Raw genomic sequence first — 72,089 nt, 5'->3', positions numbered from 1 at the left:
AAATGGATTGAGGCAAGCAACGCCCAAGCCAAGCCCGCTCTAGTCGGATCCAAACTTCAAGCATCGCTTAGTCGTTTCAACCCCAATCCATTTTGGGACTAATGATGGGGTTATAGTCCTAGGGTAGGGTCATAGGCCTGTCATGTAGGTCCTACCCAAGGACTACCCCTCACAAAGGACAAGACCCTTAGTCAATTCCGACTGAATTAAGGAGTCCCGATCATCCAGTCGATAACAGGTCCTCGACCATCCAGTCGGAGATTAACATTCGGAGGATATCAAGCTAACCGACTGGATACCACTCGGTACATCGCAACCCCCTGGAGGGAAACAGTCGTACGTTTCCAGGTGCATTTATTGGCATTTAGGGCATACGTTACCTGTAACGTACGCATTCAATCCCCACTACTCCACCCCTGTACCGGAACCGTTGTGAAGGGCAGCGCACTCTATATAAGCCACCCTCCCCCACTGGTAGAGGGGTTAGCAACTCATTGTATTCCATATTTCCACTCGACAACAAGCTCCGTGAGCACTGAGACGTAGGGCTATTACCTCCACCGCAGAGGGGCCTGAACTCATACAACTTCGCCGTAGCTAAGGCTCTGCCCATCCTTTTCCTACCCTACACATCTATTGTCAGGCTTATACCCACGACAGGAGCTATCCTGTTTTCTTTAGAACACTCTCTTTATTCACCCATCATCAAATCTTTTGATCCCCATCAAGTGTGTGTTGATGGGAGGCAAGTCTTGCTCTTTATGATGCTTTCTGCCATCATGAAAATTTGTCGAGGGTTTGGTTTGTTGGAACCTAGCTCTCTTTTGGAAATTAGATACCTCGTGTTTGTTTTCCTTCAATTTGTTGGAAATATGCCCTAGAGGCAATAATTAAATGGTTATTATCATATTTCCTTGTTCATGATAATCGTCTATTGTTCATGCTATAATTGTATTAACAGGAAATAGTAATACATGTGTGAATAAATAGATCACAAAGTGTCCCTAGCAAGCCTCTAGTTGGCTAGCTCGTTAGTCAATAGATGATCATGGTTTCCTAATCATGGGCATTAGATGTCATTCATAACGGGATCACATCATTAGGAGAATGATGTGATGGACAAGACCCAATCCTAAGCATAGCACTAGATCGTATTGTTCGTATGCTAAAGCTTTTCTAATGTCAAGTATCTTTTCCTTCGACCCTGAGATTGTGCAACTCCCAGATACCGTAGGAGTGCTTTGGGTGTATCAAACGTCACAACGTAAGTGGGTGACTATAAAGGTGCATTACGAGTACCTCCGAAAGTGTCTATTGGGTTGGTACGAATCGAGATCGGGATTTGTCACTCCGTGTGACTGAGAGGTATCTCTGGGCCCACTCGGTAGAACATCATCATGAGCACAATGTGACTAAGGAGTTAGTCACACGATGACGCGCTACGGAACGAGTAAAGAGACTTACCGGTAACGAGATTGAACAAGGTATAGGTATACCGATGATCGAATCTTGGGCAAGTTCTATACCGACAGACAAAGGGAATCGTATACGGGATTGATTGAATCCTTTACATCGTGGTTCATCCGATGAGATCATCGTGGAGCAAGTGGGAGCCATCATGGGTATCCATACCCCGCTGATGGCTATTGGCCGGAGAGGCGTCTCGGTCATGTCTGTCTGTCTCCCGAACCCGTAGTGTCTACACACTTAAGGTTCGGTGATGCTAGGGTTATAGGGAATTCTTATACGAGGTTACCGAAAGTTGTTCGGAGTCCCGGATGAGATCTCGGATGTCACGAGGAGCTCCAGAATGGTCCGGAGGTAAAGATTGATATATAGGACGGATGGTTTCGGATACCGGAAGTGTTTCGGGCATCACTTGTAACGTACCGGGACCACTGGGACCACCGGAGGTGGCCCCGGGGGACCACCGAAGGGGGGCAACGACCCCGGGAGGTAAGGTGGGACAAGTGGGGAAGGGAACCAGCCCCTAGGTGGGCTGGTGCGCCTCCCCACTCAGCCCAATGCGTGGGGAAGAGAAAAGGGGGGGCAAACCCTAAGCCAGGTGGGCCTAAGGCCCACCAGGGGTGCGCCACACCCCTCCTTCCCCCCTTGGCCGCCGCACCAGCCCCATCTAGGGCTGCCCCCCCCCCCCCAGGAGAGGGAAACCCTCAAGGGGGCAGCCCATCCCTCCCCCTATATATATGTTGGGGAACGTCGCATGGGAAACAAAAAATTTCCTACGCGCACGAAGACCTATCATGGTGATGTCCATCTACGAGAGGGGATGAGTGATCTACGTACCCTTGTAGATCGTACAGCAGAAGCGTTAGAGAACGCGGTTGATGTAGTGGAACGTCCTCACGTCCCTCGATCCGCCCCACGAACAATCCCGCGATCAGTCCCACGATCTAGTACCGAACGGACGGCAACTCCGCGTTCAGCACACGTACAGCTCGACGATGATCTCGGCCTTCTTGATCCAGCAAGAGAGACGGAGAGGTAGAAGAGTTCTCCGGCAGCGTGACGGCGCTCCGGAGGTTGGTGATGATCTCGTCTCAGCAGGGCTCCGCCCGAGCTCCGCAGAAACGCGATCTAGAGGAAAAACTATGGAGGTATGTGGTCGGGCAGCCGTGAGAAAGTCGTCTCAAATCTGCCCTAAAAGCCCCATATATATAGGAGGATGGAGGGGGACCTTGCCTTGGGGTCCAAGGGACCCTCAAGGGGTCGGCCGAGCCAAGGGGGGAGGACTCCCCCCCCCAAACCGAGTTGGACTTGGTTTGGTGGGAGGAGTCCCCTTCCCTTCCCACTTCCTCCCTCTTTTTTTTTCTTTTCCTTTGATTTCCTTCTCTTGGCGCATAGGCCCCCTTGGGGCTGTCCCACCAGCCCACTAAGGGCTGGTGTGTGTCCCCAAAGCCTATTGGCTTCCCTAGGGTGGGTTCCCCCCCCCCCCCGGTGAACTCCCGGAACCCATTCGTCATTCCCGGTACATTCCCGGTAACTCCGAAAACCTTCCGGTAATCAAATGAGGTCATCCTATATATCAATCTTCGTTTCCGGACCATTCCGGAAACCCTCGTGACGTCCGTGATCTCATCCGGGACTCCGAACAACATTCGGTAACCAACCATATAACTCAAATACGCATAAAACAACGTCGGACCTTAAGTGTGCAGACCCTGCGGGTTCGAGAACTATGTAGACATGACCCGAGAGACTCCTCGGTCAATATCCAATAGCGGGACCTGGATGCCCATATTGGATCCTACATATTCTACGAAGATCTTATCGTTTGAACCTCAGTGCCAAGGATTCGTATAATCCCGTATGTCATTCCCTTTGTCCTTCGGTATGTTACTTGCCCGAGATTCGATCGTCGGTATCCGCATACCTATTTCAATCTCGTTTACCGGCAAGTCTCTTTACTCGTTCCGTAATACAAGATCCCGCAACTTACACTAAGTTACATTGCTTGCAAGGCTTGTGTGTGATGTTGTATTACCGAGTGGGCCCCGAGATACCTCTCCGTCACACGGAGTGACAAATCCCAGTCTTGATCCATACTAAATCAACTAACACCTTCGGAGATACCTGTAGAGCATCTTTATAGTCACCCAGTTACGTTGCGACGTTTGATACACACAAAGCATTCCTCCGGTGTCAGTGAGTTATATGATCTCATGGTCATAGGAATAAATACTTGACACGCAGAAAACAGTAGCAACAAAATGACACGATCAACATGCTACGTCTATTAGTTTGGGTCTAGTCCATCACGTGATTCTCCCAATGACGTGATCCAGTTATCAAGCAACAACACCTTGTTCATAATCAGAAGACACTGACTATCATCGATCAACTGGCTAGCCAACTAGAGGCATGCTAGGGACGGTGTTTTGTCTATGTATCCACACATGTAAATGAGTCTTCATTCAATACAATTATAGCATGGATAATAAACTATTATCTTGATACAGGAATTATAATAATAACTATACATTTATTATTGCCTCTAGGGCATAATTCCAATAGTCTCCCACTTGCACTAGAGTCAATAATCTAGCCCTCACATCACCATGTGAATTACATTGTAATAAATCTAACACCCATACAGTTCTGGTGTCGATCATGTCTTGGCCGTGGAAGAGGTTTAGTCAGCGGGTCTGCTACATTCAGATCCATGTGCACTTTGCATATATTTACGTCCTCCTCCTCGACGTAGTCGCGGATGAGGTTGAAGCGTCGTTTGATGTGTCTGGTCTTCTTGTGAAACCTTGGTTCCTTTGCTAAGTCAATGGCACCAGTGTTGTCACAGAACAAGGTTATTGGATCCAGTGCACTTGGCACCACTCCAAGATCCGTCATGAACTGCTTCATCCACACACCCTCTTTAGTCGCCTCCGAGGCAGCCATGTACTCCGCTTCACATGTAGAATCTGCTACGACGCTTTGCTTGGAACTGCACGAGCTTACTGCACCCCCATTAAGAATAAATACGTATCCGGTTTGCGACTTAGAGTCGTCCGGATCTGTGTCAAAGCTTGCATCGACGTAACCTTTTACGGCGAGCTCTTCGTCACCTCCATACACGAGAAACATCTCCTTAGTCCTTTTCAGGTACTTCAGGATATTCTTGACCGCCGTCCAGTGATCCACTCCTGGATTACTCTGGAACCTACCTGCCATACTTATGGCTAGGCTAACATCCGGTCTAGTGCACAGCATTGCATACATGATAGAGCCTATGGCTGAAGCATAGGGGACGGAGTGCATATGCTCTCTATCTTCATCAGTTGCTGGGCACTGAGTCTTACTCAATCTCGTACCTTGTAACACTGGCAAGAACCCTTTCTTGGACTGTTCCATTTTGAACCTCTTCAAAACTTTATCAAGGTATGTGCTTTGTGAAAGTCCTATCAGGCGCTTTGATCTATCCCTATAGATCTTAATGCCTAGAATGTAAGCAGCTTCTCCTAGGTCCTTCATAGAGAAACTTTTATTCAAGTAACCTTTTATGCTTTCCAAAAGCTCTACGTTGTTTCCAATCAGTAATATGTCATCCACATATAATATCAGAAACGCCACAGAGCTCCCACTCACTTTCTTGTAAATACAAGATTCTCCAACCACTTGTATAAACCCAAATGCTCTGATCACCTCATCAAAGCGTTTGTTCCAACTCCGAGATGCTTGCACCAGTCCATAAATGGATCGCTCGAGCTTGCACACCTTGTCAGCATTTTTAGGATCGACAAAACCTTCGGGTTGCATCATATACAACTCTTCCTTAAGGAAACCGTTAAGGAACGCCGTTTTGACATCCATCTGCCAGATTTCATAATCGAAAAATGCAGCTATTGCTAACATGATTCTGACGGACTTAAGCATCGCTACGGGTGAGAAGGTCTCATCGTAGTCAACTCCTGGAACTTGTGAAAAACCCTTTGCCACAAGTCGAGCTTTATAAACGGTCACATTACCGTCAGTGTCCGTCTTCTTCTTAAAGATCCATTTGTTCTGAATAGCCTTGCGGCCCTCAGGTAGTATCTCCAAAGTCCACACTTTGTTCTCATACATGGATCCTATCTCGGATTTCATGGCTTCTAGCCATTTGTTGGAATCTGGGCCCACCATTGCTTCTTCATAATTTGCAGGTTCATTGTTGTCTAACAACATGATTGATAAGACGGGATTACCGTACCACTCTAGAGCAGCGCGTGATCTCGTCGACCTGCGTGGTTCAACAGAAACTTGAACTGGAGTTTCATGATCATCATCATTAACTTCCTCCTCAACCGGCGTCGCAACGACAGAGGTTTCCCCTTGCCCTGCGCCACCATCCAGAGGGATGAGAGGTTCGACAACCTCGTCAAGTTCTATCTTCCTCCCACTCAATTCTCTCGAGAGAAACTCCTTCTCGAGAAAAGTTCCGTTCTTAGCAACAAACACTTTGCCCTCGGATTTGAGATAGAAGGTGTACCCAACTGTCTCTTTTGGGTAACCTATGAAGACGCACTTTTCCGCTTTGGGTTCCAGCTTTTCAGGCTGAAGCTTTTTGACATAAGCATCACATCCCCAAACTTTAAGAAACGACAACTTTGGCCTTTTGCCATACCACAGTTCGTATGGTGTCGTCTCAACGGATTTCGATGGTGCCCTATTTAAAGTGAATGCAGCTGTTTCTAATGCATAACCCCAAAATGATAACGGCAAATCAGTAAGAGACATCTTAGATCGCACCATCTCTAACAAAGTACGATTACGACGTTCGGACACACCATTACGCTGTGGTGTTCCAGGCGGTGTTAACTGCGAAACAATTCCACATTGTCTTAAGTGAGTACCAAACTCGAAACTCAGATATTCACCCCCACGATCAGACCGTAGGAACTTGATCTTCTTGTTACGATGATTTTCCACTTCACTCTGAAATTGCTTGAACTTTTCAAATTTTTCAGACTTGTGTTTCATCAAGTAGACATAACCATATCTACTTAAATAGTCAGTGAAGGTGAGAAAATAACGATATCCGCCGCGTGCCTCCACGCTCATTGGACCACACACATCGGTATGTATGATTTCCAACAAGTCACTTGCACGCTCCATTGTTCCGGAGAACGGAGTCTTAGTCATCTTGCCCATGAGGCATGGTTCGCACGTGTCAAGTGAATCAAAGTCAAGTGACTCCAAAAGTCCATCACATGGAGTTTCTTCATGCGCTTTATACCAATATGACCCAAGCGGCAGTGCCACAAAAATATGGCGCTATCATTGTTTACTCTAACTCTTTTGGTCTCAATGTTATGTATATGCGTATTGCTATCAAGATTCAATATGAACAATCCTCTCACATTCGGTGCATGACCATAAAAGATGTTACTCATAGAAATAGAACAACCATTATTCTCAGACTTAAAAGAGTAACCGTCTCGCAATAAACAAGATCCAGATATAATGTTCATGCTCAACGCAGGCACTAAATAATAATGATTTAAGTTCATCACTAATCCCGATGGTAGTTGAAGTGACACTGTGCCGACGGCGATTGCATCAACCTTGGAACCGTTTCCTACGCGCATCGTCACTTCGTCTTTCGCCAGCCTTCGTCTATTCCGCAGTTCCTGCTTCGAGTTGCAAATGTGAGCAACAGAACCGGTATCAGATACCCAGGCACTACTACGAGAGCCGGTTAAGTACACATCAATAACATGTATATCAAATATACCTGATTTTTCTTTGCCCGCCTTCTTATCTGCCAGATACTTGGGGCAATTGCGCTTCCAGTGACCCATACCCTTGCAATAGAAGCACTCTGTTTCAGGCTTAGGTCCAGCTTTGGGTTTCTTCGGCGGATTGACAACAGGCTTGCCGCTCTTCTTCGAATTGCCCTTCTTGCCTTTGCCGTTTCTCTTGAAACTAGTGGTCTTGCTCACCATCAACACTTGATGCTCTTTACGGAGTTCAGACTCTGCGACTTTCAGCATCGCAAACAACTCGCCGGGAGACTTGTTCATCCCTTGCATGTTGTAGTTCAACACAAAGCCTTTATAGCTTGGCGGCAGTGATTGAAGGATTCTGTCAGTGATAGCTTCTTGCGGGAGTTCAATCCCCAGTTCAGCTAGACGGTTTGAATACCCAGACATTTTGAGCACATGTTCACTGACAGACGAGTTTTCCTCCATCTTGCAAGCATAGAATTTATCGGAGGTCTCATACCTCTCGATCCGGGCGTTCTTCTGAAAGATAAACTTCAACTCCTGGAACATCTCAAATGCTCCATGACGCTCAAAGCGGCGTTGAAGTCCCGGTTCTAAGCCATACAAGACTGCACATTGAACTATTGAGTAGTCCTCCTTACGTGCTAACCAAGTGTTCTTAACATCCTGATCAGCCGTAGCGGGTGGTTCATCTCCTAGCGCAGCATTAAGGACATAATCCTTCTTTCCAGCTTGTAAGATTAGCTTAAGATTACGAGCCCAGTCTACAAAGTTGCTTCCATCATCTTTCAACTTAGCTTTCTCGAGGAACGTATTAAAATTCAGGATGACACTTGCGTGAGCCATGATCTACAACACAAATATATTCAAAGTGGACTTAGACTATGTTCAAGATAATTAGAGTTCAACTTAATCAAATTATATGCTAAACTCCCACTCAAAAAGTACATCTCTCTAGTCATTTGAGTGGTTCATGATCCACTTACACTATCCCAAGTCCGATCATCACGTGAGTTGAGTATAGTTTCAGTGGTAAGCATCCCTATGCTAATCATATCAACTATATGATTCATGATCGACCTTTCGGTCTCATGTGTTCCGAGGCCATGTCTGCACATGCTAGGCTCGTCAAGCTTAACCCGAGTGTTCCGCGTGCGCAACTGTTTTGCACCCGTTGTATGTGAACGTTGAGTCTATCACACCCGATCATCACGTGGTGTCTCGAAACGACGAACTGTAGCAACGGTGCACAGTCGGGGAGAACACAATTTCGTCTTGAAATTTTAGAGAGAGATCACCTCATAATGCTACCGTCGTTCTAAGCAAAATAAGGTGCAAAAAGGATTAACATCACATGCAATTCATAAGTGACATGATATGGCCATCATCACGTGCTTCTTGATCTCCATCACCAAAGCACCGGCACGATCTTCTTGTCACCGGCGCCACACCATGATCATCCATCAACGTGTTGCCATCGGGGTTGTCGTGCTACTTATGCTATTACTACTAAAGCTACATCCTAGCAAAATAGTAAACGCATCTGCAAGCACAAACGTTAGTATAAAGACAACCCTATGGCTCCTGCCGGTTGTCGTACCATCGACATGCAAGTCGATATTTCTATTACAACATGATCATCTCATACATCCAATATATCACATCACATCGTTGGCCATATCACATCACAATCATACCCTGCAAAAACAAGTTAGACGTCCTCTAATTTTGTTGTTGCATGTTTTACGTGGTGACCAAGGGTATCTAGTAGGATCGCATCTTACTTACGCAAACACCACAACGGAGATATATGAGTTGCTATTTAACCTCATCCAAGGACCTCCTCGGTCAAATCCGATTCAACTAAAGTTGGAGAAACCGTCACTTGCCAGTCATCTTTGAGCAAAGGGGGTTACTCGTAACGATGAAACCAGTCTCTCGTAAGCGTACGAGTAATGTCGGTCCAAGCCGCTTCAATCCAACAATACCGCGGAATCAAGAAAAGACTAAGGAGGGAAGAAAAACGCACATCACCGCCCACAAAACCTTTTGTGTTCTACTCGAGAAGACATCTACGCATGAACCTAGCTCATGATGCCACTGTTGGGGAACGTCGCATGGGAAACAAAAATTTTCCTACGCGCACGAAGACCTATCATGGTGATGTCCAACTACGAGAGGGGATGAGTGATCTACGTACCCTTGTAGATCGTACAGCAGAAGCGTTAGAGAACGCGGTTGATGTAGTGGAACGTCCTCACGTCCCTCGATCCGCCCCGCGAACAATCCCGCGATCAGTCCCACGATCTAGTACCGAACGGACGGCACCTCCGCGTTCAGCACACGTACAGCTCGACGATGATCTCGGCCTTCTTGATCCAGCAAGAGAGACGGAGAGGTAGAAGAGTTCTCCGGCAGCGTGACGGCGCTCCGGAGGTTGGTGATGATCTCGTCTCAGCAGAGCTCCGCCCGAGCTCCGCAGAAACGCGATCTAGAGGAAAAACTATGGAGGTATGTGGTCGGGCAGCCGTGAGAAAGTCGTCTCAAATCTGCCCTAAAAGCCCCATATATATAGGAGGAGGGAGGGGGACCTTGCCTTGGGGTCCAAGGGACCCTCAAGGGGTCGGCCGAGCCAAGGGGGGAGGACTCCCCCCCCAAACCGAGTTGGACTTGGTTTGGTGGGAGGAGTCCCCTTCCCTTCCCACTTCCTCCCTCTTTTTTTTTCTTTTCCTTTGATTTCCTTCTCTTGGCGCATAGGCCCCCTTGGGGCTGTCCCACCAGCCCACTAAGGGCTGGTGTGTCCCCCCAAAGCCTATGGGCTTCCCTGGGGTGGGTTCCCCCCCCCCCCCCCCGGTGAACTCCCGGAACCCATTCGTCATTCCCGGTACATTCCCGGTAACTCCGAAAACCTTCCGGTAATCAAATGAGGTCATCCTATATATCAATCTTCGTTTCCGGACCATTCCGGAAACCCTCGTGACGTCCGTGATCTCATCCGGGACTCCGAACAACATTCGGTAACCAACCATATAACTCAAATACGCATAAAACAACGTCGAACCTTAAGTGTGCAGACCCTGCGGGTTCGAGAACTATGTAGACATGACCCGAGAGACTCCTCGGTCAATATCCAATAGCGGGACCTGGATGCCCATATTGGATCCTACATATTCTACGAAGATCTTATCGTTTGAACCTCAGTGCCAAGGATTCGTATAATCCCGTATGTCATTCCCTTTGTCCTTCGGTATGTTACTTGCCCGAGATTCGATCGTCAGTATCCGCATACCTATTTCAATCTCGTTTACCGGCATGTCTCTTTACTCGTTCCGTAATACAAGATCCCGCAACTTACACTAAGCTACATTGCTTGCAAGGCTTGTGTGTGATGTTGTATTACCGAGTGGGCCCCGAGATACCTCTCCGTCACACGGAGTGACAAATCCCAGTCTTGATCCATACTAAATCAACTAACACCTTCGGAGATACCTGTAGAGCATCTTTATAGTCACCCAGTTACGTTGCGACGTTTGATACACACAAAGCATTCCTCCGGTGTCAGTGAGTTATATGATCTCATGGTCATAGGAATAAATACTTGACACGCAGAAAACAGTAGCAACAAAATGACACGATCAACATGCTACGTCTATTAGTTTGGGTCTAGTCCATCACGTGATTCTCCCAATGACGTGATCCAGTTATCAAGCAACAACACCTTGTTCATAATCAGAAGACACTGACTATCATCGATCAACTGGCTAGCCAACTAGAGGCATGCTAGGGACGGTGTTTTGTCTATGTATCCACACATGTAAATGAGTCTTCATTCAATACAATTATAGCATGGATAATAAACTATTATCTTGATACAGGAATTATAATAATAACTATACATTTATTATTGCCTCTAGGGCATAATTCCAACAATATAGTGGGCACTTTTGGCCATTGGAGATCAGACTTTTGCCTCTCCCTCGGCGCAGCCCTGCCCTTCTTCCTCCTCCTCTCTGCCGGTGCTTGGCGAAGCCCTGCCGGGAGACCTCGTCTCTCCATCGACACCACGCCGTCGTGCTGTTGGAGTTCTTCCCCAACCTCTCCATCCTCCTTCCTGGATCAAGGTGCGGGAGACGTCACCGGGCTGCACGTGTGTTGAACGCGGAGGTGCCGTAGTTCGGCACTAGATCGGAATCGCTGCGAGTATAACTCCATCAACCGCGTTCTAGCAACGCTTACGCTTATCGATCTTCAAAGGTATGAAGATGCTCTTACCCCTCTCTCGTTGCTGGTCTCTCCATAAGAAGATCTGAATATGCGTAGGAAAATTTTGAATTTATGCTACGTTACCCAAGAGTTGCATCCGAGCCAGGATTTCTATGCGTAGATTCTATGCACGAGTAGAACACAAAAGTTGTGGGCGATGATTTGTCAATTTGCGTGCCGCTACTAGTCTTATTCTTTTCCGGTGGTATTGTGGGATGAAGCGGCCCGGACCGACTTTACACGTACGCTTACGTGAAACTGGTTCCACCGACAGACATGCACACCGTGCAAAAAGGTGGCTAGCGGGTGTCTGTCTCTCCTACTCTAGTTGGATTGGATTTAATGAAAAGGGTCCTTATGAAGGGTAAATAGATTTGGCATATCATCGTTGTGGCTGTCACGTAGGTAAGAAGGCGTTCTTGCTAGAAACCCAAATCAGCCACGTAAAACTTGCAACAACAATTAGAGGACGTCTAACTTGTTTTTGCACGGTTTGACATGCGATGTGATATGGCCAAAGTTGTGATGTTGCATGTATGATGGATGAGATGATCATGTTATTGTAATAGGTTTCACGACTTGCATGTCGATGAGTATGACAACTGGCAGGAGCCATAGGAGTTGTCTTAATTTATTGTATGAGATGCAACGCCATGTGCTTACTACTTTTACTTCATTGCTAACGGTTAGCTATAGTAGTAGTGATAGTAGTAGTTGGTGTGACGACTTCACGTAGACACGATGATGGAGATCATGGTGTCACGCCGGTGACGATGATGATCATGCGATGCCTGAAGATGGAGATCGAAAGGGCGAAGATAATAATGGCGATATCATGTCACTATATGATTGCATTGTGATGTTTATCATGTTTTACATCTTATTGCTTAGAACGACGGTAGCATAATAAGATGATCCCTCTCAAAAAATTCGAGAACGTATTCCCCTAAGTGTGCACCGTTGCGAAGGTTCATTGTCTCGAAGCACCACGTGATGATCGGGTGTGATAGATTCTAACATTCGCATACAACGGGTGTAAGCCAGATTTACACACGCGAAACACCTAGGTTGACTCGACGAGCTTAGCATGTACAGACATGACCTCGAATACAAGAGACCGAAAGGTCGAACATGAGTCGTATGGTTGAATACGATCAGCATGAAGTTTCTCACCATGGTGACTAATCCGTCTCACGTGATGATCGGACACGGGTTAGTCAACATGGATCATGTATCACTTAGATGACTAGATGGATGTCGATTTAAGTGGGAGTTCATACTTAATTTGATTAAATGAACTTAATTGTCATGAACTTAGTCTAAAATTTGTCTTTATAAATATTGTAGATGGCCAACGTCAACCTCAATTTCAACGCATTCCTAGAGAAAAACAAGCTGAAAGATGATGGTAGCAACTATGCGGACTGGGTTCGCAACTTGAAGCTCATCCTTGAAGCAGCTAAAAAGGCTTATGTCCTTGATGCGCCGCTAGGTGACCCTCTCGTTCCCGCAGCAGCCCAGGACATTCTGAACGTCTGGCAAACGCGGAGTGATGACTACTCTCTGGTTAGGTGTGGCATGTTATACAGTTTAGAAACGGGGCTCCAAAGGCGTTTTGAGCAACACGGGGCATATGAGATGTTCCAGGAGCTGAAGCTAGTTTTTCAAGCTCATGCCCGTGTCGAGAGATATGAAGTCTCCGACAAGTTCTTTAGCTGTAAGATGGAGGAGAACAGTTCTGTCAGTGAGCACATACTCAAAATGTCTGGGTTACACGGTCGTCTGACTTCACTTGGAGTCGAACTTCCGGATGATGCTACAATTGACAGAATCCTCCAGTCTCTCCCACCAATCTACAAAGGCTTTGTGCTTAACTACAACATGAAGGGATGGAGAAGACCATTCCCGAGTTGTACTCGATGCTCAAGTCTGCAGAAGTAGAAATCAAGAAAGAGCATCAAGTGTTGATGGTCAACAAGACCACTAGTTTCAAGAAAGGCAAGGGTAAGAAGAACTTCAAGAAAGACGGCAAAGCTGTTGCCGCGCCCGGTAAGCCAGATGCCGGGAAGAAGAAAAAGAATGGACCCAAGCCTGAGACTGAGTGCTTCTATTGCAAGGGAAAGGGTCACTGGAAGCGGAACTGCCCCAAATACTTAGCGGACAAGAAGGCCGGCAACATTAAAGGTATATGTGATATACATGTTATTGATGTGTACCTTACCAGCGCTCGTAGTAGCTCCTGGGTATTTTATACCGGTGTTGTTGCTCAAATTTGCAACTCAAAGCAGGAACTGCGGAATAAGCGGAGACTGGCCAAGGATGAGGTGACGATGCGCGTCGGGAATGGTTCAAAGGTCGATGTGATCCCGTCGGCACGCTACCTCTACATCTACCGTCGGTATTAGTTTTAAACCTTAATAATTGTTATTTAGTACCAGCTTTAAGCATGAACATTGTATCAGGGTCTTGCTTAATGCGAGACAGCTACTCATTTAAGTCAGAGAATAATGGTTGTTCTATTTATATGAGTGATATGTTTTATGGTCATGCTCTGCTGGTGAATGGTTTATTCTTGATGAATCTCGATCGTGATGTTACACATATTCATAGTGTGAGTACCAAAAGATGTAAAGTTGATAATGATAGTCCCACATACTTGTGGCACTGCCGCCTTGGTCATATCGGCGTTATGCGCATGAAGAAGCTCCATACTGATGGACTATTAGAGTCTCTTGATTTTGAATCATTTGACACAGGCGAACCATGCCTCATGGGCAAGATGACTAAGACTCCATTCTCAGGTATAATGGAGAGAGCAACCGACTTCTTGGAAATAATACATACTGATGTGTGTGGTCCAATGAACGTTGAAGCTCGCGGTGGCTATCGTTATGTTCTCACTCTCACCGATGATTTGAGTAGGTATGGGTATATCTACTTGATGAAGCACAAATGTGAGACATTTGAAAGGTTCAAGGAATTTCAGAGTGAGGTTGAGAATCAACGTGACAGAAAAATTAAATATCTATGATCTGATCGTGGAGAATATTTGAGTCACGAGTTTGGCACACACCTAAGGAAGTGTGGAATCGTTTCACAACTGACGCCGCCTGGCACACCACAATGCAACGGAGTGTATGAACGTCGCAATCGCACTTTATTAGATATGGTATGATCTATGATGTCTCTTACCGACTTACCGCTATCATTTTGGGGATACGCATTAGAAACTGGAGCATTCACTTTAAATAGGGCACCGTCTAAATCCGTTGAGACGACACCGTATGAACTATGGTTTGGCAAGAAACCTAAGTTGTCGTTTCTTAAAGTTTGGGGTTGCGATGCTTATGTGAAGAAACTTCAACCAGAAAAGCTCGAACCCAAAGCGGAGAAATGCGTATTCATAGGATACCCTAAGGAAACTATTGGGTATACCTTCTATCTTAGATCTGAAGGTAAAACCTTTGTTGCCAAGAACGGATCCTTTCTAGAGAAGGAGTTTCTCTCGAAAGAAGTAAGTGGGAGGAAGGTAGAACTTGATGAGGTAATTACACCCCCTCTCGAACAGGATAGTAGCGCAGCGCTGGAAGTTGTTCCTGTGGCGCCTACACCAACTGAAGAGGAAGTTAATGGTGATGATCATGAAGCTTCGGATCAAGTTACTACTGAACCACGAAGGTCCACAAGGGCACGCTCCGCACCAGAGTGGTACAGCAACCCTGTGATGGAAATCATGTTGTTAGACAACGGTGAACCTTCGAACTATGAAGAAGTGATGGCGGGCCCAGATTCCAACAAATGGCTTGAAGCTATGAAATCCGAGATAGGATCCATGTATGAGAACAAAGTATGGACTTTGGTGGACTTGCCCGATGACCGGCGAGCCATAGAAAATAAATGGATCTTCAAGAAGAAGACTGATGCAAACAGTAATGTAACCGTTTATAAAGCTCGACTTGTCGCAAAGGGTTTTCGACAAATTCAAAGAATTGACTATGAAGATACTTTCTCTCCCGTAGCAAAGCTGAAATTAGTCCGAATCATGTTAGCAATTGCCGCCTTTTATGATTATGAAATTTGGAAAATGGACGTCAAAACAGCGTTCCTTAATGGGAACCTTAAGGAAGAGTTGTATATGATGCAACTAGAAGGTTTTGTCGACCCTAAGGGTGCTAACAAAGTGTGCAAGCTCCAGCGCTCCATCTATGGGCTGGTGCAAGCATCTCGGAGTTGGAACACTCGCTTTAATGAGGTGATTAAAGCATTTGGGTTCATACAGGTTTACGGAGAAGCCTGTCTGTACAAGAAAGTGAGTGGGAGCTCTGTAGCTTTCCTCATACTGTATGTGGATGACATATTATTGATGGGGAATAATATAGAGATGTTAGAGAGCATAAAGGCCTATTTGAACAAAAGTTTTTCAATGAAGGACCTTGGAGAAGTTGCATACATATTAGGCATCAAGATCTATAGAGATAGATCAAGACGCCTCATAGGTCTTTCGCAAAGTACATACCTTGACAAGATATTGAAGAAGTTCAATATGGAAAACTAAAAGAAAGGTTTCTTGCTAGTTTTGCAAGGTATGAGATTGAGTAAGACTCAGTCACCGACCACGGCAGCAGATAGAGAGAAGATGAGTTCTGTCCCCTACGCTTCAGCCCTCGGCTCTCTAATGTATGCCATGTTGTGTACCAGACCTGATATAAACCTTGCCATAAGCTTGGTAGGGAGGTACCAAAGTGATCCCAGTATGGAACACTGGACAGTGGTCAAGAATATCCTTAAGTACCTAAAAGGGACTAAGGAAATGTTTCTCGTTTATGGAAGTGACGAAGAGCTCGTCGTAAAGGGTTACGTCGACGCTAGCTTCGACACGGATCTGGATGACTCTAAGTCACAGACCGGATACGTATATGTGTTGAATGGTGGGGCAGTGAGCTGGTGCAGCAGCAAGCAAGAAGTCGTGGCAGCATCTACATGTGAAGCGGAGTACATAGCTGCTTCAAAAGCAGCTCATGAAGGAATTTGGATGAAGGAGCTCATCACCGACCTTGGAGTGGTTCCAAGCGCGTCGGGTCCAATGACACTCTTCTGTGATAACACTGGAGCCATTGCCATAGCCAAGGAGCCCAGGGTTCACCGGAAGACGAAGCACATCAAACGCCGCTACAACTCCATCCAGGACCATGTCCAGAGTGGAGTGATAGATATTTGTAAAGTACACACGGATCTGAATATTGCAGACCCGTTGACTAAACCTCTTCCACGAGCAAAACATGATCAACACCATAATGCTATGGGTGTTCGATACATCACAATGTAACTAGATTATTGACTCTAGTGCAAGTGGGAGACTCTTGGAAATATGCCCTAGAGGCAATAATAAAATGGTTATTATCATATTTCCTTGTTCATGATAATCGTCTATTGTTCATGCTATAATTGTATTAACAGGAAACGGTAATACATGTGTGAATAAATAGATCACAAAGTGTCCCTAGCAAGCCTCTAGTTGGCTAGCTCGTTAGTCAATAGATGATCATGGTTTCCTGATCATGGGCATTAGATGTCAATGATAACGGGATCACATCATTAGGAGAATGATGTGATGGGCAAGACCCAATCCTAAGCATAGCACTAGATCGTATTGTTCGTATGCTAAAGCTTTTCTAATGTCAAGTATCTTTTCCTTCGACCGTGAGATTGTGCAACTCCCGGATACCGTAGGAGTGCTTTGGGTGTATCAAACGTCACAACGTAACTGGGTGACTATAAAGGTGCACTACGGGTACCTCCGAAAGTGTCTGTTGGGTTGGTACGAATCGAGATCGGGATTTGTCACTCCGTGTGACGGAGAGGTATCTCTGGGCCCACTTGGTAGAACATCATCATGAGCTCAATGTGACTAAGGAGTTAGTCACACGATGACGCGCTACGGAACGAGTAAAGAGACTTACCGGTAATGAGATTGAACAAGGTATAGGTATACCGACGATCGAATCTCGGGCAAGTTCTATACCGACAGACAAAGGGAATCGTATACGGGATTGATTGAATCCTTGACATCGTGGTTCATCCGATGAGATCATCGTGGAGCAAGTGGGAGCCACCATGGGTATCCAGACCCCGCTGATGGTTATTGGCCGGAGAGGCGTCTCGGTCATGTGTGCCTGTCTCACGAACCCGTAGGGTCTACACACTTAAGGTTCGGTGACGCTAGGGTTATAGGGAATTGTTATACGAGGTTACCGAAAGTTTTTCGGAGTCCCGGATGAGATCCCGGACGTCACGAGGAGCTCCGGAATGGTCCGGAGGTAAAGATTGATATATAGGACGGATGGTTTCGGATACCGGAAGTGTTTCGGGCATCACCGGTAACGTACCGGGACCACCTGGACCATCAGAGGTGGCCCCGGGGGACCACCGAAGGGGGGCAACGACCCCGGGAGGTAAGGTGGGCCAAGTGGGGAAGGGAACCAGCCCCTAGGTGGGCTGGTGCGCCTCCCCACTCAGCCCAATGCGTGGGGAAGAGAAAGGGGGGGCAAACCCTAAGCTAGGTGGGCCTAAGGCCCACCAGGGGTGCGCCACACCCCTCCTTACCCCCTTGGCCGCCGCACCAGCCCCCATCTAGGGCTGCCTCCCCCCCCAGGAGAGGGAAACCCTCAAGGGGGCGCAGCCCCTCCCTCCCCCTATATATAGTGGGCACTTTTGGCCATTGGAGATCAGACGTTTGCCTCTCCCTCGACGCAGCCCTGCCCTTCTTCCTCCTCCTCTCTGCCGGTGCTTGGTGAAGCCCTACTGGGAGACCTCATCTCTCCATCGACACCACGCCGTCGTGCTGCTGGAGTTCTTCCCCAACCTCTCCCTCCTCCTTGCGGGATCAAGGTGCGGGAGACGTCACCGGGCTGCACGTGTGTTGAACGCGGAGGTGCCGTAGTTCGACACTAGATCGGAATCGCTGCGAGTACGACTCCATCAACCGCGTTCTAGCAATGCTTCCGCTTAGCGATCTTCAAAGGTATGAAGATTCTCTTACCCCTCTCTCGTTGCTGGTCTCTCCATAGGAAGATCTGAATATGCGTAGGAAAATTTTGAATTTATGCTACGTTATCCAACACAATTGGTTTCTTCTTTCCTTTTATTTGGCATGTGTCAATGGATATCTCATTCCTTGAGGTATCTTTTAATTGATATCCTTCAAGAGATAGTTCTTGTTTGTTTAGGATCTTATTATCACTTGATACCTTGTCTTTTGGTGACTTATTTACTTTGTGTTGAGTTGATTCTTGAGAGCCTTGAGCATGCATATCTACTATATACAACTTCTTTTGCTTGCTTTCTTTGACCCAATATATAGGGGAAACTCCACCTTGTCATAAATTGGCTAAAGTGTGCATGAAATTCAAATTCATATCTATATGCACATATGTATGTGGAGTTTGTCCTATGTATTGCTGGTTTTCTAACTCTTTGGTCCCAATGAGTTTGGGCACCATTTTCTTTGTTTTGCTGTACCAGGAACAACTGGAGATGCATTGGATGCTCGGCTCACCTATAAGGAAGGTGTTGAGACCATGTGATTATTAGAGCCAAGTTAGGATGATCAAAGAACAACTATCTACTACATCAATCCAATGTTGTCTCGGTAACAAGTATCCACTTCATGCATTCTTTTCTTGCAAAGGCCCCAACCTGTCTTTTCTTTTCCAGGTTGCATCATTGCATGAATCTCTTGATTCGTTCTTGTAGTACTTGTTTGCTTTCTCAAAGCATCCGAACGATGATGTCTTGCTACTATTTGGGACGTCTTTGATGTTCGTATGTTGGAAGTTCATATTGTACAATAAGAAAATATTAGGCCATGTGTTATGCTTCCAAGCAAAAGATCTTAATGATATATTTATGACTTCCTTTTGGATATCTAGTTTATTCCTTCTTGTAACCATTTCGTGTGTACATCCTTCTTTGTGGATATATATCATCATGATTGTCTTCTACTTAGAATCTTTTACACATGAGAGCAGTTACATCTCTAATTGATATCCTCTTTTCTTTCACGTCCACCGTTGCATTTCCTTTTTCAGTTTTTGGTGGCTTCGTGAAAGGATTTGTTTTGAGTGCGTATCTTATTTTCCTACATCTTGATGCACTCTTTGGCCGTGAAGATTAATTTTCCTCATGCTTGTCTTGATGAGGGTTTTGCCATTTCGATTAGTATCCCTCCTCTTGACAAGGTTCTTCCTTCCTATCTTCACAATGGGTTGTCACAAGCGTTAGTTCTTATTTTGTTTATTAGTAATCTTGTGAACCCATTTTCTAGTATGTGTGTGTGGGAATGATATGTCTTGCACTTTGTGTCTCATTTCATCAAGACTATGTTGATGAGTAATGCTCATCCTTATCTTAGTCTTCTCAAGTGCTTTGCCATGACCCACACACATTACTTTGGTTGAGCCTATTCTTAAGTTGCTTCTTTTACATGTTGCTCAACCATTTGTTTTGTGCAATTGATATGCTTATTGTCTCATCTATCTTCTTGCACTCGTTGTGTGTTTTATTAATTTTGGGGGAGCAACGATCCTATTGTGTGCACCTATATCAAATACAAAAATCTCGTATTAGTGCACAAATCATGGGGAGCTTCTCTAGTTTTTGATAAAACACTCTGTTGCCTTTATCATAATATCTTTTATTCATGTGGTTCGAAGGACCATATGATTGTTTGATCCATCTGGTATCTTTTGATTGCTTGCCTCTATTTTTGTATGTCTTTGTGGCATACGATCCTTTTATTTGCAATCTTTGGGTCCTCAATATAGTTAGTTTTCCTCCAACTACTTATCATTGTATTTGTGTATTTCTTTGCACTCATTTTCTGAGAAGTACACACTTTTTGGAGGACCACCTACTATATTGGCTTTCTAAACTTTTCGTCCATTTTGGCAATCGATGCCAATGGGGGAGAAGTTTAGAGAGTTTACTTTGGATATGCTTAGAGGGTTTTGCTTTTATTGCGTAAGCATTTACATCTTGCACGCATGCATTATTGCTTTGTATGTGTGCGCTTGGTTATGCTTATTTCCTTATATAAACTCTCTTGAAGTGGTTGTCATCAATTACCAAAATGGGGGAGATTGTTAGAGCATATATCTCCATATGTGGTTTTGGTAATTGATGACAATTCCTATGGACTAATGGTTGCCTTAAGTTATATTTATAGGATTTGTCCATAGGCACTTCTTGAAGTCCATCTGTTGGGTTCAAGGAGTTTATATGATGACCAAGATGGTATTCAAGGTATTATCCAAAGAATGGTCATAGAGACACAAGGTTGATCAAGATCTCAGACAAAGAGTAAATCAAGATGATCAACACACAAAGCGTACAAGATGTACCGAGAGGGATCAAGTGATCCCATGGTATGGTAAGCATTGTCCATTACGTGCTTGTGTACTAACCCATGGTCTTTGTGAGAGTTCTATGTGGGGGTTAGGTGTGCTTCCATGGGCTTGCGTCAAAAGGAAGATCTCATACAACCCATGAAGGATGACGTCAAGTGGTGATCGTCATCAAGATTGTGGTGTGCAAGTTCAAGTGGATCAGCACGAATATATCATTGAAAGTGCAGTCATGCCCTTAATCGTGTTTTGGTGTTGCTGACAACACACATATAGATAACTAATCACTAATCCCATTTTAAGCTGTTGTTAATGATCATATGTTGATAAGGACAAGCTCATGTGCTAACAAGGACAAGATCAAGATAAGCATTCCTGAGTACTACATGCTTGATTCTTGTGGATGTTCACATGGTGGACAAATGAAGATGAATACATAAGCTAGGCTTTCCACATTGTGTATGGGAGAGCTACTTGAAGACTTCATCATGTCTTGCTTTCAACTTGAGCCAAGAAGGAACAACAACATAAAGCTCAAGTGAAAGGGCTAACTCAAAGGTATCAGTTCCTTTGACGTTAGTGGTGCGGAGTGATGATCACTGAATACAAGTATACACTCAAGTATGGATCATCAATACCCTTTTTATTATTCTTGAGTATAGGGATCCCGCTCTATTAAGAGGGGATCACATGTTTTGCGATGAACTTGCTCAAACTACATCTCTACTTTTCTGCTCATACCACATCTCCACTGCTCTGCTTTGATCTCAAAACAGAACCAATGCCTCGGACATCCGGCTTCCTCCGGAATTCCGAGGGCCGGACGCCCGACTACTTCGGAAATCCGGAATCTTATACCAGAGCCAAAGTCTCGGACATCCGGCTCCCTCCGGACGTCCGAGGGCCGGACGCCCGACCACTTCGGAAAACCAGAACCTTCCACCACAGAAATCCAGAGTCAAATAACTCGGACTTCCGGCCTCCCCCTGTCGTCCGAGGGCCGGACGTCCGACCACTTTCGGAAATCCGGTGCCCTTGAACAGGGCTGAACTCTCGGACATCCGACCTTCTCTTCAGACGTCCGGTCCCTGTTCGTCTATAAAGTGATTCTTGATATCTATATAGTGGTTCCTGATATATATACATCCCTCGGACGAACGACCCCTGTCGGACATCCGACCCCTTGTGGGCGTCCGGACATCCGAGAACTGCCGGACGTCCGACCACTGTCAGACTTAAGTGACCCCAACGGTCACTTTCCCCTCTCCACTATAAATACCCCCCTCCCACTTCGTGAGAGGGGGCCCAACACAGCCATATCTTCATAAGAACACATCTCTACCTCACACACATTTGCTCACACCAAATCTTAGATCCCAAGATCATTTGTGAGCCCCTTTGAGAGTTGTTACAATCAAAAGATAGATCGTCTCCCTCTCCTCCTCTCAACCCAAGCTATTTGAGATTTGAGCAAGTTTTGAGCATTCCCCGTGATCTTGTTACTCTCGGAGGTTGGAGACTCCTAGGCGGTAGGAGTTCTTTGGAGAGGAATCAATCCGTGTGATTACCCCCGGAAAAGTTTGTGAGGGTTTGGAAGCCACCTCAAAGGCTTACCACTAGTGGTTGAGAAACGCCTCCGTGGTGTTATCTCAAAGGGAGAATAGGGTGAGCCTTCGTGGCGTTGGTGTGCCTTCGTGGTAACATCCACCTCTCTAACGGTGACTAGCTTCCCTCCAAGGAAGTGAACATCGGGATACATCTTTGTCTTAGTGACCTTGGTTATCCCTAACCCTAACTCCTTACTTGTGGTTTACTTGTGTTACTTGAGCATACATACATTGCATATTGTTTGTGCTCATTATATTGTGTTGGCTATTTCTTTGTACAAGATTAATCGTTAAAGCATACCCTCTATATCCACACGTTCACACTTGCAGCTTTTGATATATTGTGTGCTATAGTGTGACTTGTGTCGTTCACCTACTCGTCGTGTGATATAGCTCAAGTAAGTTTGTGTAACTTACTTGTGCTTGTTAGTAACCGTGTTGTGTCCATCTTGGTAGATCATGTAGTAGGTTCACGTTGCGGTGCCTATTGCATTTAGGATTTGTGCTTGAAAAGTATCTTCTTAGTTTATTTCGGCATTAGGTTTAAGCCAAATCCGAAGAAGTTTTTAAATAGCCTATTCACCCCCCTCTAGGCGTCATCGTGGTCCTTTCAGCCGGAGGCGTCACTCGGAGCCATATCAGCGTCGGGGAAGACGAGTCACTCGTGCACCGCCCACTGCCCTCCACGACCCCAAGCCTCTTCTTCACCGCACCCCCGCCCCGCCTAATCCTAGGATTCTGCGGGAACTCTTTGCTGAAGTGGCCACACCGCTTGCAGATGATGCAGCGGAGAGGATCCGTGCAGTCGGCTCTACGGTGTCTCTTGCTGAGGTAGCGGAAGCAACGACCCGTGAAACGACTTAAAAAGGCCTCCAGACCTGGGTGGGCGAGCTGTGGCCTCGGATCTCTGGCTGCTTGCTTGGATTTGCGTGATGGAGCTTGCATCCATCCTCCTTCAATGTTTCCGGTCGTGTCCGATGCCTGAGATGGCAAGGGGGAGGGAGATACCACAATGGATCAAAGCATGGACCTCCCAAGAGGAAGCATCACTGTTGGGTCCGCTGGATCCGGCGAGTCTCCCACCCCGGGGCCCTTCACCCGGTGCATGATTTGCGGCGAAGAAGAAGACCCCGCCCCTCCGCCGCCTTGCATGAGGGAGTGATCCTGAGACAGGAGCATTGACCGGGGGGGAGGGGGGAGACTGAACCATCGTGGATCTGAGAGGCGTCGGCCCGCAACGAGGCGACAAGCAAGGATCCGGCGGTCCGAGCCGAGCCCCGGCCTCGAAAGATCCCCTGCGGTGCCGGATTTACGGCGTCGAGGCTGGATCTGAAGCCGCAGTCATCAATGCAGGGGAACACGGAGAGGTAGGTCTGGAATTTTGATCTGCAACACATGAGAACACTATAGCTCTCAACTTGACCATTTTTCAAAGCTCTTTTATTTGATTATTTTATTTATACCTTTATAACACTGTATTTCTTAATTTTAAAGAGTGACATTCAATTGAGGTCTTCAAGACTCGAGTTAAAATTGGGTCATCTAATTTTTATCGGGTCAACAATTTCATGAAACTCTCTCGCTCAATTCTTTAGACAAATACATTATGCATTTTAATGGGTTTGATTTACTATTTTGACCAAACTAACAGTTTTTCAAATCAATCAACGGCAACCGACCTATAAAAATATATCAATCACGTTCATGCAACCATCGCCATAATGTTTCCCATATATATAAGGTTGGTTAACATATAATATAGAATCACACCACGAAATGCCCATCAAATTACCGAATTATAAATTAAAATAAAACACACTATGTCATCTTTCCCACATATCAAACGAAATATTCCATTAGTATTAATATATAAGGGGTATTAGCTTTTTGAAAAGTCAAATTCTTCAACATTGACTAAGTTAAGAGCAAAAATATCGACACCCACAATGTTAAATGAAAAAATATGATAATTCATTTAACGATGAATCTAATAATGGCAATTGATATTATGAATTTTAATATATTTATCTATAAATTTATTTAAATTGAAAAGGTTTGATATTTTAAAAAAGTAATACACATTGTATTATAAAGTGGAGTGATTAAGGGCCTGTTTGATTCATGACTAACTTTGTCACAACTAACCTTAGGCAAAGTGTGGCTACCACAAAAAGTGTGGCTAGCAAAATGGACACCACAAATGTGACAAGATTTGGTAAAAAAAATTATGTATGACATGTGGACCATATAACTAGAAAAGTGTGCAAGCCACAAGTGTGGTAATGAACCAAATACATGCCTAAGGTATTATAGCATGACTAAGGTTAGGCGTGGCAACCTTTGACTATGAACCAAACACCCCCTAAGTTTTTTTCAATCTAACGGCACATCAAAGTGCGCCCAGTCCTTGTAGTTACAAATCAGGCGTACGCTTCTTCTTGGCCTTTTGTAGTGGCACGATCGACGTTTTTGCTCCAAGCAAATGCAGGAAGCGTCGCGTGCACGGATGGTCACAGGATCAAATGAAAGGCAGCGCTATAAGAGGCTTCATCATTAGACATATGGTACGTACTGGCGGCTTCTGTTCTACCCGTGACAGACACTGGCAGATGTTACAACCTACAAGAGGCCGAAACATACATATCCAACAAGTGGGAACGGCACGCTTGCCCCTAAATATATCTCCTCTCCTGAATCACATCAGTGAAAAACTCCCTTTCGCTTACGTTCATGTCGTCGCGGCGGATGGGGACGAGTGAGCCTGAGTGCCTTAGCCGTGGGTAGCCCGGGCCTGGCACCGGTAGCGACGGCGTCACGGTTGTGGAGTAGAACGTTTCCTCGTATCGCGGTTCCTCACTGCACTATTGCTGTCCTGTAGCAGATCACGTGACGATGGATGAAACGGAATGTGCTGGTCCCGGCCTGTACGTAGGTCCTAGCCGTGATTCGTGTGGTGTGAATCGTCTGAATTCGTTTGAACCGGCCGCATGATTGAAGAAGACGGCGGTCATGCGGTTCAGACCCGAGGCCAGTTTCAGGGACTGGAGGAAGAACTTTGAAAGCTGTATGCTGTAGTTCAGTCATGCATGCATGCATGCACAGGAACGCGCGCCATCTGCAGGCAGGTAGCTAGCGAGATGCAGCTAGCACGTTCATTATTCTTGATCCAGCATAGACCGTTCCGGTTCCGGTCCGGCCATCCGTCGACGGAGCTGGTTGGTTATCAGTGTCCGGCGGGTGTCCTCTTCTTCTTCGATTCCGACGTCTCTGTCCACACACAGCACAGACGGCCGTTCTCCACCCCGGCCCGTTTCCTTCCTCGTCATCAGCAGCACGACAGGATTCAGTTACATGCATGTATGAAACTGCATGCACATGCATGTCCTGTCCATCTCTTTGACTCATGCGCGCGGTAGTATGACCGGATGCCAGCTTCGTCCTCGTGTAGGCGCGCTGTTGGGTTTGTTTTGATTTGATTTGATTTGAAACTTGAAAGCCCTGCCCGCGTTCCCAGATCGACATGAAAGCTGATGAATGTAACTCCCTCGCAACGGAAAAATGAATCGCCTTCCTCGTATATTCAGTGTTGCTCATCTTTCTTTCTTCTTCGAAAGGAGGCAATTTTTTTGCCGATTTCTTTAGGAGTGAAAAATCGTATGGTTAATTCCGAAACCGAGCTAGAAATGTAACAACCGCCCTCGCCGTCGTGCGCATCACCGATCGACCTCACGCGTAGCAGAAACATCACACACACCGGTACCGTCGCCGAGAGGAACACAATTGAGGACAATTTTTCTGTTTTGACCTTTTGCCCTAACAAATTTCAGAATTAACCTTACTTTAAAAAAAATCAAATTCAATATTTTTTTGATGACGTCAACATCCCTGTCGTTTGGTTTGCATGGGAGACGTCAATGTCCCTGACGTCTCGTATGGGCTAGCATGACCAGCTCAGTCGTTGAGTCTCTCACGTGGCTTGGTACCGCACGCCAAAGACCCTGACGTCTGGTCCTCGACTAGACGTCAAAAACCCTGGCGTTTGGTACCCAAAGCCAAGGACCTTAGCGTCTGGATGACGTGGCACATATTATCAAAAAAATATTTGTGTGATCTGCTTGGACGAGAAGGCAAGGTCACTGGGGTTTGGTACTAGACGTCGGGGTTCTTGGCGTCTGGTCCAGGACCAGACCCTGCCATGGCGTCTGGCCCTTTGCTACGTCACAGACTCAATGGACCAGTCGGTCATGCAGGACCGTACCAGACGCGAGGGACCTTGGCGTCTTCCATGCAAACCAAACGCCAGAGATGTTGGCGTCACCAAAAGATGTCAGATTTGAATTATTATTTTTTGGAAGTAAAGTCAATTTCAAAATTTGTTAGGGCAAAAGGTCAAAACAAAAAATTAATCACACGGTTGAGGTAGCATACAATCATCTCTTTGTTTGTCTCTATTTATAGAGAATCTGTCACCCACGCCGTCATCATTAGCTCGACGGGAGCCATTTTCTCACCGTCGGAGACCGTAAGTCGGCAATGCCGAAGCTGCAAGGATTTTCCTCTACACATTCGACTTAGACACCTCCAGGAGCGATGCCGCCCACGTCGTCACCATCGTTTGAGGGCATAGGAGTAGGTGTAGCCCTCTTGGTCTTCTTCACATTCGCCGCGCCCATCTACCCACTACTCGGGGCGCTGTGACCGTGGATGCTGCCGACTTCACACCCTCACCGCTGAGACACAATGGTCATCACTCCGATTCCCAAACCAGGTTCTTGATCTCAACTGTGTTGGGTACGCAAATGTGATTCTCAAACCATACAACTCCTTGTTCATCCAATGAGATTTTTGGGGCCTTGCCAATCTTGATCTTCTTCTTGATGCCTTCGATGCTCTCGTGTCCCTTCTAAGCTTCCTTGATATCATCCATCAATGTAGGCTTTGCTTTGAGGTTGGCCAGAAATTCTGGTGCGACTAGCTCTAACCCGAAGCTCTCAAGTTCCTCATACAAGGCGGGTAGCCTTTCCTTGATCATATCATTAAAGAAACAAGCCTTTCTGCTCAAGGCGTCAACTACCATGTTGGCCTTCCCGGGGTGGTATTGAACGCCGAGGTCGTAATCTAAACTGTCCATGAACGAAAGTTGCATGCCGATATGGTCCTTGTATTGACTGGACTTACTTCTTGAGCCTTTCAGTCTGTCCGCAAAATCCTCTTCGGTTTTATGTCTCGAATCTAAGACAGTTACTAATGCCCTCTCAACGTCAATGGATAGCAGAATAAAATGGTATCTGCGCGCGCATATATAACTCATCAATTACATTACTTAACCTCAGTTACTAATGCCCTGGTGGGCTGACCCTCTCGAACTCCTCTCAACTGCAGGCTTCCGGGCCTAATTTGTCACTACATGTGGGCCTATTGGGCCTTCTGCGGGCCTGTATCCTCGTCCAAATCTCTGATTGGGTTTCTAGTCGTATTCAGGCCGTGGTGGCCCAGTAGGTGGCATTTAAAAAAAATCTAGTTTTTTTGTTTCGTTTTTCACTTTACTTATTTTATATTGTGAATAACTTTACTAAAAAATAGAATTTTGAGTGATTCTTTTTCCTGCTATTTAATATTACTGTGTTTTTATCATTATATTCAATTTGATAGGTTTTAGGTTATTTTAAATGACTGTTTTAATCAAAAACAGATCTGTTACAAAAGGGATTTCATTTTTTTGAACTTATTTGAACTCAAGACTTTTTGTATATATATGTGGTCGAAATGCATGATACCATGAAGTTAGAAAGGGCTAAACCATTCAAAAGTAGCAAATGAAGTTAGAAAGGGGTAAACCATTCAAATTTAGAAACTATAATGGCACAAACCGAAACTAGACATATATAAATTGGTCCAAGCAGTACATTATAATACTAGTCCAAATAGTACATAATAATAGCTAGCATAGATATATATACAAGTGTTCACAACATCATTGTGAACACTACTCGTCTGAATCGTCTGGATCAGAATGTCCACCTAGTCTGAGGTGACGCTGGCCATAGTTGACGACTCGAATCTTGCGGTACAACTCATATGAAACGTATGCATCTTTTGCTGCATACTGAATGTTGATAGGGTCAAGTGGGTTCCTCTCCCAAAGTCTGTGCTGAGACTTTGGAAATTTGGTCTTCATATCACCATACTCCTCGTCGATCAAGTCGACTGTCATATGAGACATCGAAGTCCTGTCATGTCGAAGCCTGAGTTCCTATTGGAGACCAATGAGGCAATCAGCTGGTATCTCAATACCGAAGTTGTGCCTCATCTTCAGCTTGTTGTTCCTTATGTCAACGGTAGCAAAACTTATGCTGCTGCGAAGGAAGTCCATGAGTTCTGGACAATGCTTCTCACTACTACAACAACAATAATTAAAATATAACAAATGTTACATACTGCTGCAACAAGGAAAAATGTTTCACTACAACTAAAAAGAAAATTTTCTTTAGGATTCAAATGGAACATATTGCTATCCTATGCAATTTTCATATCCTATAGTCAATTGATCAAGAAACCGTAAATTAACTATGACATATATATGGCTGGCCGCTCCGACGAGCGACGACAGCGGCAAGCCAGCATGATTCCATGCATGAAAAACTTGGCATGGCCGCATCAATCGGAAGCTGTGGAATCCATATGAAATTCATCCATGAATTGCAAAATACTACTACTACATGTAACCATTAAGGGCGACATGTGTTTGTAGATAACTTTTCGTATATATTTTTTATTTTGTATACCACATTTTGTGGATACTTCATACTACTTCTGTAAGAGATATACTCTTGCTAAATATCCTATACTACTTGATCCACATACTCCGTACAAAATTTGTAAGATATATACTTGAAGCATATGGATTAGTTTGAGCTACAAATACACATCCGTACATATAATATGCCTCAGTGCATAAATATATATTACACATGCGTCATGGTCGTAAACTTTAACACGCTCAATTAGATACAGACATACTCCATACACCTTTTAAGGTGAAGCATATATACTCCATACTCCCTCAAAAATTATATTCTACATACTTTCCCGTGACTTGAAAAAAAGTCCCATACACCCACCTATACTTCATATACATAGGAATGTATATATAGACATACTACATACTCCCTTCAGAATGAACTACATATACTATATACTGCCTTGAAGAGGTATTTTCCACATACTCCTTTCATAAAGGATGTATACGCAATCCATGTGCAAAATTATAACCCATACCTTGATTTCTGAAAAGTAATAATGTCAATAGTATTGCATTAAGTCGTGACAAAAAAAATAAAAAATATTGCATTAAGTCGGCAATGCAAATTCAAGTACCTATACTTCATAACTTCAGAGCTACGTTGCAGGGATACGGTGCATAGGTGCCGAATCGGTGCAGGATATTGCACCGGGGCGGGATACACACAGATACGCATGGGATACATGTATCCCTAAGTATTCCATTTTCTGAATTAAAATAAAAGAGGAAAATCAGAAAATGGCTGAGACACACAAGGGACAGTTTACCCTAGCCATCGAAGGGACATGTACAGGCCTGCACATTTATACATATACCTGTGCGGGACTGTTACAGCCTATCAGAAGAGGCCTCCTCGATGGATGACAAAACTTAAATCACCTAGAATCCTCAAAATTATTGTTTAGTGGTGCTGATTTTTTATGCATTTATACATATACATGCCGTATCCCCGTAAGTCTATCTTTAGAAAATGTCGTTTCCCGTATCGCCGTTTCGGTATCCCCGTATCCGTATCCCCGTACCATGTAACATAGCTTCAGAGTATAGATATTAGTTACGTACCCTTTGTTTGCATTTTTTTATACAAATAGATATACTCCATACCGTATATTCCTTGACTGAATGTGTAGTACAAAGCTAAATTTGAGGGGACTACATTGTTGACTAGCACGCATCGATTCGGCTCACTGCTTCCAAATTGGGAGACCGGCAACAAAGTAGCAGATATTGTTACAACAGCTTGCATTATCTTTGTGATTAAATAATAATTGATAGTTAGGACATGTACAATGATGTTATCTTAGGAGTGTCACATAGGATAAATGATGAGGTGGAGGAGAGAGAACTCGAAAAAAGGCTTTGCCTTCTCTTATTTAAAAGAAGACAAGAGATGATCTCTTAACACAATATGTCTCACCATGTTTTTAAGATTAGCTAATTATAAAAGATAAGACTAAGAGATGACCCATTGTAGACTCTCTTTTTTGTCATCTCTAAATTACATGGAAGATTTAAAATAAAACTATCTTATCAATCATTGTACATGCCCTTAGCTGCACGATAGTGGATACTTGCAGATCCGCTAACCCGTTTGTTTGCCACGTGGAAGGCTTAGACTTAGGTGGTAACTACCACTGCTTGTAGTGTGTGTGTGTGTGTGTATATATGAAAATTGCGTATATATCCAATGGAACCTAGAGAGATCACTAGCTATATAATGGAGCCTAGAGAGATCACTAGCTATATGCAATTTTCATAACTATGACATATCATATTGCTATCCAATGGAACCTAGAGAGATCACTAGCTATATGCAATTTTCATAACCTTGGATCAAAGAAAGCCGCATAAAATTGTTTCACTACAACTAAAGAGAAATTGATCTTTATAGGATTCCAAAATGAAACATATTACAATCGATCCTATGCAATTTTCATATCCTATGAATTGATCAAGAAACCCTCAATTAACTATCCAATGGAACATATATAGAAACTGCATATTGCTGTCCAATGAAACCTAAAGAAATCACTATATATATATATATATATATATATATATATATATATATATATATATATATATATATGCAATTTTCATCACTTGGATCAAAGAAATCCTCAAAACATACCTCGCCCATTGAAAGGTCAAGACATGGTGTTTGAAGCATAGTTGGATGATGGCAACACCTCGTTGATCGGCCGTGTACTCCAGGTCAAGCCCCGAGAACTTCTCATGATCCATCACGGCGTCAAGCCATCGTCCCTTCATCTGTCTAAGAAAATGCGGCACCTCCATGCTCTCGTTCGTGTATACGGCATCGAACTTGGTCTTTCCATGTGCGAGCACCTCTCCGTAGCGAGTTGGCATGGTGGAAGAAGAGAAGGGAAGAAGAGAGGGGAAGAAGAGAGGAGAAGAACATAGAAATGGCGACACACTCTGCTTTGGTTGTGCTTTTGCGAAGCGGGAGGCAAATCATTTGGGCCTTTAGTTCCGGGTTGAGCTACCAACCGGGACTAAAGGGTGATACGAACGATTGCCACCACCACTTCGTCCCGGTTTGATATACTAACCGGGACTAAAGGAGGATACAAACGGTCCACCTGGTCCCGGTTTGACCCACCAACCAGGAGTAAAGGTGGATACGAACGGTTCCGGCCTATTGGTCCCGGTGCGTGTCCGGAACTGGGACCGAAGGGTTGACACGAACCGGGACCAATGACCCATGATGCCCGGCTGGCGCCCTGTCCTCACGAACCGGGACCAATGACACCATAGGTCCCGGTTCGTGGGTGAACCGGGACTAATGTGATTGCAGGCCCTGGACCAAAGCCCTCTTTTCTATTAGTGATCGCCTTCTTGTCCCAACCCGAAAATCCCGCCGGAGCTCGCCTCCTTCCTCCTCCTATCGGCAGAGCTTGGTCGAGGGAGAGAGGACAGAGTCAGGGAAAAGATGAAACTCGAGGCGTTTCCATGGTTCCTCCGATTTGGAGGTACCAGCGCGTTCGGGATCTTGGGCGAATATGTCGTTCCGGAGAACGTCTTGGTTTTGGTTCCTCTACCCCACTAAACACGAGAACGATCCTTCGGAACGGAATGGACCGTTACATTTCACTTAATGATTTCAACCAAACACACCATTAGGTGTCAATACATGGCAACTTTGTCCCAGTTTGTTTTTTGTCATAAAATTGCCATGTTTATCAACATTGGTGAAGTAAAATTACCATGAAAAACGTTCGGGTTGCCATGCTTAAATTCGAACATTCGAAATTTATCATTTTCGATACCGGAAAAGATAAATAAGTGACACACCACATAAAAGAAACAATGAAGTGACGACTAATGCCAATCTTGCCCATGACTGCTTACAAATAATTCCACTCTACATATCACAGGCCCTTCATCATATCCGACTTAAGACCCACATGCGAACTCCTTTTACTCTTCTTTCTCCTCACGAAATGAAGACATTGATGTGAGAAAATAATGTTGTCCGTAATAAGCTATGTACAATTTTAACTATAGCTATATACAATTTTTAAAGTTTAGGTCCTCGTTTTGCATTTCGTTCCGTGGCCCAAATTCCGAAAGCCGGCCCTCGTCTTCACCTGCAGACTCATCATCCACTCTCAGCTTCGCCTGCAGCTGCAACTGACTGCTCGCCGGCAGGCTCCGTGTGTCCTCGTCATTGATGTCATGAATGCTCGGCCGCTTGCACTCGTTGCGGCGTAGCTTCTGCTGCCTGATGCTGTACTTTTGATAATGGCTCGCGATTTGGGACGCGTTCCTTGTCTTCACGAACTCCCGGGCCAGCTTCTGCCACTTGCCTACCCCGTGTTCTCTGATGCCCGCCAAGAACAGCCTGCGGATCATAATTCAGGTGAATCAGCATTGGTCGAGGGCGTGTGTAATTCCTTCGTTTGATTCTTATATATGCCAGGAGTTCAAAATTAATGATAATAAAGCATGCAACATCTAAGAGTTGAAGCAAATTTAAAAGCAATTCCCTAAAAGAGAGCTAACGATGAACAGACAAGGGCAAGCAATTGGGAAATAGATTCGGTCTCGTAGCACGACCGGTTACGTACCTGTGCTCGTCTGGGGTCCATGGCACGGCCCTGTTTTTCTCCTGGGCAGAGTCCTTCGTTTTCCTTCCACGTTTCCGCGTCGTTCCCAGCATATCGCCGCCAGCCGAGCGCGCCCGTGCGCCAGCACCCTCTCCAACCCCGGCCCCTGCCGACGCAGCCTCGCCATCTGCCGGTGCACCAGCATCCTCCTTTCCACCGGTCCGCTCGCCATAGCCGACGGCGACTACCGCCGGCTCGCCGCCGGTCAGCGCATGACCAGCACCCTGCTGCAAATCCCACTCGGGCGGCATCTCCGCCCCTGGCGCCTCAAGCACGCGCCGAAGCTCGGCGGCCACGGACTCGTGCCGCCGGCGCGCCTCGTCCGGAGCCTTGTCGCCGAGGTGCACGGTGATGAGATCCCATCGTGGGTGCATGCGAACGAGCAGCAGCTCCAGCAACTTGTCCTGCTGCCGCGTCCAACCGGACGGCTCGAGCGCCGGCGGGTGCGAATTAGCTGCTGGTGGCTGGTCGCCGTGCATGGCTGAGGAGGCTGGTAGCTGCCGGAACGCCGTCGTCCGTGCACGCGTGGTATATGGAACGTCGTTGTAGGCTGGCGGCTTGTTATTATTTGTGCAAGTTAAAGCTTGGGGCGGCGGCGGACTTGAGCGTTGTTAATCGTTTAGGCACGTAATTTCTCCTCTCTTTCCCTAATCTTTATCTTTTCCTAATAATAAAGCAATTAGTGCTTCTGTCGTCCGTCGCGGAATTTGCCCCTAAAGATCGCAGGAATTACGCCCCTATACCATCGGTAGGTGAGTTAAACGAATCGTTTTGTTTTCTTTTCAATTCACGCGGTCATGTATGGTCCATATAAAATAATACCTAAATGCAATATGTACGCATGAGGGTCCGAATGGCTTGAGCCATGCTCTTGCACCTGGGAGACCCCAGTTCGATACCAACTTCCCTCATTTAGAAGCCTTTTCTTCCTTATTACTTTGCTTTGTAGTTTCAGTATCTTTTTTTCCTGGATTATACTACTTTTCAGGTTTTGATGTCTAAATCCACATTAGATGTAAATAATGTGTTTTCAAATGCAAATGACTAAACAATGGTGATTTAGACTTATTATGTGTGTCGACTCTAGATATGTTCGCCGATTCAAGAAAAATATTTTAAAAATGTTCACATTTTGAGAATATATATTTGCAAATAGTCTAAAATGTTCATGAATGCAAAAATATATTCCTCATTTTAGAAAATGTTTGCGAACTTGGAAATTTTTCATGATTTCAAATATTTCAAAAAAAACAATGATTTCACGAAAATGTGAGTATGTGGATATGATCATTGAAAATTATGATGCTTTTTCTTCCGTTGCAACGCACGGGCCGTTTTGCTAGTCTATTAATAAAGCAAATATAGCTTCTGTCGTCCATTATAAAAGATACCCTAAAGTTTGCGTGAATTACTCCTTGTGCCACCGGTAAGTGAAAACACCGATTTGATTTTTCAACTCTGATTCAGCTTTTCTATTTAATTCAAGAATAGCAGTCCCGCTATCTCATCACAAACACATGGTTAGCTTAACTAGTTTGGTGCTCTAGGTTTCACCCTAGAGACCATGGTTCGAACCCTCTTTCTACCACCTTTTCTCACTAGGCGGGTCCATGGCTGCTCGATTGGGATTGCCTTCAGCGCTTTTTTTTTCTTCTTTTTTCTGTTCTTCTATATTTTTTTTACTCTTTTGGCATAAACTTTGCAAAAATATTAATTATGGATTTAAGAAATGTCAAACTTATAAACAAAAAAGTTTCTATATATATACAAAATAATGTACAGTGCGTAGGGATCATAAATAATATACTTTTATTTTATTTTGAAAATATTTATCATGTACTTAAAAAACATTAAATGTGCATAAAAATGTTTTCGATGTATAAGTATACAAAAATAAACAATGTGTATGGAACAAATTAGACATAAAAATTATAATTTTTCAAAAATGTTAATTATGTATTTGAATAATGTCAAACATGTATATAAAAAATGTTCATGATGCATACAAAATATGTAGACTGTATAAAAATATATAACTTTTCGAAAATGTTAATCATGTATTTGAATAATGTCAAACATGTATATAAAAAATGTTCATGATGCATACAAAATATGTAGACTGTATAAAAAAAGTTGACATCAAAACTAAATATGTTTTAAAAATGTTAACCATGAAATTGAAAATATCAAACGTGTATATATAAAATGTTTCTGATGTCACCCGTAAAAAAAATGTTTCTAATGTACTCTCTCCATTCTAAAATAATTGTCTCAACTTTGTACTAGCTTTAATACAAAGTTGTACTAAGCTTGTAAACGAGGAAGTATAAAAAACTGAACAATGATGCTTATACAAACTTTATGTAAACCAATGGCTTAGCTTTGATTTTTCATATTGTTTTAAACTGTTGTGCTAATGATTTTTTTAAGTATATCCGATGTTGATATGCAACCTTGAACATTTGGCATGCATGTACTTACAACTTGATTGTTTTCAATGGAGCTGTCTAATATGTTTCAACCAAATTAAGACTTTACTTGGATTACAAATGCAAACACTTATATCAGCAAGACAAAAAAATGCTCTTATGCATATGCTATCATTAATTAATAAAACATACTTCACTATTTTTATCGTAATGCAAATATTTGTGGGCCTCACCGAGGAGGAGAAAGACCATGCAACTTGAAACATCAAGTAAGATCATATTCATATTTACTTATTATATGTTCATTGATAATATAAGTTCACATGACATAAATTTGAATTGTTTGGAATACCTGTACGCAATATTCTTTCATGCTTTGATTTCTTGATTTGTTAATAAAATATGCATCGCGTTGGCGTATATTCCCTCTGTAACTAAGCATACTTAACATAATGTGAGTGTGAGAGAGAGACCTTAAAATGTGATGTCATTTGAAACTAAAAGACGTGAACCTATTAAGGTCTTGAGTTGTGGTTATTGTGTTATAAGAGCGCGTGTTATTTTTTCTCCCGTTGCAACGCACGGGCTCTTTTGCCAGTCCCTACTAATAAAGCACCGACGGCTTCTGTCGTACGTTGCGGCGTTTTTGCAAAAAAGCCCCTGAGGTTTATCGAAATCTACCCCGCGGTCCTCCCTGAAGCTGGGGCTCGTCTGCCTAAGCGCGTGCACAAACAAAGAGCTCGCAGATCTGGCCGACGATGTGAGCTTCGCAGCAGGGCTCCGGCGTGGCGAGGAGGGCTAGGAAGTTCGGATCCACATGGCGGCGCGGGTCGGGGACGCCGCGGCGCTGCGTTGCGCGTTGGACGAGGCGACGCTGGTCATGGCGGCGGGGGAGGCAGGAGAGGGGCTGGAGGCGGTCCGCTGCGCCGTGGCCGCGGAGGCTAACGAGGCCGGGGAGACGCCGCTCCGGGCCGCCGTGGATAAGGGCCTCCTCGAGGTGGTGGTGGAGCTGCTCCGGCACCTCGACGCCCAGGGCGTCGCCGGAGAGGCCAACGAGGCCGGGAAGACGCCGCTCCTGGTCGCCGCGGAGAAGGGCCACCTCGAGGTGGTGGTGGAGCTGCTCCGGCACCTCGACGCCCAGAGCGTCGCCGCGGAGGCCAACGAGGCCGGGGAGACGCCGCTCCTGGTCGCCGCGGAGGCCAACGAGGCCGGGGAGACGCCGCTCCTGGTCGCCGCGGAGAAGGGCCACCTCGAGGTGGTGGTGGAGCTGCTCCGGCACCTCGACGCCCATGACGGGCGTCGCCGCGAAGAACAGGTCGGGTACGACGTTCTGCACGTCGCGGCCAGAGAAGGGCATCATGGTGAGACTTCCATGTTCACCACTTTGCTGCCTCCTCACTCCTGCTTGGGATTTGTGCCCTCTCTGGCCGCCTACGGTGAGTCTTCTCACCGTGAAACCTGATCGTTGATGCCTATCTAAGTCTGTTGAAACCTTTTTCTTTGGTCATGTCATTGTGCTACTCTAGGATGCAGTGAATTGACCTGGTACTGTTCAGACTGCAGCTATCACGGTTGGTTTCTTGTTAGTTAAAATATGCCATGTTTCTGTGTGATAATTTAAGGTAGATTATAACATTTATTATTCAGTCAAAAGGATGGACAACTGATTGTATGGCGGACAATTTCTGAGCAGGCCCATAATGCTTGTCGTCTGCTCTTTTAACTAGGATTGTTTTATCACGAATTATCTGCAAGCGATGCTGATCTTTGAGTTGCATCACATCTGTTAAGAGTATGTGAGGATGGTACTTGAATGTATGAAGATGTCTCCATGTGTAAGTGTAGGTACCGAGAAATAGAAGGACAGTTCCCAAATAGCAGCCTGCATGATTTGCTTATGTCTGAACTTGACAACATCAAGGGGAGATTTTTAAGCTGTACTATTTATCTAATTCTTGTTTTGTATTTCAAGGTTCTCAAGCGGGACATTCCATGGGAGACATATATGTCAACTAAGCTGATCACTTCAACATGCCTTCAGCTTTTGAGGCGTTATGACCACAAACCAGAAAGTCAGAGAGGTCCCTTGCTTGATGAGGTTGGTGGCATTATCATCTTGAATTATTTTTTCCTGTTGGTAAATAGCCTAGGAAAGCACCATTGCATGACTGCATTTTGTTTGCATATTAGGGCCTATTTGAACTGCAAGAATTCTAAAATGCCAGAATAGGAAAAATTGAACACTGACAATAAGAGAGATAAATGTGCAGCATGCTAAATTTCGGTATCCAATTGCAGAATAATTGGATTTTTAGTTACATTAGAACCCAGGTTATCACTGCGTATTTTAAATTGATTGTTCATGGACAATGGCATCTCAAATTGGCCATAAACACAACCTACTTTTATACAACATACCAGTCAAGAAACAAAGGAAGAAGATCTGCCTCAAGGTGCATTGGGTCGGCGATGGATCTGTGTTAGATATGAACTGAGATATTAATAATGTGTACTCCCTCTGTAAATTAATATAAAAGCATTTAGATTACTATTTTAGTGATCTAAACGCTCTTATATTAGTTTACAGAGGGAGTACATGGTTAGTCTATGAGTACAATTTTCCAGGTTATTTGGAGAAGGGAAAACAATAGAAACAACTATAAGTGATAAAAATGGATCGTTGCATGTGCTCTCTCTTTACACTAAGCAATGGATAAATATTCCAGCTTATTTTTCCTTGTGTATTTGCCCTCTTTTCTTGGTGGTTAATCTATAACTACCCTATAGTAATCACTTTCTAATTTTACTTCAGTAGGATTTAAGTGATGGAGTCCTGCTGCTAGAGGACGTGAGAGGCAGTCCTGTCGTTGGAAGTTTATTGTTCGAATCACAAGAATCTAGGAGTATATGAGTACATACTTTACTGATTTCTGTAGCTCTATTTGTTGGCACAACGGTTGATCAATTTTGAGCTAAAGCAAAGTTGTTATCCGGAAAATACTTAGTTACTTAAAGAAGGTCCAGATAGGAAAAAATGTTGGCATAGTTTTCAGGTATGCTAGCATTCAGATGTACTTTCGACACCAGATAGCACATCAACATTTTGATACCTGAAGTGATAGTTGCACAGGAAAGGTGCCAAAAAATATTCATGGTCTCTTTGCTTAATTCTATGCTTCTCAAAATGCTTTAGGATATGCCCATAATATCAGAGTATGAATTGTTCTCTGAGCAGTTTGCTTTGTCGACCGTCAGGGATAGTAATTCATTTGTTAATTTGATATATGTTCTGCATTTCTGACTGAAAGAATGGTACGTTTGACTTTGGCAATTGGAAACCCCATGTGTGTGTAGTTTTTACAGTCGATATAATTTGATCATACTGAAGGCAATATATACATGATGGTTGCTTCATGTAAATTAAATGGTCTGGGCAGTGTTAAATGTGAAATAGCTTCATGCGGCAAATGGCTTCACTTCTTTACACTCAAGAGATAAACCGGGGACGAAGCACAATCAGACCTCTATTTTTGCAAAATATTTTCTACCTTCCTTTGTCGTTGAAGTGTATTAACTTTCTTTCTTACAATACAAAAATGAAAAGTATTGTTTGATAAATTGTAATGGAATTTATTGTTATTTTTTAGGAGGATGACGATGCTGCCATAAACGTGTCTATGATTGAATCACGTGCATCCCAGCTCCAATCTTTTGCCTTCAATGATTTTGTTGCTTATGCATAGCTTCTGAAGGTCAATGTAGCCAGTGAGTATGCCCTTGAAATCAAAGTCCCTCATATTAGCATCATTGAAGGTTGATCCTGACAAGACAGTGTTTTTAAATTTGCAGCTTTGATATCAGTTTTTTCAAAATTGGCAGCGTGTGTGAAGTTCATGCCTAAAAGTATTTGAAAGATAAGTGTTTATCTTTATGTTCAAAATGAAACAACAAAGGTATATCTGAAAAGGGTATGTAGTTGGGAGAAATCACAATAATACAGTGTGGTGAATAAACAAGCATTTTATGTCTGTCTACGATCGATGCAAAGGTACATATGAAAGGGTTGGTATTTGGAAGCAATCAAACAATGAACAAAGCAGTGTCGTACATAACAAATTAAGTTGTGTAGTTATGTTTCTGATACCTTTGAAACTTGCACCAACAACATAGGCCTTGAACATGACAACTTCTGTCAAGTCAACACTATCGAACTTTGTGTCCAACATCAAAGCCACAGATGGAGTCTTGCCTTTCAGATTATGTTTATCGTTTGCGAAGTTATAGAACCGGGGATGATGCATACCTACACCCCTGTTGCCTTTTTTTTGCGAGTAAGACCCTGTTGCCTTTTTTTGCGAGTAAGACCCTGTTGCCTCACCAATTGTGTTGCCAAAAAATCCAGCCTCACATCTCTTTGGATTGGTTGTCTCCAACAACCAAAGCAATACGAAATAATGTTACGTCAGAAAAGATTTCTACTTCACAAACTCATGATCCCTCATATAGTAGCTCGGATGGTTAAATTGGAGCCACAAATTGCTGTTCATCAAACTTACGATTCAGCTTTTGTTCAATATTCAGAGTGTGTATGCATGTCACTTCAGAAACTTCAGGTTTCAATATGATATTTCTTACTACATCTCTCAACTGACTTTATATATTCTATTAGTGTAATCAAAGCACACACTTCTGATTTATTTTCCTAAGCGAATGACTTTTCTTTTAATATTACGTGACCAAGTGAAAATGGAACACAATTATACATTTTACTTGCACTCTAGCATTTTCTCAGTAGTATTGCGCTACACATTACTGTATTCTCTCGTTGCAACGCACGGACAATTTTCCTATCCTATTTTTTATTAATAAAAGAAATAAGTATTTTTGGTCGGTTATACTTTGTTACAGAAATCCCTTTGATTATTTTAATAATAAATCTGTAGTGCATATATTAAAGTCGTGTATGAAGCAGTATGTGTGCGTTGTTTGGCTTCTCTAATAGGCCAGCCACATGCAAAGGCAAAAAATGGCAAGATGCAGATCAGCGTTTGGTCCGAGGTGGCGAGTGGGGACCTCCTATACCACGGCTTCAGCGTGCTCTAAGCCATCTTGCGTTTGATGCATCGCCCTGATGTGCCGGCCCACGACGCGCAACGCCAGCGTAAAAGTCATAAAAAATGATTGCAGCTTTGAAGACATTAATTATTCTTTAAAAACAAAAAACTATTAGAATGTTATTTTAGAGAAATGTTCTAATTTTTACAAAACATTAATTATTCTTTTAAAAGGGTATATACCATTTTTTATGAAAATGTTAACTTTTATTATAAATAAGGAAATTCCCAAGTTTAAACTTATGATCAATGTTTATTAAAAATGAATATAAAAATGATTCACAATGATACATGAAGCAAGTTGTGCCTCATTATTTGCCCGGTGCAACGCACGGACATTTGTACTAGTAATAATAAAGCAGGCATGGCTTCTGCCGTACGTCGTCGTGGTAGTTTTGCAAAAAAACCTTCGAGGTTTTATATGTTCAACCCACAGTCCCTGTTAAAGTGGCACTCTAGAAAAACGTTTCGTTTTTGCGTAAAAACCATTGCATTTGTTAGAAATTATGCGTGTAACCCTTATCTCTTATTGGACTGTCTCACCACCGTGCGTCTCCATCGGACACGCGCCGCCGCTTGCCGCCGGCGCGGGCACGAGACCCATGTTAAAGGCTGGTGGCAGCGGAGGCCTCGGCAGGAAGAATCGAGGCGGCCCGGTCCGAAAAAAGGCGGCGCGACATGGACGACTCCGACCCCGAGCTCGAGCTCGACAGGTGCCTCCCCTCCCCCCTCCCCTCCCCTCCGCGCCGCTGCTCTGCGCTCCGTGCGTCCCGCTCCCGACGGTTGCTCGGATCGAAGAGACCGACAGAGAGAGCGAGGGTTTCTTGGCCGCCCCCCACTATCCCTCTCTCTCACGCGATTTGTGTCGGATTTTCGTGACAGATTTCGCCATGTGATTTGTTGGTGTTTGCTCCGATGGGATCCGCCGAGGCAGCGACTTCAAGCAGATCGTGACGATGCTGCGCCACATCAAGGACAAGGCTCACAAGGACGGCCAGAAGAAGACCGAGCAGGCCATCTCCAGGTGATTCCACCCCTCCCGTGCTTATTCCTAGCCAATTTCGCAATGCTAAATTAGGTAACAGTTGAGTTCTTAATTAGTTGCACAAACTTGTTATGAACAAATCATTTTATATTAGTTGCAATGTGGAGAAGATCGTTAACCGACAGTTGCTCGGTTGGCGGATGCGTAGGGGATTAATCAGCTAATTAGACACTTAATCAACAAATTAATCGGCTGATTTATTATTTTGTCGGTTACTCAGTGATCCTACGAGTACGTTAATCGGCAAGTTAAGTGGTTAATCGGATGAATTCATAAGCAGAGATTAGTTGTATGCAAGTTGTTGTTATATATGTTTGTATATTTTTGCATCTTGTTCATTCGCATCGCAACTGAAATTTTGCTTCTCCGTGAATGCAACATATGCATATTATTATTTTTATGTTCGGAGCAACAAATCATTACGTGTTAAATGGTTGGTTTTGGCATCTGGATTATTCCCACAAGTATAGTCTCCTTTTTATTTATTGTTGAGCTTTAAGTTCCCTTTGCATTTTAACTTCTACGAGTCTGAACCACACTAGAATGTTTTGTACATAAATTTCATAATCAAATTCATTGTATGAGCCAACTTAAAAAAGAAGTCACCGTATGAGTGGTTTGCTGAAGGCGAACATGAGTGGCTATACAAAAACCTTAAGAAACAGAGAGACTGTATACAATTCCTTTCAAATCAAATCAGCTAAATGACACACACACTTTCTGCCTACAGCTCCAAAACTCCAAGCATCCAAATAAAACATGACTTATGGTCTGTCACACATTTCAAAGACTGGCTAAACATCCAGATTATTGGTGTTATAGCAGTTCTATCATTTACACTTATCAGGGGAGATTCAAAATAGCATGGAAAGACTGATTATTATCCACCGCGTCGCTCCGCTTCCGCGTTATGGTTAGTCTGAGCAGAGCTCTGCTCCTTTGATTGCACCTCTTTATCATCCTTATATGCATCTTCAACCTGGGAATCTGTCAAGGAATCTAACAGCGAGCTCTCAGAAGTTACGGCACCATAACAAGCTTCGCCATCCTCTCCATGGAAGAACCTAGCCAGAGACAGGGCATTGTAAGTAGAGCTCGCTTTCTTAAGGCCCTCTATCGCTTTCATTGCCGCGAGTGTGCTTTGGTACACCTCTGTGGTTTCTGCGTCGGAAGATGACGCTGGGTCACGACTAGCCGCATCATTGTGAGCCTGATGCTTTGAAGAGGAACCAGACTCGAGCACTTCATCTTCAACAGGGAAGAGGATTTCAAGATTAGCCTCACATTCTCGAACAAGTCTTGTTAATGGTTCAGTGGTGAAAAATGGTTGGTGGCGAGCTCGCTGAGTGAAAGGTAGGCTGAGCACGCCGCCTGTTCTTTTGTCATACTTCTTCAGTATCTTCACTAGCCATGTATGCATCAAGTGTCAGGGCGTTAGCTATAAAATATACTGCTGGTAGGACACTCAAGGTTGGTTAATTTGGTTTCATATGCTCACCAGCAAAGTTCAGGGAGCTGTAGGTCTGGAGAAGTATCATTTCGCCATGGATAAGCACGAAATCTCTACGTATCTCTAACATCTCTTCAGTAAACTCAGTTTTGGATGTAAAAGCACCGTTTTTCTTTGCTTTGACTCGCTCAATCCTCTCCTTTAGCACCTACAGACAAGCAAACTGACGAGTGAAAATAAAAGAAATTGGTATACCACAACTACCTACTACTGTACTACCTAAGCCCCTAAATAACCCATGTATAATAAACAAAAAATGGCAACCACAATGGACAATAACATTCACAGATTTTGGGACTTCAAAAGAGAAAGGGATTCCCTCCCAAGCGCTCATGAGCTTATCAAGAATGTCGCTTCATGTTGTTAGGAAAAATCATCTTCTCAACACCTCACATGTTATTAGATTCTACAGATCCGAAACACCAGACAGTCTGTTACTCAAGGACAAAACCATGTGACAGTACAACGAAATAGATGCTTTCAGTAGGAGGTTCAATCAAATGCTCAGAACTAATATGAAGACAAGAACTGAAGCATAAAGATACTATTTAGGCCTTTCACCAGATAAGTTCAGAAGTACGGATTTTACTGCTAGCCAGGAATGCTAAACCGTCTAAATTGATTAATCAGCTATGTCTGTGTTGTCCATACCCAAAAAAATGGTAAACTTAGTTCTTTTGGGCAAGGCCAAGTGCTGTTGTTTATATTGGTTCTGGGTCTCGGTTTACTAGAATTATTGGAACTGGGTTATCTACTTATCAGTCGCCAACATTTCAGCAGACTCGGCCTCATAATGAGCCCTGACAAACCTAACTGGCAAATTACAAATTCCGTTCTCATGCGAATGGATTAAATGTTCATTCATATATGGGTCATTGGTTGAACGTGACCCAATGACAATTGCGTGACTGAAGCCTTAATATGCTCAAGTCAACATACTTTGAACAGGAGGTTTAATCGAATGATCAGAACTAATATGCAATCAAGAACTGAAGAATAAAGAGACTCTTTAGTCATTTCAGCACATAAGTTCAGAAGTGTGTCTGAACTTGATGTATGCCCTGTATCTGAATCTAGGCTTCATGAGTCTGTAACTGGATGGGAACTAGGAGTTACCAGTGGCATGTTGTTTTTGAATGATCAGGTGCCCTTTTGATGATTGGAGTAGTAGGCACCAATGCGATGACATGTCTTAGTGATGATAATGTTTAAAAAATGCCCGTGCGTTGCACCGGGAGAAAAAAGAGCATCACATCCTGTAGCCTATAACACGAGTAATTGTTTGATTTATGACCCACATTAACAATTCTCAACATGAAGAATTATGCTGTCGGCCTTGCCATCTTTGTAAAATGTTTACAAAATGTTTACATTGTTTGATTTGCGGCGTTACTATTTTATTCTCACCTTCACTATTGTAGGTAACATTAATTTATATTTATACTTTTCACGGAGCTGAAATGGATTGGATTACATCACCTTATCTTATCAATCCATAGATTGTTCGCTGTGATAGAGCATAACTGATACAGAAGCAAAGTGTTGTGATTATCCCTGCATATTTGCAAGGTTTCTGATGTATTTAGTATATAAACCTTTATAAGTACATGAAGTTCGTTACCTTAGAAATTCAATATTTCGCAAGTGCACGACACATGCTTCTGGATGAGTCATCGTAGTTTACATATCATTCTAGATCAATATTGAGACAGGAGATAGCTAAGTTGGTTTGCCCATCACAAGGAAAACACTAATGCTTTCTGTATTTTGTGCAGATGGCTGAACCTGTTATGAAGGGAGCAGTGTATCCTTTTTTTTGTTCTGTTGTTTTCTTAGCAGAAATTAAATAAAGTGTACATCCACACTTGACTTGCCTTAGGTGAAGCACGTATCATTTTACCGTTTGTCTACCAAAAGGGAAACAAATCTCATAGTAACTTTCATTCCGAGTTGATTGCTACATATCCAAAGTTCCTTAATCCATACTACAGTCAGGATCAGCTTTTTACTTGCTAGATCTTTTTTCATTGAACTTTGCACTGCAGTGCTTGCTTTGCTTGCATGAGTGAGAGTCGTGACCCAACAGGTGAGCCACATAGTCTACAAGCATGGCTATGAATGATTGTATCAATTTAATTCTGTAAATAACCGCCCATATATTTATGCAGCAACTAACTTGGTATGAGTGACTATGGTTACAGTCACAACTAAGAGTCTGATTCCTTTCTCTTTGGAGCTTGCCTTGAACAAACAAACTGCGTGGTAGATACAACTGTAACCAGAGCAACTATGTATTGTATGTAGCAGTAGCAGTAGCACTCTTTGGACCACGCACCAACATGACAAGTTATCTACTACATTTAGATGCATGCATTGTACCGCTCAACTTCTCTGGAATGGCAAGACAATTGAATTGACTCGCCATTTATATGCAGGTCGACATCTCCGCCACCGGGATTTGAAGCAGCAGCGTCGGCAACTACCTCAAGGAGAAGAACCCAAATGCAAAGGTGAAGAAGATCATTTTTTTTTCCGCTATGTTAACATGTAAATTACATGATCCTATGATGGGTTTGATGCCAAAGTTGTTTTTGTACTCCATTTTAAATACATATCTTTGAATGATCCTAGCATGCCTTTGTTCAGTTTGTATGTGTCAATTCTTTGAAAATCTTAATCTTAAAGGTTAATTATCTGAAAATCCCCAAATTCTATGCTTGGCTGTTCATACCTATACCTGTGTGGTGGTCATGGTCTGGCTTGCTGCTTAGGTTGTTTTCGAATTCTCTTGTCCGTGTTTTTATTTGTGCTTCTTATTGGGCCACGATGCAGCGGCGTTGCTACAGGTTCCCCGCTTGACTGGTGGTCTTTCGTTACTCTGCGGCGTTGAGAGCATGCTTCGGCCTTGGCTACTAATGCGCAGGTGATTTCCCCTTCTTACCTTCTTCCTTTCCCTGTGCTCTCAGCACTGGCCTTTGTGCCATGACCATGCATTTTGTGCTTTTTTCAGAAAGTCAGCGATGATTTTGCACACTTTTAGATTCAGACCTTGTCAATCTTCATAGCCGTATCAAAAGTAGTGTCTGAAATGTCAACTTGGAATCATATGCGTGCCAATTATCTTCTGTGTCTATTTATGCAGAAATTTTTCTTAAGATGCTGACACTCTAACATTGTGTTTATAGATGTTACTTGATGTTGTATCATTCTACAACAAGGTTACTGATCTTACAGATAAAAAGCAGGCTGTTAAGATCAGTATTGATAAAGTGCAGGTATGTTTTGCTTTCACACTAGCACTATGTATGAAGTGCAAAGCTGGGTGGGCGGCCACGAGGGCGAGGAGTTCGTCGGCGTCGGCGCACGCTTCGGCCCCAAGATCGTCTCCAAGGAGAAGAAGGCCACCAGGGAGCCGCTCACCCTCCCAGACCCCATCCACGGCTGCGCGCCTCCCAAAATCAATTTAAATCTGGTAAATATAGTACAATTTGGAAGATCTCGTAATAACAAATTCTTTTTTCAAGATTGATTGTTTTATCGCACTGACTTCTATTTGCTCAAACAGGACATGCATGCTATTTCTGAAAAAAGATCCTCCGCTATTGGCTAGCTGTTGGATGGCATCTCTGGTGGTAGTTTTAGATAACTAGCAAATGAAAGGACTTCTCATAATTCATTGGATATAGACCAACTGTGTCAATTACATATAGTTGATTGTAAATGACTTTTACAAATGAAATGTAATATTTTTATTATTTTATTTCAACAAATATGAGATTCGCATCAAGCATTGCACTAATTCAGTTTTTTTTTTTATAAATATGGGCTTCAGATTGTTGTCTCCTTGAGTGCGTGTGGGATGTATAAGCACAAACAACAGTGCAAAAAATTACAAAAAAATGTAATAAGTTTCCCTTTAAAAAAAATCTTGAATTTTTATTTTAGAAAACATTAGAACAGTGCTTTCTGGTAAGAAATACCAAAAACATTGCAAAAATAATTACAAATGAAATGTAATATTGCCAGCGGAGGGATGAACGGCGAGGGGCGGCCATCATTGAAGGTACATCGAGAGCTCAACTCCACAAGGAATGGAAGGAAGGGGGTGGCCACCATTGGAATGAGGCGAGTGACGGGAACAAAGTGAAGAGATAAGGACAACTTTGTTTTTCTTTGAGAAGATGAGGAGAACGTTCTTTTAGAAGATGAGCAAAGTGCTCCGGAGGACGCGCTTTGTGTCTCGTACGAAGGCTTGGTGTCTATGCTCAGAGCAGCTCACTTGCAAGAGCTTAGCAAGTTGTGCAAAAAACAATTTAAAATATATATTGTTCAATTTATTTTTTGAAAATATGTTGTACACAAAAATGCTATTACCCATCAAAAAACAAAACATTATTACCACTCAATAAAAATGATAATTATTATTAAAAAAGTAATCCAATTTTTATATAAGCATTACATTATATTTTAAAACTTTAAAAGAAACTCCTTCGGTCCAAAAATAGATGTCTTACATTTAACATTATAATTTACATTTAACATTTAATGGCAAAATAAATAGGTTCTCTGCTTTTTTTCTAGCCCGGTGCAACACACGGGCATTTGTACTAGTAATAATAAAGCGCGGAGCGCTTCTGCCGTACGTCGTCGACTTTTTTACAAAAATGCCCCTCTGTTTATTGAAATTCAACCAACGGCCCTTTTGTAAGTTAAAAACGTTTCGTTCAGGCTATTTTCAAGTTTTGACACACAGAGGAGAGGAAACAGGGAGCTCAAGTTGGTGCAGACCACTGTCTCGGTGACGGCGAACTTGATCTGCGCGATCTCCCGCTGGATGTGGTCGAAGAAGGCCTTGTTGAGCCTGGGGCGGAGCCTGCCGATCTCGATCTCCCGCGCGCCGCCATTGTCAGCATCATCTTGTCAGGTGTCAGCTCAGCTCAGGCCGTGCTCGGCGGACGGAATGAATATGGATTACCTTGCGCTCCTTGCGGCGGCGCTCCTGCTCCTCCTTGACCTGGAGGTCGAAAGCGGCGCGCGCGTCGGCGGCGCTGTCGAGGCGGCGCCGGAACTCGAGCTGCACGATGTGGCCCGGCTGCGGCGGCACCAGGATGCCCTCCGGGTCCTGCGTGCGTCCCAGAGCAAGCGCGTCGGTCAGCACAACACCGGGCAGACAATCAAGCGTTGGTGATGGTATTCGTACGTACCCATCCGATACAGGAGATCTTGTTGGCGACGGCGCGGCGGGTGGTGGGGGGCCGACGGGAGGCGGGGCGGGGCGCTAGGAGCGGGAAGCGCTGGAGGATGGCGCCGAGGGAGGAGGTGGCGGTGGACGCCATGGCCGGAGCAGCCGCGCGCGAGGATGGAACGGACGTTATCCCTTCGCGCCTACCGTACGACGGATGAAGTGTTATGATTGTCCGCTTGTAGAGCTAGAAAAGTACAAATTCGAAGTACACACTTGCCTGGTGAATTCGGCCGGCTGCAGCAGTGCAGGTCATTTGTCCGGAGAACCTCCTTGGCTGCCTCAGGCGACGTGACGACGACCATCCGTACGCGGCCGAGCTGCACCTTCACGACCGGCCCGTAATTCTGGGTGAGCGACTAGAAGTACCGGTGTGGCTGGCCGCCGAGCTGTTGCTACCGCCGCTGAAGAACAAGTAGGGGACAGGTAGGAGAAGGAGCGATAATGCGAGCGGCAGAAGAGGCCCCATGGTGATGGGTTGGGAGAAGATGGAGCCATGGTGACGTTCTAGTTTTCCTAATGCGGGGCGGATGATGGCTGCCATTGCTCAAGTAAGACAAGACTAGCTGGTAGTGAAGCTCGTGTGTACGGCTCTGTTGTTTTTCTTATAAAAAACCAATCTATATCTATATCTATATCTATACCTACTAATTTACTTATATATCTCTCCCTAATAATAAATCGGCAAACTAACTAAAACATAGTTAAAATATAAACACAATGACGAAGGGTGGAGAAAATCACCATTTCCTTGTTGTCCCCTTCCCCTTCGAGTCATCGACGCGGTTGTGCCCCTCCTCCGTGTAGGCGTCGACGTGCGATGGAGCGTCGTCATCAGAGCTAGAGGTGGAGCCATCTGTCCGGTCGGAGTTGGAGCTCCACTCATGCCCGACAACCTGTGGAGCAGGCTGTCCCGCTCCTTTGCATGACGGGTCACCTTTATCGTCGTTGTCGCCTCTTTGTTCGAGCCCTGATGATGGTGTCAAGGAAAGTAGACGCACACACAAACCCTGAAATTTATTTCATACATGTTGCAATGCACGAGCTCTTTTACTAAAACGTTAGCTTTTATTAAGAATAAAAAATTCTCATGTTTAACCATATTATCAATGTTTATTAAAATTTGATAAAAATAATGCATAATTACACATGAATCAGGTTATGTCCGTCTTTTCGTCCGGTGCAACGCACGGGCATTTGTACTAGTAGGGTTTAAAAAACATAACTTTGGGATGAATCCGGCCCGGCGATCGAGCGAAATGAAAAACTAACGGTGCTACCGGTTTTCATCGGGTACTGTTTGTGCGTCGGATCCATCCTACGATTCGTGCGTACAAATGTACTAGCAAAATGATCCATGCGTTGCAACGGGAGAAAAAAAACATAATTTTAAATGATGATGACCATATTATGTTTACACATCATCGCTTGATTTTGAAATTTTGTGCACAAATGCAAAAAATGTTTCTTCTTTTAAATTTACTAGCAAAATGGCCCGTGCGTTGCAACGGGAGAGAAAAACCATACGTTCTTAATTTATTAAAAAACGGTCTATAATCTGAGACTTCGTAGTTACGGCACAAACAGATATAGTCTTACCTACAAAAATTCAGTTGAAGATTCCACGGGTCTTCTATTTTAACACACTTTGCATGTAGATTTAATACATATAAAGAAACGGGTAAGTGACCTTCAATTTCATCTTCAATCCAGATTTTGTTGACATGTTCATCCCCAATCGGGATTAGTACCGCTATAAAAGAAAGACAAATAACGAATTATTTATTAAAACTGCATCTTAGATAAATTTTTATTAAATGTTTAACACGTAAAATAACATCATATTCAAATTCTACATATCTTTTAATCAAATTTTATATATAATATGTTAAATTTGGAGTTATGGTTTAGAAAATATGATTATTTTAAAAACATTTAATATGTACTACGGGTTTAATGTTAGAAACATCCGTTTTTTTAATAAAATAGCAAAACGGATTAAAAATATCTATTTCTTTTATTAATAGGTATAGATCGTAATCTTTCCCTCCTTCCATCCAAAGAACGCCGAGATAAAGAGCCAATGGAGATGGAGATATATATTGTGAGAATCTAATTTTTACCGACCGAGACACCACCTTTAACCCGGCGGGTGCATGTTCTTCCAAAAGTCGAACATGGTGGGCTATAACATCGATAGGGCTAATTATTAATGCCAACGGACTGGTGGGCATCTCAATCCACACAAGCATGTCATGTCAAATCTAGTTTTAAAAGAGCAAGTAGGCATGGTAAAGCAGCAACACACGAGCGATTTGAAGCCACAAACACATCCTCTGCCCATGCCGATGCGGCACGGCAGCTCAGCAGTTGGGTGCATGCATGCATGTATATGGGAATCAAATCCCAGTCTTCTTATGCATGCAGGGACGGACGGACGGTCTATGGAGCATGTGTCTATCCATGAGCGGCGAGACGTCGGCGTCGCCGGGGGAAACAAGGGGCGACCGACACGTGCACCTACGTACCCGGGGTCATGCTATCAGGACGATTCTACACGCAGCACATGATACCCTCAATCCGCCCGTCGATCGCCTGGGTGCGACCGTGTCGTGCTCGCCTTTGCATCTCCCATCTCCCCTTGCATGCCCTTTCCGGAGGCCGAGACGACCCAACACTTGGGTAATGGTTACGGCCGCCGCGTCGGCGCTTCGCCTGGCCGCGGGGCCGATCCTCCGTCGTCACGACGGGAGAGATGCGTGTTGTTGTCCACGTAGGGAAAGCGGCGCCACTCACGATCGGCGGCGTGTCGGACAGCAGGGTCTCCGAGAGCGATGGGAGGTTACTACGTAGGGCAGGGGCCGGCAACCTTGGAATCAGGCTGGCTCGACCCGGTGCCGCTTTGCTGTCGCCCAGACTCGAATCTGATTGGGGGTTGCATTGAGTGGGTGTTGTTGAAAGCTGTAATCATATGGTATTGTACGAGGAGGCGGACCTGACCGGCAACAGCCTGGAGTGCGACGACGGGGATGACTGCGGCGGGAGCATCGTGTCGGACGGGTTCATGACGTTCCGGTTTAATTACCTAAAAGACAAGGTTTTTTTTAAAGCGGCAGCGGTGGGTTTTCCGACGGAAGCAATAGCCTCTTTATTATTATGTAAAGATTCACAAGTTGAAGCAATCTTTACATTTTCAAAAAAAAAATATCATGGTTGTGAAAAAACTTGGTAACTTAAAGAATTATTCCTAATTTTAAGAATTTTTTTAGAAAACATACAATAATAATTCGATCCATCCAACAGTTAATTCTTTAAAAATCACACGGGTATATTTTCACGAAGACTTAGAACCATTAATGTTTAACTACATACATTAGATCTTTCATAAACAATTTTGCAAATATGAGAACATTTTTAAAATCGAGAACATTTTTTACAATTTACAAACATTTACTAGAAATCGTGAATATTTTTTATATTTCAAACGGGTTTAAATATTTTCTTTTGAATTGTCGACCAAGTCTAGAAAAGACGAACATAATTTTTTATGTTGAAGGATATTACTTTAAATTCACAAACATTTCTGAAACGCATGAAGTCTTTCTAGATAAACAAACATTTTTATAAATCAGTAATATATTTATTAAATTCACGGACATTGTTTTGGAATTTTAAAAATAAAAAATAAAAATACGGCACCTTTTTTGAATCCACAAACATTTTATTTTTCGTCAACATTTTAATTCAAAATTCCTATTTTTTAATATGGAAATGCTTTTGTAATTCTAAATTATTTAAATTAGAAGTAAACAAAAATGGAACGGAAATTTTTAAATAACAAAAGAAACTATCACAACAGGCATTAGTTATTTTTAAATTTTAGGACATTTTTTAAATGCATTAACATATTTTGAATTAGAAAGCAGTTTGTTAAATGCTTTTAATAATTTTTAATACATGGAGTTTGATTTGAAATCATGGACTTTTCTTGTTTTATAAACATTTTTTCAAACTTGCAAACATTTTATTGTATATGCGACCATTTTTTACAAAAACTCCGAGCAGTTTTTGAAGTCACAAATATTTTATTTTTTAGATATGTTGATTTAAAATTTTAAGTTTATTAAAAGTTGAAAGGTTATTTGAAGTTGTAAATTATTTAAAATAGAAAAATAAAATGGAACTGAAGATAAATAAATAAACGGAACTAAAAAAACTTGCGTCTATGCATGGGCCGGCCCATACGATGTGTTAGATATTCTCCCACGGTACAGAGCTAATATAGGAGGTTTTTACATAGGCAGTCCGATTTCAAGATTTTTCGCTTTGTGAAACGTTTTCTATTAATTACCGGTGGCATGGTGGGTAATTTATGCAAACTTCAGGGGCAATTTACATGACGTACCACACAAGCAATAGGTGCTTTATTAATAGGTAAAGATTGTCTTTAGGATAGTTAATGTATCCACAATATCCAAATGATTTTTTTGTTATGCGTATTCGAACATAATAGATATTGTGGACTCCACACCATGTAAATAATTCACTCTGTCCATACTTTACCTCCCTATTGTTAGAATATACATAATATAGCCACGTACCTATTCATATTTATCCCATTGTATAAGGGGTTTTCTGCATATAGCCCAGACATGTACATGTATATATGTCGGTTTATGGCCTCATGAAAATACAAGTTGCATATTCCTAACGTGATATTAGAGCTAGGTCAATTTTCTGCACGCTGCAACTGGTGCGATTGATCGAAGCCGCCGCCTCGATCTCCTCCTCCTGCCCGTTCCGCTCGTCCCGCTCGAAGACACCTCTCCCGATTGAAGCTGTCGGCACTCTCAATCCAGCGGATTCCCCGATCCCCGCGGATTCTTAATCGAAGCCGCCGGCCTCGTTCCCAGCTGATTCTCGATTGAACCTGCAGTCGGCCGCTCGTTCCGCTCGAACTCGATCCAGCGGATTCCCCGATCGAAACTGCAGCCGGCCCGTCCTCTGGTCTCCCGTGCTGTTGCGTCGTGATCGAGTCAACTTCCGCTCTGAGACAGCTCCGCCCGTCCTCTGGTGTGCCGCTCGTTCCGCTCGAACTTGATCCAGCGGATTCCCCAATCGAATCTGCAGCCGGCCCCGAGACACCTCCGCCCGTCCTGGTGCGGTGATCCCCGAGACAGCTCCGCCCGTCCTCTGGTCTCCCCTGCTGCTTCGCGATCCAGTCGCCTCCCGCTCCGGATCGCACTAACCCCCGCTGCGGATCGCACCAACTGTGTACATCTCTGCTGCCGGGACATATTTAAAAAAAATTCTTCTGCATTGGGCTATGTTGTTGTTCCTTGTTGTCCGGTGATTTTTGATGATACTAACTACATCGAGTTCATTGTTTTCATGCGCATTCATATGCCTGTCATCCGTCTATGGGGCGTTCTTTCTGGCGAGGTTCGTTGTCCGCCACGTCCGGTTCCTCCTATGGCCCCCACCCCGCCGACGCCACTGGTTCTTCCTGCAGATGCTAATCAGGTTGTGAAGGTTGCAGCTAAGATTGATGATGAGGCCGTTGTTCGTGCTTATGATGAGCAGGTTTTGACTTATGAGGAGGCTCCTCGGGCATATCATGGTGCTGTGTCTGTTGACACCCAGTGGCTTGATGATGATGCTTGTGCTGCAGCTGTTCTTACTGCTAGTGTTCTCCCTCAGTTTGCCTCTGAGTTTCTGGGCCTTCCTACTGTCTTTGAGATGTGGACCTGTCTTCGTCAGCGCTATGAGCCCTCTGGTGATGCCTTATAGCTCTCTGTGGTCCGTCAGGAGCATGCTCTTCAGCAGGGTGACTCCACTGTTGATGATTTTTATGCACAGAGTTCTGCTATCTAGCGCCAGCTTGATTCTCCCCGCAGTGCTGGTTGTCGTACTTGTCTGTGTTGCCAGGTTATGCAGGTCAATTTGGAGTTTCATCGTGTCTACGAGTTTTTGTCTCGGCTCCGTAAGGAGTTTGAGCCCCGACGTGCTCAGTTGTTTGCTCGTGGTCGTATTTCTCTCATGGAGGCGCTTTCTGAGATTCGTGCTAAGGAGACTTGCTTGCGTGGTGCTGGTTTACTAGAGATTCCCTCTGTGCTCGCTGCTCGAGCCCCTGCTACACCACATGCTGCACCGACTTCGTCTCGCTCGAGTGCACCGCCGCTCTTGTCCACTCCCCCTGGTGGCTCGGACCGCCCCCGTCCACATTGCGGCTACTGCAACCTAGATGGTCATGTTGAGTCTCAGTGCTTCCGGAAAAAGAAACACCCGCGTCAGGCGCGATCATCATCTTCAGGGACTTCGTCTACTACCTCGACATCTTCAGCCACCGCTTTGACTGAGCAGGATATTCTGAGACTTAAGCGTCTGCTCGCTGCTTCAGGTTCTTCCTCGATGGGTACTGCTGGTTCTGTGACTGATGCTTCTCGCACTGAGCAACCACCTTCTACACAGTCAGGTACATCCCCATGGGTTCTGGACTCTGGAGCTTCTTTTCATATGTCTTCTCATTCTTCCACTTTGTCCTCTCTTCGATCGCTTGATTCTCCTGTTCATGTCCTCACTGTTGATGGTACTCCTCTTTCTGTCGTTAGTAGAGGCAATCTTACAACTCCTTATTCTATCCCTGATGTTGCTCATGTTCCTCGACTTACCATGAATCTGTTTTCTGTTGGTCAACTTACTGATTCTGGTTGTCGCGTCATCCTTGATGTTGACTCTTGTTCTGTCCAGGACCATCGCACGCACACTCTGGTTGGGGCTGGCCCTCACCGCCGTGATTCTCATGGTCTTTTGAGAGTTAGACTGGCTTCATGTTCCTTCCGTTGCCACCACTATCGCCAGTTCCTCTGCTTCGGCCGCCTCTGCTACTGGTTCCTTCCAGCGGTGGCATCATCGACTTGGTCATCTTTGTGGTTCTCGTTTGTCGTCTTTAGTTTGTCGAGGTCTTCTGGGGTCTGTCTCAGGAGATGTCTCTTTAGAATGTCAGGGTTTTCGTCTTGGCAAGCAGATCCAGTTACCATATTCCCATAGTGAGTGAGTGTCTAAGCGTCCTTTCGAGTTAGTCCATTCTGATGTATGGGGTCCAGCTCTCTTCACTTTGAAAGGGGGTCATAAATACTATATTATTTTCATAGATGATTTCTCTCGTTACACATGGCTTTATTTCATGACTTCTCGTAGTGAGGTGTTGTCTATTTATAAGTGTTTTGCTGCCATGGTTCACACTCAGTTCTCTTGCCCACTCGTGTGTTTCGTGCTGACTCCGCTGGCGAGTATATTTCTAATGTGTTGCGTGGTGTTCTTACTGAGCAAGGGACTCTTTCTCAGTTCTCTTGTTCTCGTTCTCATGCTCAGAATGGCGTGGCTGAGCGAAAGCATCTTCATCTTCTTGAGACGGATCGTGCATTGATGATTGTTTCCTCTCTCCCGCCTCATTTTTGGGCTCACGCCGTCTCCACCTCCACCCATCTCATCAATCTGCAACCTTCCGCTGCTCTACATGTTGGTGTTCCTTTCGAGCGTCTTTTTGATCGTTCTCTTGATTATTCGATGCTTCGCTTGTTTGGTTGTGTTTGCTATGTTCTTCTTGCCCCTCGCGAACGCACCAAACTGACTGCTCAGACTGCTGAGTATGTCTTCTTAGGCTATAGTGATGAGCATAAGGGCTATCGTTGTTGGGATCCTATCGTTCGTCGGATGCGTATCTCTCGAGATGTGACTTTTGACGAGTCTCGTCCCTTCTACCCACGCCCATCTTCCTCGACCTTTTCAATGGAGGATATCTCTTTCCTCACTTTTCCTGATACACCTCCCACCCCCATCGAGCCTTTGTCTATTCGTTCTACTACCTCTGCTTCTCCACCTCTTGTCGATTTGCCACCACCATTTCCCACGGTTTCCTCCCCTAGCATGTCACCGGGTTTTGCACCTTCATCATCGGTGACTTCTTCTCTTCACCCCCCGATTCTACCTTGGCGATCCCTCCTTGCATTGTTCCATCTTTTCCTTAGTGTTACACTCGTCGTTCACGTCATGTGGATGCCTCTACGGATGTGTCGTCATCCGTGTCGTCATTCTCGTCTCAGCCTCCCTATGGCTTGCGTTCTCGCCCTCGTCCGTCTGTTGATTGCCTTGGATTTCCCACCGCTGGTGCTGCTGTTCTTGAGCCGACTTCCTATCATCAGGTTGTTGTTCATCCTGAAATGGCAGTTTGCGATGGCAGAGGAGATTGCTGCTCTTGAACGCACTGGTACATGGGATCTTGTTTCCCTTTCCCCCGGTGTCCGTCACATCACTTGTAAGTGTGTCTACAAGGTTAAAACTCGCTCCGATGGTTCTCTTGAGCGTTATAAAGCTCGTCTTGTGGCTCTTGGTTTTGAGCAGGAGCATGGTCATGATTACTATGAGACTTTTGCTCCTGTGGCCCATATGACCACTATTCGTACACTTCTTGTCGTGGCCTCTGCTCGCCACTGGTCTGTATCACAACTTGATGCTAAGAATGCATTTCTTGATAGTGAGCTGCGTGAGGAGGTGTACATGCAGGAACCACCTGGGTATTCTGTTCCTGATGGCATGGTATGTCGTCTTCGTCGCTCTCTCTATGGCCTTAAGCAAAACCCCGCGCCTGGTTTGGGCGATTTTCCTCTGTGGTAACTGCTGCTGGTTTTTTAGCCAGTGCTCATGATCCAGCATTATTTGTCCACCTTCCCCTCATGGTCGGACTCTTCTTCTTATCTATGTTGATGACATGATCATCACTGGTGATGACCCCGCCTTAGTGAGCAGTTTCTTATGTCTGATCTTGGACCTCTTCGTTACTTTCTTGGGATTGAAGTCTCTTCTACTTCTGATGCCTTTTTTATATCCCAGCAAAAGTATATCTATGATCTTCTTGCTCGTGTTGCTCTTACTGACGAGCGCATTGTTGAGATTCCCATGGAGCTCAATGTTCACCTTCGTGATACTGATGGTGACCCCCTGCCTGACCCGACGCGTTATCTTCATCTTGTTGGCAGTCTTGTCTATCTATCTGTCACTCGTCCGGATATCTCTTATCCGGTTCATATTATGAGTCAGTTTGTCTCCGTTCCCACCTCGGTTCACTATAGTCACCTCCTTCGTGTTCTCCGATATCTTCGAGGCACGATCTCTCACCGTCTATTCTTTCCTCGCTCGAGTTCTTTACAACTTCACGCCTATTCTGATGCTACGTGGGCTTGTGATCCTTGAGATCGCCATTCATCTTCTGCTTACTATGTTTTTCTTGGTGGTTCTCTCATTACGTGGAAGACGAAGAAAAAGACCCCAATTTCACGTTCGAGTGTAGAAGCCGAGTAGTGAGCGATGGCTCTTTTAACTGCATAGGTGACTTGGTTACGGTGGTTACTTCAGGATTTTGGTGTTTGTGTCACTATACCTACTATGCTCTTATCTGACCGTACAGGTGCTATCAGCATTGCGTGTGATCCTGTGAAGCATGGGCTCACCAAGCACATTGGTGTTGATTCTTTTTATGTGTGTGCTGGTGTGCAGGAGCAGGTTATTGCTCTTAAGTATGTGCCTTCTGAGTTACAGTTGGCGGATTTCCTGACGAAGGCCCAGACTAGAGCACAACATGGCTTCTATCTCTCCAAACTCAGTGTTGTTCATCCACCATGAGTTTGAGGGGGGTGTTAGAGTATATATAATATAGCCATGTACCCCTTCGTATTTATCCCATTGTATAAGGGGTTTTCTGCATATAGTCCATACATGCACATGTATATATATCGGCCTATGCCCTCATGGGAATACAAGTTGCATATTCCTAACACCCGCCTCGAGGTATTCTTCGAGCAGCCTTTTAATTTTGTTGGCCCGCCGTGCCGCGCTGTGCCGCCGCCACCCCTTTTCCACCGCCGCAAGGAACCGGAGTGGCCCTCCAACCACCAGGGCGGCAGGACAGCAGGTTCCTGCATTGGATCTGAGGGCAGGAGGTAACAAAGTCAAACTCACTTATTATATGTTGTCGTCTTTGATTTCTTAGATGGCGGAACTCAAATCCCAATTAGTCCTGAGGTCTCATGATTCAGTGCAATTCCTACGGTCATTGGTTGTTGCATGTTCCCGGTTGTTCCACCACAACATGTTATTGTGTAGCGGTTGTTAGTGAGAATTGATATTCTTCATGTCGCAGGGCCATTTTCATTTGTTGATTTATACATTTTGGTTGAGTTACACAAAGCTTGGGGTGTTGTCATTTGTTGATTTCTACATTTTTACTGAGGTCCAAAAGCAATTATGTAATTTTGCTTGCCAATGCTACTGTTTGGCAGATTATTGGATTACCGGGTGCATTGCAGGTTCACTGAAGTCTGAACAATATGGAAGAAAATATTTGTGGGAATGAGTTGTGCACATGTAGATCGCCTAGATTTACAAAAATTCGAAAAATGGATATACTCGATAGCGAATAGCAGAAAAAGAGCATGAAGAACCAATGCATGATATAATGAAGCAAAGGAAGAGGGCGGGTAGAAAGAAAGCCCTAAAAACAACAAGAATGCACGGTAAATATGACGACGGGGACATGTTTGAAAGTGAGAAAGATCACTACAAGCGTGATAAAAGAAACACGGCTCATCGTAGGAAGCACAATAACAGGTTAGAAAGCGATAGCATTCAAGTCAGGAGGAAAACAAAAAAAAGCACAGCAAAAGACGGAGCTAGATAGCAGTGATTTTCAATCAAGTTTAGAGAGTGAGGACATTGAGAGAAAGAGGAAGATGAAAGCCAGGAGACATGCTTCAAGTCTAAAAGATGAACGGTTTGAAAGGGACAGGAAGGCAAAAGAAAGAAGAGATTATCTGTCATAAAGCGACCACACTTAAAGAAGGAGGAAGCCGAAAGATGTAAGAGATGACCCAAGTTCTCACAATGAGTATGTTAACCGGACAAAGAATACAAAAAAAGAAGTGTGTCAAGATCGTGGAGTCTAGCTACGAGTCTGAAGAATCAGATTACAACATAGACGAGGAAGTAGTGGAACCAAAGAGGAACAAGAAATGACGGAACAAGCAAAAATCATTGCGTGGCAAGGACAGGAAGCCTAGTAGACAACCTAACGTTGAGCATAGATCAGTATGTACAACATAAAAAATAGCTCTTCATGTTGTTTTGTAATTAGGTAATTGAACATAAATGATGCATGTAATAAACATATGTGGATATTTTACAGGTTGTTGGGTTCAAGTGTGCGCCTCACAAAGTTCATGAAATTTTCAAACCGCTAAATTTAACACACAGAAAATGGGTGGCTGAGCTTTGGTTTGATCACTTTTAGACATGCCAAATTGCCGGCTCCCAAGAGCCACAACTCTTTGGTTGATTGATCAGGTAGATTAGAAGAACAAAACACTTCCAATCATAGGCTAGCACATAAAAATAAGGAAGATTGTGAAAAGGATGTTGGGAGTACTCGATGGTAGGATAGAAGTTCCAATGCCTCGTCATGGACCTCACAAGCACAAGGTTAGGGACCCAACCAAATATGAAAAGGAATTCGGAGAAGAGTCAAGAGGCAGTGGAAAGCTAATTAAGCACTTTGTTGATAAGCTACCTGGAAAAATGGATAAGGATAAGTTCAAGAAGTATTTCCAACTTATTGTACCGTGTGTGTACCTTGCCCTAGCCAGTGGGGATGAGATGAACAAGAAACTCCTCTCAATTGTTCAAAACCTATACCATATCCCCAAGATGGACTGGTGTACGTTTGTGGTAGATTGCATAGCTCATAGTGTACGATTGTAGAGTGAGTCTAGAGTTGCAAACATCAAAGTGAATGGTTGTTTGCATGTTTTGCTTGTAAGTTATGATATCTTCATTCACGATTCCCAATGGATGACTGGTTTGTTTCCCCTGGTACATCACAATAGTAACACAGGTTTTTCATTCTTCATTCTGGTGAGCGATGATACGTCTCCAACGTATCTACTTTTCCAAACACTTTTGCTCTTGTTTTGGACTATAATTTGCATGATTTGAATGAAACTAATTCAGAGTGACGTTGTTTTCAACAAAGCTGCCATGGTGTAGTTTTTATGTAGAAATAAAAGTTCTCGGAATTAGACGAATATTTTTGGAGATTTTTTATGGAATATACAAAAAATGCTGGAGCAAAGATCCACCGGAGGGGCCCACTAGTTATCCACAAGGCAACAAGGAACGCCCTGTTACCTTGTGGGTCCCACGAGGCTCCGCTCACACTAATTCCAAGCCTATAAATTCCTATTCTCCGAGAAAAAATTGGGGAGTAGTTTTCATCGTGTTTTACGAGACAGAGCCGCCGCCACCTCCTGTTCTTCTTCGGGGGGCTGATCTGGAGTCCGTTTGGAGCTCCGGAGAGGGGGATTCATCGCCGTCATCGTCACCAACCCTTCTCCATCAACAATTCAAGATGCTCACCGCCAGGAGTGAGTAATTCCTGTTTAGGTGATATGTCTCCAACGTATCTATAATTTATGAAGTATTCATGTCATGTTTACAATAATTTTATATGATTTTGGTATGATTTGATTAGAACTAACCCGGACTGGCGTTGTTTTCAGGAGAACTACCATGGTGTTGTTTTTTGTGCAGAAATAGAAGTTCTCGGAATGAGTTGAAAACTTACGGAGAATATTTTTGGAAAATATAAAAATTACTAGCGAAAGAATACCCCGGAGGGGGTACACCACCTGGCCACAAGCCAAGGGCGCGCCCCCTATCTTGTGGGCCCCTCTGGCACCGCCTTGACGTGAGACCGATGCCAAAAACTCCTACAAATCAAGGAACCTCCAGAAAGAAACCTAGATCGGGAGTTCAGCCGCCGCAAGCCTCTAGAGCCACGAAAACCCAATCGGGAGCCCGTTCCGGCACCCTGCCGAAGGGGGAAACCATCACCGGAGGCCATCTTCATCATCCCGGCTGTCTCCATGACGAGGAGGGAGTAGTTCACCCTCGGGGTTGAGGGTATGTACCAGTAGCTACGTGTTTGATCTCTCTCTCTCCCTCTCTCTCGTGTTCTTGAGATGGCACGATCTTGATGTATCGCGAGCTTTATTAATATAGATAAATCATATGGAGTTTTCCCCTCTCTATCTTCTTGTGATGAATTGAGTTTTCCCTTTGAAGTTTTCTTATCGGATTGAGTCTTTAAGGATTTGAGAACACTTGATGCATGTATTGCGATGGTATATCCGTGGTGACAATGGGGTGTTCTATTGATCCACTTGATGTATGTTTTGGTGGTCAGCTTGCGGGTTTCGTGACCTTGGGAACCTATGCATAGGGGTTGGCACATGTTGTCGTCTTGACTCTCCGGTAGAAACTTTGGGGCACTCTTTGAAGTTCTTTGTGTTGGATTGAACATTATGAATCTGAAATTCTGTGATGCATATCATATAATCAAGCCCATGGGTACTTGTGGTGACATTGGAGTATATAGGTGACATTAGGGTTTGGTTGATGTGTATCTTAAGGTGTTATTTTAGTATGAACTCTAGGGTTGTTGGTGACACTTATAGGGATAGCTCATAAGATTGATCGAAAAAGATAACTTTGAGGTGGTTTCGTACCCTACAATAATTTCTTCGTTTGTTCTCCTCTATTTGTGGATTTGGAGTGAACTCTTTGTCGCACACGAGGAATTTATATATGATTCAACTATGTTAGTATTGTTGGGAGAACTTGCACTAGTTAAAGTATGGACCCTAGACCTTGTTTCCAAGCATTTATACAACATTTTGCTCATTGTTTACTATTTGTTACCTTGCTGTTTTCATATTTTCAGATTACAAAAACCTATATCTACCATCCATATTACACTTGTATCACCATCTCTTCGCCAAACTAGTGCACCTATACAATTTACCATTGTATTGGGTGTGTTGGGGACACAAGAGACTCTTTGTTATTTGATTGAAGGGTTGCTTGAGAGAGACCATCTTCATCCTACGCCTCCCACGGATTGATAAACCTTAGGTCATCCACTTGAGGGAAACTTGCTATTGTCCTACAAAACTCTGCGCTTGGAGGCCCAACACGAGTCTACGGGAAGAAGGTTGTTGTTGAAAATATGCCCTAGAGGCAATAATAAATTAGTTATTATTATATTTCTTAGTTCATGATAATCGTTTATTATCCATGCTATAATTGTATTGATTGGAAACGCAATACTTGTGTGGATACATAGACAAAACACTGTCCCTAGTAAGCCTCTAGTTGACTAGCTCGTTGATCGAAGATGGCCAAGGTTTCCTGGCCATAGGCAAGTGTTGTTACTTGATAACGGGATCACATCATTAGGAGAATCATGTGATGGACTAGACCCAAACTAATAGAGTAGCATGTTGATCGTGTCATTTTGTTGCTACTGTTTTCTGCGTGTCAAGTATTTGTTCCTATGACCATGAGATCATATAACTCACGGACACCGGAGGAATGCTTTATGTGTATCAAACGTCGCAACGTAACTGGGTGACTATAAAGATGCTCTACAGGTATCTCCGAAGGTGTTCGTTGAGTTAGTATGGATCGAGACTGGGATTTGTCACTCTGTGTGATGGAAAGGTATCTCGGGGCCCACTTGGTAATACAACATCACACACAAGCCTTGCAAGCAATGTGACTTAGTGTAAGTTGCGGGATCTTGTATTATGGAACGAGTAAAGAGACTTGCCGATAAACGAGATTGAAATAGGTATGCGGATACTGACGATCGTATCTCAGGCAAGTAACATACCGAAGGACAAAGGGAATGACATACGGGATTATATAAATCCTTGGCACTGAGGTTCAAACGATAAGATCTTCGTAGAATATGTAGGATCCAATATGGGCATCCAGGTCCCGCTATTGGATATTGACCGAGGAGTCTCTCGGGTCATGCCTACATAGTTCTCGAACCCGCAGGGTCTGCACACTTAAGGTTCGACGTTGTTTTATGCGTATTTGAGTTATATGGTTGGTTACCAAATGTTGTTCGGAGTCCCGGATGAGATCACGGACGTCACGAGGGTTTCCGGAATGGTCCGGAAACGAAGATTGATATATAGGATGACTTCATTTGATTACCGGAAGGTTTTCGGAGTTACCGGGAATGTACCGGGAATGACGAATGGGTTCCGGGAGTTCACCGGGGGGGGGGGGGCAACCCACCCCGGGGAAGCCCATAGGCCTTGAGGGTGGCGCACCAGCCCTTAGTGGGCTGGTGGGACAGCCCAAAAAGGGCCCTATGCGCATTGGAAGAAAAATCAAAGAGAAAAAAAAGGAGGAGGTGGGAAGGGAAGGAAGGACTCCCACCCACCAAACCAAGTCCAACTCGGTTTGGGGGGGGGGGGGAGACCTTCCCCCCTTGGCTCGGCCGACCCCCTTGGGGCTCCTTGAGCCCCAAGGCAAGGTCCCCTCTCTCCCACCTATATTTACAGAGGTTTTAGGGCTGATTTGAGACGACTTTTCCACGGCAGCCCGACCAGATACATCCACGGTTTTTCCTCTAGATCGCGTTTCTGCGGAGCTCGGGCGGAGCCCTGCTGAGATAAGATCACCACCAACCTCCGGAGCGCCGTCACGCTGCCGGCGAACTCATCTACCTCTCCGTCTCTCTTGCTGGATCAAGAAGGACGAGATCATCGTCGAGCTGTACGTGTGCTGAACGCGGAGGTGCCGTCCGTTCGGTACTAGATCGTGGGACTGATCGCGGGATTGTTCGCGGGGCGGGTCGAGGGACGTGAGGACGTTCCACTACATCAACCGCGTTCACTAACGCTTCTGCTGTACGGTCTACAAGGGTACGTAGATCACTCATCCCCTCTCGTAGATGGACATCACCATGATAGGTCTTCGTGCGCGTAGGAAAATGTTTGTTTCCCATGCGACGCTCCCCAACAGTGGCATCATGAGCTAGGTTCATGCGTAGATGTCTTCTCGAGTAGAACACAAAAGTTTTTGTGGGCGGTGATGTGCGTTTTGCTGCCCATCTTAGTCTTTTCTTGATTCTGCGGTATTGTTGGATCGAAGCGGCTTGGACCGACATTACTCGTACGCTTACGAGAGACTGGTTTCATCGCTACGAGTAACCCCGTTGCTCAAAGATGACTGGCAAGTGTCGGTTTCTCCAACTTTAGTTGAATCGGATTTGACCGAGGAGGTCCTTGGATGAGGTTAAATAGCAACTCATATATCTCCGTTGTGGTGTTTGCGTAAGTAAGATGCGATCCTACTAGATACCCATGGTCACCACGTAAAACATGCAACAACAAAATTAGAGGACGTCTAACTTGTTTTTGCAGGGTATGCTTGTGATGTGATATGGCCAACGATGTGATGTGATATATTGGATGTATGAGATGATCATGTTGTAATAGTTAATATCGACTTGCACGTCGATGGTACGACAACCGGCAGGAGCCATAGGGTTTTCTTTAAACTAACGTTTGTGCTTGCAGATGCGTTTACTATTTTGCTAGGATGTAGCTTTAGTAGTAATAGCATGAGTAGCACGACAACCCCAATGGCGACACGTTGATGGAGATCATGATGATGGAGATCATGGTGTGACGCCGGTGACAAGAAGATCGTGCCGGTGCTTTGGTGATGGAGATCAAGGAGCACGTGATGATGGCCATATCATGTCACTTATGAATTGCATGTGATGTTAATCCTTTTATGCACCTTATTTTGCTTAGAACGACGGTAGCATTATGAGGTGATCTCTCACTAAAATTTCAATACGAAATTGTGTTCTCCCCGACTGTGCACCGTTGCGACAGTTCTTCGTTTTGAGACACCACGTGATGATCGGGTGTGATAGACTCAACGTTCACATACAACGGGTGCAAAACAGTTGCACACGCAGAACACTCGGGTTAAGCTTGACGAGCCTAGCATGTGCAGACATGGCCTCGGAACACATGAGACCGAAAGGTCGAGCATGAATCGTATAGTTGATATGATTAGCATAGAGATGCTTACCACTAAATTTATTCTCGACTCACGTGATGATCGGACTTGAGATAGTGGATTTGGATCATGTACTACTCAAATGACTAGAGAGATGTACTTTTTGAGTGGGAGTTCTTAAGTAATATGATTAATTGAACTAATTGTCATGAACATAGTCTAATGGTCTTTGCGAATTACGATGTAGCTTGCGCTATAGCTCTACTGTTTTTATATGTTCCTAGAGAAAATTTAGTTGAAAGTTGATAGTAGCAAACTTTGAAGAGGATTGTCCTCGTTGCTGCGCAGAAGGCTTATGTCCTTAATGCACCACTCGGTGTGCTGCACCTCGAGCGTCGTCTGTGGATGCTGTGAACATCCGACATACACATTTCTGATGACTACACGATAGTTCAGTGCAAAATACTTAATGGCTTAGAAGCAAGGCACCGAAGACGTTTTGAAACGTCACGAAACGTGATGTTCTAAAGAGATGAAATTGTGATTTCATGCTCGTGCCCTTGTTGAGAGGTACGAGACCTCCGACAAGATTCTTTGTCCACAAAGTAAAGGAGAAAAGCTCAATCGTTGAGCGTGTGCTCAGATTGTCTGAGTACGATAATCACTTGAATCAAGTGGGAGTTAATCTTCCAGATGAGATAGTGATGGTTCTCCAAAGTCACTGCCACCAAGCTGTGAGAGCTTCGTGATGAACTATAACATATCAAGGATAGATACAATGATCCTTGAGCGATTCGCGATGTTTGACACTGCGAAAGTAGAAATCAAGAAGGAGCATCAATAGTTGATGGTTTGTAAAACCACTAAGTTTCAAGAAAGGCAAGGGCTAGAAGGGATACTTCGTGAAACGACAAAACAGTTGCTGCACTAATGAAGAGACCCAAGATTAAACCCAAACCCGAGACTAAGAGCTTATGTAATGAGGGGAACAGTCACTGAGGCGGAGCAACTCTAGATACTTGGTAGATAAGAAGGCTGGCAAAAGTCGAAAGAAGTATATTTGATATACATGATGTTGATGTGTACTTTACTAGTACTCCTAGTAGCATGAGGGTATTGTATACCGGTTCGGTTGCTAAGTGATTAGTAACACGAAATGAAAGCTACGGCATAAACGGAGACTAGCTAAAGGTGAGGTGACGATACGTGTTGGAAGTGTTTCCAAGGTTGATATGATCAAACGTCGCACGCTCCCTCTACCATCGGGATTGGTGTTAAACCTAAATAATTGTTATTTGGTGCTTGCGTTAAGCATTAACATGATTGGATCGTGTTTATTGCAATACGATTATTCATTTAAAGAGAATAATGGTTACTCTATTTTCTTGAATAATCACCTTCAATGGTTTATTGAATCTCGATCGTAGTGTTACACATGTTCATGATATTGGTGCCAAAAGATACGAGGTAATGATGATAGTACCACTTACTTGTGGCACTGCCGCTTGAGTCATGTTGGTATAAATTGCATGAAGAGGCTCCATGCTGATGGATCTTTATACTCACTTGATTTTGAATCACTAGTGACATGCAAATCATACCACATGAGCAAGGCCTTGTTTTCGTTGAGATGAAATAAGATAGTAATTTGTTGGAAGTGATACATTTTGATGTATGCAGTCCAATGGGTGCTGAGGCACCCAGTGGATATCATTATGTTCTTACTTCAATGACGATTTGAGTAGATACTAGAGTATTTGCTTAATGAATCACAAGTCTGAAATATTGAAAAGTTCAATTCTGTTTCGGAGTGAAGTTCGTCGTAACAAGAGGATAAACTGTCTATGATATGATCATAGAAATGAATATCTGAGTTACGAGTTTTGGTACGCAGTTAAGACAATGTGGAAATTGTTTCGCAGTTCATGCCACCTAGAACATCATAGTGTGATGATGTGTCTGAACGTCATAGCCACACACTATTTGGTATGGTGCATGCTATGATGTCTCTTATCGAATTACCACTATCGTTTATGGGTTAAGCATTAGAGACAACCGCATTCACTTTAAATAGGGCACCACGTATTTCCGTTGAGATGACAGAGTATAGACTGAGGTTTAGAGAAATCTAAACTGTCGTTTCTTGAAAGCTTGGGGTTTCGACACTTGTGTGAAAAAGTTTCAGTCTGATAAGCTCGAACCCAAAGCGGATAAATGCATCTTCATGGGATATCCAAAACAGTTGGGTACATCTCCTATCTCAGATCCGAAAGCAAAGTGTTTGTTTCTAGAAACGGATCCTTTCTCGAGGAAAGGTTTCTCTCGAAAGAATTGAGTGGGAGGGTGGTAGAACTTGATGAGGTTATTGAACCATCACTTCGACCAGTGTGTAGCAGGGCGCAGGAAGTTGTTCCTGTGGCGCCTACACCAATTGAAGTGAAAGCTGATGATGGTGATCATCGAGCATCGGATCAAGTTACTACAAGCCTCATAGGTTGACAAGGTCACGTACTACTACAGAGTGGTACGGTAACCGTGTCTTGGAGGTCATGTTGTTGAGCAACAGTGAACCTACGAGTTATGGAGAAAGCAATGGTGGGCCCAGATTCCGACAAATGGCTGGAAGCCATGAAATCCAAGAGAGGATCCATGTATGAAAACAAAGTGTAGAATTTGGAAGAACTACTTGATGGTCATAGGACTATTGAGTAAAGATGGATCTTTAAAAGGAAGACAGACGGTGATTGTGATAAGTCACTATTAAGAAAACCTCGACTTGTCGCAAAGATGTTTCCGACAAGATCAAACAGTTGACTATGATGAGACTTTCTCACTCGTAGCGATGCTAAAAGTCTGTTAGAATTATGTTAGTAGTTGTTGCATTATTTATGAAATATTGCACATAGGATGTCAAAACATTGTTTCCTCGACGGTTTCCTTGAGCAAACATTGTATGTGATACAACCAGGAGGTCTTGTCGATCCTAAAGATACTAGCAAGTATGCAAGCTCCAGCGATCCTTCATTGGACTGGTGCAAGCATCTCGGAGTTGGAATATACACTTTTATGAGATGATCAAAGATTTTGGGTTTGTGCAAGGTTTATGAGAAACTTGCATTTCCAAAGAAGTGAGTCGGAGCACTATAGAATTTCTGATAAGTATATGTGGTTAACATATTGTGGATCAGAAGTAATGTAGAATTTCTGTAAAGCATACAAGGTTGTTTGAAAGGAGTTTTCAAAGGAGTACCTGGATTGCGCTACTTGAACGTTGAGCATCAAAGATCTATGGGGATAGATCGAAAGCGCTTAATGGAAGTTTCAACAAGATGCATGCCTTGACAAGTTTTTGAAAGAGTTCAAAATAGATCAGCAAAGAAGGAGTTCTTGGTTGCGTTGTGAGGTGTGAATTTGAGTAAGACTCAAAACCCGACCCCGTCAGAATAAAGAGAATAGACGAAGGTCGTCTTCTATGCCTTAGCCGTAGACTCTAAAGTATGCCATGCTGAGTACCGCACCTGATGTGTGCCTTGCGGCAAGTCAGTTAAAGAGGTACACAGAGTGATCCAGGATTGAATCACTAATCAGCGGTCAAAGTTATCCTTAGTAACTAAATAGACTAAGGAATTTTTCTCGATTATGGAGGTGGTTAAAGAGTTCGTCGTAAAGGGTTATGTTGATGCAAGCTTTGACACTAATCCGAATAACTATGAGTAGTGAAACGGATTCGTATAGTAGATTAGATATTTGGAGCATTTCCGAATAGCACGTAGTAGCAGCATCTATAAGATGACATAAAGATTTGTAAAGAACGCACAAATCTGAAAGTTTCAGAACCGTTGACTAAAACCTCTCTCACGAGCAAGACGTGATCAGACCCCAGAACTATATGGGTGTTGGATTCGTTGGAATCACATGGACATGTGAACTAGATTATTGACTCTAGTGCAAGTGGGAGACTGTTGGAAATATGCCCTAGAGGCAATAATAAATTAGTTATTATTATATTTCTTAGTTCATGATAATCGTTTATTATCCATGCTATAATTTTATTGATTGGAAACACAATACTTGTGTGGATACATAGACAAAACATTGTCCCTAGTAAGCCTCTAGTTGACTAGCTCGTTGATCAAAGATGGCCAAGGTTTCCTGGCCATAGGCAAGTGTTGTTACTTGATAACGGGATCGCATCATTAGGAGAATCATGTGATGGACTAGACCCAAACTAATAGACGTAGCATGTTGATTGTGTCATTTTGTTGCTACTGTTTTCTGCGTGTCAAGTATTTGTTCCTATGACCATGAGATCATATAACTCACGGACATCGGAGGAATTCTTTGTGTGTATCAAACGTTGCAACGTAACTGGGTGACTATAAAGATGCTCTACAGGTATCTCCGAAGGTGTTTGTTGAGTTAGTATGAATCGAGACTGGGATTTGTCACTCCGTGTGACGGAAAGGTATCTCGGGGCCCACTCGGTAATACAACATCACACACAAGCCTTGCAAGCAATGTGACTTAGTGTAAGTTGCGGGATCTTGTATTACGGAATGAGTAAAGAGACTTGCCGGTAAACGAGATTGAAATAGGTATGCGGATACTGACGATCGTATCTCAGGCAAGTAACATACCGAAGGACAAAGGGAATGACATACGGGATTATATAAATCCTTGGCACTGAGGTTCAAACGATAAGATCTTCGTAGAATATGTAGGATCCAATATGGGCATCCAGGTCCCGCTATTGGATATTGACCGAGGAGTCTCTCGGGTCATGTCTACATAGTTCTCGAACCCGCAGGGTCTGCACACTTAAGGTTCGACGTTGTTTTATGCGTATTTGAGTTATATGGTCGGTTACCGAATGTTGTTCGGAGTCCCGGATGAGATCACGGACGTCACGAGGGTTTCCGGAATGGTCCGGAAATGAAGATTGATATATAGGATGACCTCATTTGATTACCGGAAGGTTTTCGGAGTTACCGGGAATGTACCGGGAATGACGAATGGGTTCCGGGAGTTCACCGGGGGGGGGGGGGGGGAACCCACCCCGGGGAAGCCCATAGGCCTTGAGGGTGGCGCACCAGCCCTTAGTGGGCTGGTGGGACAGCCCAAAAAGGGCCCTATGCGCATTGGAAGAAAAATCAAAGAGAAAGAAAAAAAAAGGAGGAGGTGGGAAGGGAAGGAAGGACTCCCACCCACCAAACCAAGTCCAACTCGGTTTGGGGGGGGGGGAGACCTTCCCCCCTTGGCTCGGCTGACCCCCTTGGGGCTCCTTGAGCCCCAAGGAAAGGTACCCTCTCTCCCATCTATATATACGGAGGTTTTAGGGCTGATTTGAGACGACTTTTCCACGGCAGCCCGACCACATACCTCCACGGTTTTTCCTCTAGATTGCGTTTCTGCGGAGCTCGGGCGGAGCCCTGCTGAGATAAGATCACCACCAACCTCCGGAGCGCCGTCACGCTGCCGGAGAACTCATCTACCTCTCCGTCTCTCTTGCTGGATCAAGAAGGCCGAGATCATCGTTGAGCTGTACGTGTGCTGAACGCGGAGGTGCCGTCCGTTCGATACTAGATCGTGGGACTGATCGCGGGATTGTTCGCGGGGCGGATCGAGGGACGTGAGGACGTTCCACTACATCAACCGCATTCACTAACGCTTCTGCTGTACGGTCTACAAGGGTACGTAGATCACTCATCCCCTCTCGTAGATGGACATCACCATGATAGGTCTTCGTGCGCGTAGGAAATTTTTTGTTTCCCATGCGACGCTCCCCAACAGTTGTGTAGTAGACAATAGTAGGCTTGCTGGATGGTGATGGGATTGGATGAGATTTATCATGTAATGAGGTTATTTTGATAGGACTTGATCTCTAGTATCCACTATGTTATGAGATTAATGTTGTTATGACTTTGTAATGCTTAATGCTTCTCACTAGGGCCCGAGTGCCATGATTTCAGATCTGAACCTATTATGTTTTCATGAATATGAGAGTGTTTTGGATCCTATCTTGCAAGTAATATGCACCTATTACGTGTCATGATCCGCATACCCCAAGGTGACAATAATTGAAATTATTTTCGGTGATCACCGTAGTTTGAGGAGTTCATGTATTCACTATGTGTAAATGCTTTGTTCCGGTTCTCTGTTAAAAGGAGACCTTAAAATCCCTTAGTTTCCTGATGGACCCCGCTGCCACGGGAGGGTAGGATAAAACATGCCATGCAAGTTCTTATTATAAGCACATATGACTATAAACGGAATACATGCCTACATTACATTGATGAATTGGAGCTACTTATGTGTCGCTCTAGTGTGTAATACTACATGATGAATGTTATCCCATATACTTATCCACCACTCATACAATGCCTATTGT

General features: G+C 44.0%; 4 protein-coding genes across 4 annotated transcripts; 2 read left to right on the top strand and 2 right to left on the bottom strand.

Moving 5' to 3' along the window:
• Window positions 1-33,897: 33,897 nt before the first annotated feature.
• LOC123450704 (ankyrin repeat-containing protein NPR4-like) lies at window positions 33,898-39,877 on the top strand. Its single transcript, XM_045127829.1, has 5 exons — window positions 33,898-33,948; window positions 36,652-37,285; window positions 37,822-37,947; window positions 39,497-39,614; window positions 39,699-39,877. The coding sequence occupies exons 1-3, from the start codon at window positions 33,898-33,900 to the stop codon at window positions 37,863-37,865; spliced, it is 729 nt and encodes a 242-aa protein (XP_044983764.1). The 3' UTR covers window positions 37,866-37,947; window positions 39,497-39,614; window positions 39,699-39,877.
• Window positions 39,878-42,662: 2,785 nt separating this feature from the next.
• LOC123449330 (SPX domain-containing protein 4-like) lies at window positions 42,663-45,270 on the bottom strand. Its single transcript, XM_045126523.1, has 2 exons — window positions 43,507-45,270; window positions 42,663-43,418 (listed from the first exon to the last, which is right to left on the bottom strand). Exons 1-2 carry the CDS (start codon window positions 43,586-43,588, stop codon window positions 42,889-42,891), a joined length of 612 nt encoding a protein of 203 aa, XP_044982458.1. The 5' UTR covers window positions 43,589-45,270; the 3' UTR covers window positions 42,663-42,888.
• Window positions 45,271-46,765: 1,495 nt separating this feature from the next.
• Window positions 46,766-47,332, top strand: LOC123449332 (signal peptide peptidase-like 5). The gene is made up of 2 exons (XM_045126524.1): window positions 46,766-46,990; window positions 47,084-47,332. The coding sequence occupies exons 1-2, from the start codon at window positions 46,796-46,798 to the stop codon at window positions 47,126-47,128; spliced, it is 240 nt and encodes a 79-aa protein (XP_044982459.1). The 5' UTR covers window positions 46,766-46,795; the 3' UTR covers window positions 47,129-47,332.
• Window positions 47,333-48,204: 872 nt separating this feature from the next.
• On the bottom strand, window positions 48,205-48,859 carry LOC123450703. Its single transcript, XM_045127828.1, has 3 exons — window positions 48,723-48,859; window positions 48,472-48,640; window positions 48,205-48,434 (listed from the first exon to the last, which is right to left on the bottom strand). Exons 1-3 carry the CDS (start codon window positions 48,852-48,854, stop codon window positions 48,205-48,207), a joined length of 531 nt encoding a protein of 176 aa, XP_044983763.1. The 5' UTR covers window positions 48,855-48,859.
• Between the last annotated feature and the right edge of the window lie 23,230 nt (window positions 48,860-72,089).

This window comes from Hordeum vulgare, chromosome 4H, assembly GCF_904849725.1.
Source record: "Hordeum vulgare subsp. vulgare chromosome 4H, MorexV3_pseudomolecules_assembly, whole genome shotgun sequence".
NCBI lineage: Eukaryota > Viridiplantae > Streptophyta > Magnoliopsida > Poales > Poaceae > Hordeum > Hordeum vulgare.
Note: the sequence above shows the minus strand (reverse complement) of the source record. Positions and strands in the feature narration are given on the sequence as shown.

Coding starts and splice junctions, on each gene's coding strand:
- LOC123450704 (XM_045127829.1), top strand. CDS start 33,898: ATGGCTGAGGAGGCTGGTAGCTGCCGGAACGCCGTCGTCCGTGCACGC. Junction 33,949..36,651: donor CCGTCGTCCGTGCACGCGTG/GTATATGGAACG, acceptor GAGGAGGGCTAG/GAAGTTCGGATCCACATGGC. Junction 37,286..37,821: donor GCCCTCTCTGGCCGCCTACG/GTGAGTCTTCTC, acceptor TTGTATTTCAAG/GTTCTCAAGCGGGACATTCC.
- LOC123450703 (XM_045127828.1), bottom strand. CDS start 48,854: ATGGCGTCCACCGCCACCTCCTCCCTCGGCGCCATCCTCCAGCGCTTC. Junction 48,641..48,722: donor AGATCTCCTGTATCGGATGG/GTACGTACGAAT, acceptor GGACGCACGCAG/GACCCGGAGGGCATCCTGGT. Junction 48,435..48,471: donor AATCCATATTCATTCCGTCC/GCCGAGCACGGC, acceptor ACACCTGACAAG/ATGATGCTGACAATGGCGGC.
- LOC123449332 (XM_045126524.1), top strand. CDS start 46,796: ATGTTTTGCTTTCACACTAGCACTATGTATGAAGTGCAAAGCTGGGTG. Junction 46,991..47,083: donor CCAAAATCAATTTAAATCTG/GTAAATATAGTA, acceptor TTGCTCAAACAG/GACATGCATGCTATTTCTGA.
- LOC123449330 (XM_045126523.1), bottom strand. CDS start 43,588: ATGTTAGAGATACGTAGAGATTTCGTGCTTATCCATGGCGAAATGATA. Junction 43,419..43,506: donor CAGCTCCCTGAACTTTGCTG/GTGAGCATATGA, acceptor TGATGCATACAT/GGCTAGTGAAGATACTGAAG.